This window comes from Papaver somniferum, unplaced genomic scaffold, assembly GCF_003573695.1.
Source record: "Papaver somniferum cultivar HN1 unplaced genomic scaffold, ASM357369v1 unplaced-scaffold_19, whole genome shotgun sequence".
Lineage (NCBI taxonomy): Eukaryota > Viridiplantae > Streptophyta > Magnoliopsida > Ranunculales > Papaveraceae > Papaver > Papaver somniferum.
Genome location: NW_020628818.1, coordinates 9,339,532 through 9,411,620, shown reverse-complemented (window position 1 = coordinate 9,411,620; position 72,089 = coordinate 9,339,532). Strand labels below are relative to the sequence as shown.

General features: G+C 36.7%; 2 protein-coding genes and 1 pseudogene across 2 annotated transcripts; 2 read left to right on the top strand and 1 right to left on the bottom strand.

Moving 5' to 3' along the window:
• The first annotated feature begins 17,868 nt into the window (after positions 1 to 17,868).
• Positions 17,869 to 22,061, top strand: LOC113338489. The gene is made up of 8 exons (XM_026583901.1): positions 17,869 to 18,205; positions 18,311 to 18,409; positions 18,731 to 19,242; positions 19,472 to 19,963; positions 20,243 to 20,458; positions 20,512 to 20,796; positions 20,941 to 21,657; positions 21,777 to 22,061. Exons 1-8 carry the CDS (start codon positions 17,869 to 17,871, stop codon positions 22,059 to 22,061), a joined length of 2,943 nt encoding a protein of 980 aa, XP_026439686.1.
• Positions 22,062 to 43,302: 21,241 nt separating this feature from the next.
• LOC113338488 lies at positions 43,303 to 43,917 on the bottom strand. The gene has a single exon (XM_026583900.1). It carries the CDS (start codon positions 43,915 to 43,917, stop codon positions 43,303 to 43,305), a length of 615 nt encoding a protein of 204 aa, XP_026439685.1.
• Positions 43,918 to 46,362: 2,445 nt separating this feature from the next.
• Positions 46,363 to 49,302, top strand: LOC113338847 (annotated as a pseudogene).
• Positions 49,303 to 72,089: the final 22,787 nt, after the last annotated feature.

Sequence of the window (72,089 nt, the reverse complement as noted above, 5' to 3'; positions counted from 1 at the left end):
CATGTGTTTAAACTTTGAAGCATGTAGCTGATTTGGTTTCAATGGGCCCAAGAGCAACTAGAATGGTGCGATCAAAACCATAAACCAAAGACCAAAAAAAAACGACCAAATTTAAGTTTAGTCCGTGGTGTTATATTAGGGTGGAAGAGTAAATTTGGTCGCTTGGGAAAAAGTATACACCAGGATCACATTATATGCCCGCCCATCACCAGGATCACATTATATGCCCGCCCCATCACAGGATCACATTATATGCACGCCCCATCAGCTATCAGGCGAACTTTATATGTACGCCTCACTGAGGATCACATTATATGCCCGTCCCATCACCAGGATCACATTATATGCCCGCCTCATCACCATGATCACATTATATACCCGCCCGTCGACAAACGAAAATTATACATTCGCTCGACTATATATAGTTTTGGTCTTGATCCCAAACCAAATATAGTCTGGAATTTGGTTTTGGTCCAGCTTTTAGTCTTTACTCCGTCCCGCTGTGTCTCGTCCCTGGACCATAATTATAGGTTTGATCGTCCACTGTGGTTGCTCTTAAGACTTGGAAGTTTCAAAGTTTAGACTTGTAACTGCGTGTACACCCAATGGCGGAGCCACATCAGGACGAGGGAAGACAGTTGTCCTCCCGAGATTCTCTAAAATGACAATTTTGTGTTTTGTCACAATTGTCCCCCCTCCACCCTTAGAATTTGGGTATGATCCATCCCTTTATCTGTTTTTTCTAGTTTTTTGTCCATTAAAGTCCAAGTTTTTCTATACTATGGCATTAACGATAATGGTTGAATACTAAGAATTTAGAAATTTCATCGGCTAAATATTTTTTCTCGGCCTTCGACTGTATTTTTTTTTCTCAATGGTATTAAGGTTGTTTTTGCACTTTCCATGTTTATCCTTCCGACCAAGGTATTTTGGCTCCGCCACATTGTACACCGAACATTTATACATATATAAAGTTTGTGTGCATATTATGGAACAACACTTGTAACTGCAAGAAGACTTGCAATCACTACCAAAATATTATAGATGAAAATTCCCGTTTAAGTACCATCAAAAAACACGATGTAAAAACAGAAATAAAGAAAAATTAACAGACACAAGACTGGTTCGGAGTTAAAACCTATATCTTTGAGATGATTTCATTATGTTTAAATGGAAATACAAGTTTAAGGACAAATCTTCTCAAAAACAAGAAGAATGTAATACATAATAGAAAATGTCTATTTCATTTTCTCTCACATATTTTCCAACTTTTTTTTTAGTATCTCAACTTCAATTTTATAGTGAGATTACAAGTAATGAATGCAGTTGTTCACATCTTTACAAGATTGATTTTCCTAGGAGATAGCTCGGCGAAGTGTTGAGTATTTCTCTTTGCGAGCTCATAACCCTTCACTCCATTAGTAGTTTGCTTTTACATAATTGGGAGGACTTCCTCCATATGTGATGGACTTCTGTTTTCAACATAGTCTTCTGCAGATCTGACCGTTCGAACTTAATTACATTATTAACTGCATATCTACCCTCTTTTAACTGTATCTTCTATCTTTCCTACTCTTTACACATGCCACCATCTTGAGCGAATTGTAGAGATCTCATTTATGGATTAAAGTGAAGCTGAGACATGATCTAATGTAGAACTATAGAAGAAACAATTCAGAGATTACAGAGACAAATAAAGAGAGTTTAAGATACGAAGAAGAAAGATAATACGTGAAAAGGTAGTTAAGGATAATAATTCAATATCTCTGATGTTGATAGCAACATGTCCAGTCTTACAGAAAATACCTATTTATATAGGCTCTAAGCAACTGTCTAAAAAACTAAATAAATAAGTTTAACCAAAATAGAATTCCTAAACATATGGTAAAACTATAAATAGAAGTACTAAAACTAGGAAACAGAGGAAAGACAAGTAGCTTTTATGCGACGTCTGTAATCAATAAGGGATGTCCTGTAGCAGCTCCCCCTTCTTGAAAATAACTCGACTTTGAGTTAGCAATGACATGCATGAATTCAGTATCACCATGAAAAGTGAAAATCTATTGGACATTAAACACATTGGAAATATTCCAATCATTAGGTAGATCAACCACATAAGCATTGTCACTAATCTTTTTTAAAACATTAAAAAAAGGTTTGTACTTCTTCATCTTAGTCTTGTTATAAGTGAAAAAGCGGGGGTCTAACAACACCACCCAATATTTCACTTAGCAATCTGTATGGACTAACTCCAATATAGTTTGCTAGAGAATCAACTAGACAGTCAGACTCAATCTAGATTAAAGTATATCGAGGAGTTAATATCTCTCTCTTGTTTTGATTTACTCGAGCTAACAGAAATCAACGAGTCCTTAATCAAACACAAGGAATAACTTGGATGGTACCAAAGACCAATATCCAAAGATCAATCAATGACAATCAACAACCAAAGGTTGGATTACTCTAATTGATGATCTGACGCACAACCTGTATTATTTCAATCATAAAGCAAAAACAATATAATGCGGAAATTGAAATAACACCGACACCAGAAATTTTGTTAACGAGGAAACTGCAAATGCAGAAAAACCCCGGGACCTAGTCCAGATTGAACACCCACTGTATTAAGCCGCTACAAACACTAGCCTACTCCAATCTAACTTCGTATTGGACTGTAGTTGAACCCCAATCAGTCTCCCACTGATCCAAGGTACAATTGTACTCCCTACGCCTCTGATCCCATCAGGATACTGCGCACTTGATTCCCTTAGCTGATCTTACCCACAACTAAGAGTTGCTACGACCCAAAGTCAAAGACTTGACAATAAACAAATCTGTCTCACACAGACAAGTCTATCAAAGGATCAATCTTTCTCCCACAGATAAACCCTAAAGTTTTTTTTTTCGTCTTTTGATAATAATCAAGGTGAACACGAACCAATTGATAATCCGGTCTTATATTCCCGAAGAACAGCCTAGAGTTATCAATCACCTCACAACAATCTTAATCGTATGGTAGCGAAACAAGATGTTGCGGAATCACAAACAATGAGACGAAGATGTTTGTAATTACTTTTTATATCTTTCTTATAGGAGATATCAATCTCAAGCCAATCAATCTGATTGTACTCGTACGATAGAAGATGAAAGATCATATTACACAACTACGATAAAAGTAGTATCGGTCTGGCTTCACAATCCTAATGAAGTCTTTAAGTCATTAACCTGGTTTTAGAAGAAGAAGACCAAAGGTTAAAGGAGAAACGACTCTATCACACAAACTAGTATCACACGTAAGGTGTGGGGATTAGTTTTGCACAATACTAGATGTCTCCTTTATATAGTCTTTCAAATCAGGGTTTACAATTAGGTTACCTTGGTAACAAAGCAATCAATATCCACCGTTAGATGAAAACCTGATTTAGATTCAAGCTAATATTTCTCAACCGTTAGATCGAAAACTTAACTTGTTATACACACTTGACAATGCACGTTTCTAGGTTTGTTAACCGTACCCAAACGTATGCACTTGTTGGTTCAACAATAGTTAACCAAAGGTTAGCCATATGAGCATTTCATATCAACCATGTTCTTCTTCACCATAATTAGTTCAAATGACTTGAAATGAACTAGTTAGAGAGTTGTTCAATTGCAAGGAAATCTCATGTGCTACACAAGACACAATTGAAGCAAAGATGATTTGATTCACTCGAATCGGTTCATGAAATTTTATAGCCCCGGTTTGCAAACTGCATTCCTTAGTCTTTTTAAGTTTAAATTCAGAAATCATCTTCAGATATATAACCTTCTCAAGTTCACAGACTAGGTTCGCGGACTTAGTTAGCGGGCAGAGTTTATAAATTCCAGCAAAAATTTTCGGGTTTGAGAACTTTGCCGGTTCGACGGACTGGGTTCGCGGACTTAGCTTCACGCAAGTAGTTTGTCAACTCCAGCAGAAATTCTCGGGTTTGAGAACTTCGGAAGTTCGCGTACTGAGTTCGCGGATTTGTCTCACGCTATTCTTCCGGTTCTCTTGATCAACAAAGTTCACAAACTTTGGTTCAAGGAATAGGACTTATATATAAATGTGTTTCCACAACAATGCTTATGTCCATCATTGGTTATGTAATCTAGACTCTCATTTCAATCATTGAAACATTCTTAGAGGACGTTATATAGTTGTTACACCATTTCTCGTCAAAGCAATTTTCAAGATGATTGAAACATATTATGACTTTCGTCACATGGTAAAGATAAAATTGATCGAATCCAAAAGCTTTCCAACACATATTCCGATATATAGATAGGAGAGGTATACTCGGCTCGAAATACCAAATGTGTATAATCCAAGTCTATATATATAGCATACGACTTCTTGTCTCAAAGAGTAGGAGATAGAGTAGATAGACTTTTGAGTGACAGATAAGTTCAAGTCTTCACATACCTTTTTGTCGATAAGTTCCACTGGTTCCTTGAGTAGTTCTTCTACTTGTATGATGAATCGCCATGAAGTCCTTGAGCTCAACTACACTTTCTATCCTAGTCCGAGACTTAGCTATAATAGACCAGAAATCAAGACTTATAGTTTTGATCACTAAAATTGACAAACATGCTTGAGATAGCAACGCATGCGAGTTCGATCGAGCAATGCTCTAATAGTCTCCCCCTTTGTCAATTTTAGTGACAAAACTATCAATACATATGGAATACAAAAAGATAAAGAAACTTTAGTAGCTCCTATTCCACATGTATAATCTTCAACATTCCTCGAAATCTTCGTCACTTCCAAGTACTCCAATGATCCCAAAGGTTGTAAGTTTAGCATCACAGCTGTTGAAGATCCATAGCTATAACAATGAGAAAGCATCGGTCTCGATCATTGTTATACAGTGTCATAGTATTATTACACAGTGTCAAAGTCCACTTGTATCACAACTTCAACAATAATACTATGGTGATATGTATCACTCCTCCTTAGTCAATACTCCATCTCACATGGAAACCACTCCCCCTTACACAATGATCCAAAAACCATATGTATTTGTAGTGTGAACTACATATTAATTCTCCCCCTTTTTGTCAAATAAAATTGGAAAAAGTAAAAGAACGTGATCATAATGAAATTTTCGAAAGAGACATTTCATGAAAAAAGGAAAAAAAATACATACCAACTAATTTAGATGCAATCATAAAGCCGAAGCTAAATTCATTCATCAAGGAGTTTAAAGATACAAGATAACCCCTCTAAAATTCCACAGCCGCACACCCCTTAAGATATGACCATTAAGCACAAGTTCAAAAGGACTCTCCCCCATTTGATGTCATTCCCGAAAGAACAACAAGAGCGACCTTAATTTCGAAAGAAAAGAAGGATTTTTATTTGACACAAAAAACCATAAGAATGATTTCCTTTATCCAAAAACTCAATTAAATTAATCACAAGTAAACCCATGACTAATTTAATCGGAATACGCAATCAAATTAAACACAAAAAGTGATCAATTCAATTTTTTGTGCTCAACATAAGAAAACTTATGGAGACACGAAAATACTCAACTAGATTAATTACAAGAGAACCCATAATTAATCTAATTGGAATACACAACCAAACTAATTACAAAAGTAATCAATTTAATTGTCATTTGTTTTGCTCGACATAAGAAAACTTACGGAGCAATAACTAAATAACCAAACAAGATGATTAATTTAGTTCAATATGCTCGACATAACATATCTCACGGAACACCAACTAAACTAATAGATCAACTTGGTTGTATAGTGCTCAACATAAGATACATTACAGAGCCTCACAGTAATATGGATCAGGGATGATCAATACTGCGGAATACACAAGGATTCATTCTATCTTCAATCACTATTTGCATAACAACAATTAATAGACATAATCCTTGAAAACAAAAGATTTTAACCTATCTTCCATCAAAATATTTGACAATATAGGCTTAATTTTTGTATTTGTCAAAAGTCCATTCATTATTTTACCAATACGTGAATACCGAACACGAACAACTTTATTTTTGACAAAGTATGGGACAAATATATTTCACGGACGTAAACACCAATCCCATAACAAATTACAATATAACAAATCATAAAGATTAATACTGCAAAAACATCATCCTCCAAATAGTTTTAGAATTTAAACCAATAAACCTAAAAAAGAACAAGAAGATGAAAAATAATAGCTATATGTAGTCACAATCATTGATATTCAAAGCACTAGTTATTCTTCTAACTAAACCAAAAAGAAGACATACTAGGCAACAATAGCTTTGAGAAATTCTTTATCATTCCCGAACTCCTTGTCGTCAACAGCCATTAGAACATAAGGTTCGTGGAGATAGGAGTTAATATCAACAAACCGTCTTGGCTGATGATGTCGAACCAGGGCTTTCTGAATTTCCAAAGATCTTAAAACGCAAGCCTTTATTTCACTAATCTCCTTTCTTACTTCCTTCAACTCATCAAGAACATCGGAAAACTTCTGAGAGTTAGAAGGGACAGCCCTTGGCTTTCTTGTATTCCTCCTCTTTCTTTTCAAGGAAGGAGTTACTGGAGATTTCTCTTTTTCCTTGATTGATGGCTTAACAATCATATTGACATCTTTTTCATCCAAAGACATGATGCTTAGAGAACAGTTATAAACAACTGGTTTTTGTGAGTGGAATTGACAATCTCATCAAGAAGTCTTAAGATATAAAGGATATCAGAGAGCAAAAAGGAATGTAGGGTTCGCAACCTTTAAACAGGTTCGTGGACGCCCTATTCTAAACCCTATAAAGAGTAGAATTATCGATAATAACCCTTTACTTTATTTGACAGACAGGAAAAAAAACCTAAGAAAAAAACTTTTCCTAAAGCCTGAGCGGTACACAATCTTATCTCTTTTTGATCAGGCACATGAGACAAGATTTACCAAACAACACAACTAATTTGTGCTGTGGTGAACAACGATTTGTCCACCATTTTCCTCTTGAGAGGAATCCTCAGACTTCTGTCTGTCAAAGCGATTTGACCATACCTTCTTCTCTAATGGTGTTATTTTGTATTTGGAAACCAACTTCTTAGACGAAGATAAAATCCTACATAGCTCAGCAGTCTTCTGAGCAAGTTTAAGCTTCCTTGCCAATCGATTTGATCTTCGTTGAAGTTTGTTGGCGTGCCTCACTTGATGTTTGTACTTGTAACATCTTGATAGTTCATGACCCTTATGAGAACAAAACGATCACGTCAAAATTGGATAGTATTCAGGCATCTGTGGTGTGAACGCATCTATACACATAGTAGATCCTGAAACATTACAACCAGAGTTTTCAAAGGATGGGTCAATTGATTCTTCCAGCTTGATTGGATTCTCCTCTTCACCGAAACCATCAAGGTTGATATATGTATTGCTACAATTATCAAAGTCAATGTTTTCACATAGAAGACTAACACTTGATTTCCTGTCTTCATCATAGATCTCAGACATTTCATCAAGTGTTACAGCAAGAACTTTGTTCCCTTTGTATTTTCTACTATTTGGGTACTCGTTTGCAAAATGACCAAAACCTTTACACTTAAAGAACTATGGCATATCCTCGTCATCAGCCTCGTCAACATCCCTATTTTTAGGAGGAACGCGATTGTGAGGTTTATCTCTTGAAAACCGTTTTCTTCTCTTCAGTAGAAGATCCCTAAATTGTCTTGTGATCAAGGAGACTGATTTGTCAAGATATTCATCCGAAAAATCACCCTCAGACTGATCATCCTCAGAGACATAAACACTTTTACTTTTATCAAGTAATTTAGTGTTCTTATGTGCTTTAAAGGAAACATCCTTTCTGATTTTGGATGTATGCTCATGATCAAAGATCTTTAGCTTTCCAACCAATGTATTTCTGGAAAGATTATCAAGGTTATTTCCCTCAACGATGGCATGCTTCTTAGACTCGTATCTAGATGGCAGTTATTTGAGAATTTTCATCACAATGTCCTTTTCAGGAATAGTCTTACCCAATGCAAAAGATGCATTAACAATTTCAGACACTTTGTGATTAAACTCATCAAATGTATCTTCATCTGCCATACGAAGGTTCTCCCAATCGGAATTAAGGTTTTGAAGCCTAGCTTCCTTTTCACTGGAGTTACCTTCAAAAAAGGTTTCTAAGATATCTCAAGCATCTTTAGACTTAGTGAAGTTTGACACATGGTGTTGAAGATTTGGGATAATGACATTCAAACCGTCGGAATTTTGCTTTGTAGCAAGTATCTCGGCAGGATTATATTCACCAATATTCTTGGGAACGTTTACATCTCCAACTGCCACAACGGGAGCATCATAGCCATTAACAACGTATACCCATGATTGAAAATCACGTGCTTGAAGAAAAGCTCGCATAGCAATTTTCCACCATAAGTAATTAGAGTCATCGAAGACTGGTGGTACGTTAATAGAGATAACACCTCTGTCCATAGAGTCAAATCGCTACAAACACAGACTTGTAAGGTCTTGAACGTGTTTTCCTGCTCTGATACCAATTGAAAAAATGGGGGTCTAACAACACCACCCAATATTTTGCTTAGCAATCTGTACGGACAAACTCGAATATATTTTTAAGAGAATCAACAAGACTCAATCAATTAAAAGTATATCAACGAGTTTATATCTCTCTTCTTGATTTGATTTACTCAAGCAGGAACTGCGAGTTCTAATCAAATACAAGGAATAACTTGGATGGTACCAAAGACCAATATCCAAGGATCAATCAATGACAATCAACAACCAAAGGTTGGATTACACTAATTGATGATCTAACGTACAACCTGTATTATTTCAATTATTAAGATAAAACAATATAATGCGGAAATTGAAATAACACAGACACCAGAAATTTTGTTAATGAGGAAACCGCAAATGCAGAAAAATCCCGGGACCTAGTCCAGATTGAACACACATTGTATTAAGCCGCTACAGACACTAGCCTACTCCAAGCTAACTTCGTACTGGACTGTAGTTGAACCCCAATCAGTCTCCCATTGATCCAAGGTACAGTTGTACTCCCTACGCCTCTGATCCTATCAGGATACTGCGCACTTGATTCCCTTAGCTGATCTCACCCACAACTAAGAGTTGCTACGACCCAAAATCGAAGGCTTTGACAATAAACAAATATGTCTCCCACAGACAAGTCTATCAAAGGATCAATCTGTCTCCCACAGATAAACCCTAAAGGTTTTGTTCCGTATTTTGATAATAATCAAGGTGAACAGGAACCAATTGATAATCCGGTCTTATATTCCCGAAGAACATCCTAGAGTTATCAATCACCTCACAACAATCTTAATCGTATGGTAGCGAAAAAAGATGTTGAGGAATCACACACAATGAGACGAAGATTTTTTTGATTACTTTTTATATCTTTCCTATCGGAGATATCAATCTCAAGACAATCAATCTGATTGTACTCGTACGATATAAGATGCAAGATCAGATCACACAACTACGATAAAAGTAGTATCGGTCTGGCTTCACAATCCCAATGAAGTCTTTAAGTCGTTAACCTGGTTTTAGAAGAAGAAAACCAAAGGTTAAAGGAGAAACGACTCTAGAACGCAAACTAGTATCACACGTAAGGTGTGGGGATTAGTTTTGCACAATACTAGATGTTTCCTTTATATAGTCTTTCAAATCAGGGTTTGCAATTAGATTACCTTGGTAACAAAGCAATCAATATCCACCGTTAGATGAAAACCTGATTTAGATTCAAGCTAATATTTCTCAACCGTTATATCGAAAACTTAGCTTGTTATACACACTTGACAATGCACGTTTCTAGGTTTGTTAACCGCACTCAAACGTATGCACTTGTTGGTTCAACAATAGTTAACCAAAGGTTAGCCATATGAGAATTTCATATCAACCATGTTCTTCTTCACCATAACTAGTTCAAATGACTTCAAATGAACTAGTTAGAGAGTTGTTCAATTGCAAGCAAATATCATGTAATACACAAGACACAATTGAAGCAAAGATGATTTTATTTACTCAAATCGGTTCATGAACTTTTATAGCCACGGTTTGCAAACTGCATTCCTTAGTATTGTTAAGTTTAAGTTTAGAAATCATCTTCAGATATATAACCTTCTCAAGTTCACAGCCTAGTTTCGCGGACTTAAGTTACCTGGCCGAGTTTACAAACTCCAGCAGAAATTCTCGGGTTTGAGAACTTCTCCGGTTCGCGGAATGAGTTTCATGCAAGTAGTTTGTCAAATCCAGCAGAAATTCTCGGGTTTGAGAACTTCGGCAGTTCGCGGACTTGGCTCACGCCATTATTCCGGTTCTCTTGATCAACAAAGTTCGCAAACTTTGGTTCAACGAATAGGAGTTATACATAAATGTGTTTCCACAACAATGCTTATGTCCATCATTGGTTATGTAATATAAACTCTCAGTTTAATCATTGAAAAATTCTTAGAGGACGTTATATAGTTGTTACACCATTTCTCATCAAAGCAATTTTCAAGATGATTGAAAAATATTATGATTAAAGATAAACTTGATCGAAGCGAAAAGCTTACGAACACATATTTCGAGATATAGATAGGGAAGGTATACTCGGCTCGAAATACCAAATGTGTATAATCAAGTCTATATATATAGCATACGACTTCTTGTCTGAAAGAGTAGGAGATAGAGTAGATAGACTTTTGAGTGACAGATAAGTTCAAGTCTTCACATACCTTTTTGTCGAGAAGTTCCACTGGTTCCTTGAGTAGTTCTTCTACTTGTATGATGAATCTCCATGAAGTCCTTGAGCTCAACTACACTTTTTATCCTAGTCCGAGACTTAGCTATAATAGACTAGAAATCAAGACGTATAGTTTTTATCACTAACACTGACAAACATGCTTGAGATAGAAAAGCATGCAATTTCGACCGAGCAATGCTCTAACACTAACTCCAATATACTTTGCTATAGGATCAACTAGACAGTCAGACTCAATCTAGATTAAAGTATATCGAGGAGTTAATATCTCTCTCTTGTTTTGATTTACTCGAGCTAACATAAATCAGCGAGTCTTTAATCAAACACAAGGAATAACTTGGATGATACCAAAGACCAATATCCAAGGATCAATCAATGACAATCAACAACCAAAGGTTGGATTACTCTAATTGATGATCTAACGCGCAACCGGTATTATTTCAATTATAAAGATAAAACAATATAATGTGGAAATTGAAATAACACAGACACCAGAAATTTTGTTAACGAGGAAACTGCAAAAGCAGAAAAACCCCGGGACCTAGTTCATATTAAACACCCACTGTATTAAGCCGCTACAGACACTAGCCTACTCCAAGTTAACTTCGGAGTGGACTGTAGTTGAACCCCAATCAGTCTCCCAATGATCCAAGGTATAGTTATACTCCCTACGCCTCTGATCCCAGTAGGATATTGCGCACTTGATTCTCTTAGCTGATATCACCCACAACTAAGAGTTGCTACGACCCAAAGTCGAAGACTTGACAATAAACAAATTTGTCTCACACAGACAAGTCTATCAAAGGATCAATTTGTCTCCCACAGATAAACCCCAAAAGGTTTTGTTTCGTGTTTTGATAATAATCAAGGTGAACAGGAACCAATTGATAATCCAGTCTTTTATTCCCGAAGAACAGCCTAGAGTTATCAATCACCTCACAACAATCTTAATCGTATGGTAGCGAAACAAGATGTTGAGGAATCACAAACAATGAGACGAAGATGTTTGTGATTACTTTTTATATCTTGTCTATCGGAGATATCAATCTCAAGCCAATCAATCTGATTGTATTCGTACGATAGAAGATGCAAGATCAGATCACACAACTACGATAAAAGTATTATTGGTCTGGCTTCACAACCCCAATGAAGTCTTTAAGTGGTTAACCTGGTTTTAGAAGAATAAAACCAAAGATTAAATGAGAACCGACTCTAGTATGCAAACTAGTATCATACGTGAGGTGTGGGGATTAGTTTTGCACAATGCTAGAGTTCCCCTTATATAGTCTTTCAAATCATGGTTTGCAATTAAGTTACCTTGGTAACAAAGCAATCAATATCCACCGTTAGATGAAAACCTAATTTAGATTCAAGCTAATATTTCTTAACCGTTAGATCGAAAACTTAGCTTTTTATACACACTTTACAATGCACGCTTCTAGGTTATTTAGCCGTACCTAAACGTATGCACTTGTTGGTTCAACAATAGTTAACCAAATGGTTAGCCATATGAGCATTCTATATCAACCATGTTCTTCTTCACCATAACTAGTTCAAATGATTTCAAATGAACTAGTTAGAGAGTTGTTCAATTGCAAGGAAATATCATGTACTATACAAGACACAATTGAAGCAAAGATTATTTGATTCACTTGAATCGGTTCATGAATTTTTATAGCCACGGTTTGCAAACTGCATTCCTTTATCTTTTTAAGTTTAAGTTCAGAAATCATCTTCAGATATATAACCTTCTCAAGTTCGCATACTAGGTTCGCGGACTTAAGTTACCAGGAAAAGTTTACAAACTCCAGCAGAAATTCATGGGTATGAGAACTTTTCCGGTTCGCGGACTTAGTTTCATGCAAGTAGTTTGTCAACTCCAGCAGAAATTCTCGGGTTTGAGAACTTCGGAAGTTCGTGGACTGAGTTCGCAGAATTGGCTCACGCCATTCTTCCGGTTCTCTTGATAAACAAAGTTCGCAACTTTGGTTCAAGGAATATGACTTATACATAAATGTGTTTCCACAACAATGCTTATGTCCACCATTGGTTATGTAATCTAAACTCTCATTTCAATCATTGAAAAATTCTTAGAGGACGTTATATAGTTGTTATACCATTTCTCGTCAAAGCACTTTTCAAGATGATTGAAACATATCATGACTTTCGTCACATGGTAAAGATATACTTGGTTAAAGTGAAAAGCTTACCAACTCATATTTCGAGATATAGATAAGCGAGGTATACTCGGCTCGAAATACCAAATGTGTATAATGAAAGTCTATATATATAGCATACGACTTCTTGTCTAAAGGAGTAGGAGATAGAGTAAATAGAATTTTGAGTGATATATAAGTTCAAGTCTTCACATACCTTTTTGGCGAGAAGTTATACCGGTTCCTTGAGTAGTTCTTCTACTTGTATGATGAATCTCCATGAAGTCTTTGAGCTCAACTAAACTTTCTATCCTAGTCCGAGACTTAGCTATAACAGACAAGAAATCAAGACTTATAGTATTGATCACTAACATTGACAAACATGCTTGAGATAGCAACGCATGCGAGTTCGACCGAGAAACTCTCTAACAATAAGTTCCCACTGGAAACTTTCTTTGCGAAGATGAATCATGACTAGATCTCCCTCCTGAAATGTCCTGGATCTTTTATGGTTATCTGCAGTATCCCTATACTTGGCATTAGATTCCTCAAGTTTTGATTTCAATTCATGATAAAGATGAGAAGTTTTTTCTAATTATCAGCCTTCGCGTTAGAATTATGTAACTTAGGAAGTACTACCAATGTTCGTACTTCAAGTTCTTCCAATGTTCTCCATGTGTTTATTCAGCACTTTGTTTTTGAAGATCCATACTGATAACAACTTATGAGAATACTCGTTAGAGAGTTTATAGAATGTGGTAAATATACTCTGCTCAATACATACTATTTTTTCAAAATAGGTAAAACCTATAGATAATTATTTCAGTCCCCCTTACATGATGCTTCGTAAAATCCATATGTATGTAGTAAGATCCTACTTAATAATTCTCCCCCTTTTTGTCAACAAAATTGATAAAGGTGAAAAATCGGGATAATCATGAATTAATCAAAAGAGTTTCAAGACTAGAGAACACATACCAACCTTTAGTTTAGACGATTTCAACCAATAAATCTTGGTTTGCGTCAAGGAGACATAAGTGAAAATGCGGGGGTACAACAACCACACCCAATATTTCTCTTAGCAATCTGTGTGGACTAACTCCAATATACTTTTAAGAGAATCAACTAGACAGTTAGACTCAATCTTAATATAAATTATATGAAAGTGTTATATCTTAATTTCTCGATTCAATCCTTACTCAAACAAATAGAAATCTGCGAGACTGATTGAATACAAAAGAAATCACTTGAACGGTACCAAAGACCAATGTTCAAGGTTCAATAAACAACCAAAGGTTGTATTTACCAATTGATCGATTCAATGCACAACATGTGATATTTTAATTATATAACAAAATATAATGCGGAAAAGAAATAACATATACACCGGAAGTTTTGTTAACGAGGAAATCGCTAATGCAGAAAACCCCCGGGATCTAGTCCTGATTGAACATACACTGTATTAAGCCGCTACAGACACTATCCCACTACAAATTAACTTCGGTCTGGACTGTAGTTGAACCCCAATCAATCTCATACTGATCCAAGATACAGTTGCACTCCTTACGTCTCTGATCCCAGTAGGATACTACGCACTTGATTCCTTTAGCTGATCTCACCCACAACTAAGAGTTGCTACGACCCAAAGTCGAAGACTTTAATAAACAAATCTGCATCACACAGAAAAGTCTATAGGAATATATAAATCTCTCCCACAGAAATACCTACGAGTTTTGTTCCGTCTTTTACTAAATCAGGGTGAACAGGAACCAATTGATATACCGTACTTATATTCCCGAAGAACAACCTATAAATATCAATCACCTCGCAATAATCTTAATCAACTAGCGAAACAAGATATTGTGGAATGAAAAACGATGAGACGAAGATGTTTGTGACTACTTTTATATCTTGCCTATCGGAGAAATTAATCTCAATCCAATCTTACGATTGCACTCATTCACGATGGAAACATCAAGATCAGATCACGCAACTACAGAGAAAATAGTTGGGTCTGGCTTCACAATCCCAATGAATTCTTCAAGTCGTTAACCTACATGGTCTCGGTAGAAACCTAAGGTTAAAGGAGAATCGACTCTAGCTTATACAACTAGTATCACATAGGAGGTGTGGGGATTAGGTTTTCCAGTTGCTAGAGTTGTCCTTTATATAGTCTCCAAATCATGGTTTGCAATCTAAGTTACCTTGACAAAGCATTCAATATTCACCGTTAGATGAAATCCTGATTAGATTCAAGCTAATATCTTTCAACCGTTAGATCGAACTTAGCTTGTTATACATAGATGAAATGCACGTTCATTTAGGATTGTGTAACCGTACCTAAACGTGTACACCTAGTTCGTTCATCAGTAGTTAACCAATGGTTAGCCATATGGGCACTTTCATATCAACCTTATTCATCTTCACCATAACTAGTTCAAATGACTCAAAAGAACTAGTTATAGAGTTATTCAATTGCTTAGATCTCATAGAAGTATATAAGACACAATCGAAGCAAAAACGATTTTGATTCACTCGAATCAATTCATGAATATTATAGCCACGGTTTGCAAAGATTGCATTCCTTAGTTTAATATGTCTTACTTCACGAATAAACCGTTTTAAGAAAATAACCCACTCAGGTATGCATACCGTTACACATACTTAAGTACCCGGATTGAGTCTGTTTTCAGTTCACAAACTCCAGCAGAAATTCACAAGATGTGAACTTCCGGCAGTACGCGGACTTAGCTTTCAGACATCCTGAACCAGTAAAGTACGCATACTTTATTTCAAGGATTTTGGAATTACACAAGCATGAGTTCACATATAATGTTTATATCCATTCAAGGTTATATATTCTAAACTCTCATTTCAATCATTTAAACATTCTTAGAGGATGTTAAAATAGAGGTTATTCACACACTATTTTTCTTCAAAGCGATTTTCAAGATATTGAAATAATCAACATGACTTTCGTCACTTGTAAATATGAACTTGGCCAAAGCAAAAGCTTACCAACACATATTTAGATAGATAAATAAGCGAGATAAACTCGGCCCGAAATAACATGGTGTATAATCAAAGTCTATATAGCAACACGACTTTTGTCTCAAGATATGAGATAGAGTAGATAGACTTTTTAGTGATAAGTTCAAGTCTCCACATACCTTTTTGTCGACGAAGATCCACCAATTTCTTGAGTAGTTCTTCGTCTTTGCATGATGAACGTCATGGAGTTTAGAGCTCAACTACACTTTCTATCCTAGTCCGAGACTTAGCTATAAGTAGACTAGAAATCAAGACTTATAGTTTTGGAAACTAAACTTTACAAACAAGCTTAAGATAGCAATGCTTGCGAGTTCGACCGAGCAGTGCTCTAACAATCTCCCCATTTGTCAATTTTAGTGACAAAATATCAATACATATGGAATACAAAATAAATAAACTTTGCAGCTTCTCATCCACATGCATGATCTCTTTGGTTCTTCAACTTTACTCGAAATCTTCGTCACTTCCAAGTACTCCAATGATTCCAAAGATATTCAAATCAGCATCATCGTTGTTGAAGATCCACAGCAATAACAATGAGAAAACAAAAGCTCTCAATCATTGTTACACAGTGTCATAGTATTATTACACAGCATCAAAGTTCAATTGTATCACAACTTCAATCATGGTAATATGTATCACTCCTCCTTAATCAATACTTCATCTCACATGAAAATCACTCCCCCTTACATAATGATCCTAAAACCATATGTATTTGTAGTGTGAACTACACATTAATTCTCCCCCTTTTGGTCAATAAAATTGGAAAAGGTACGAAAACTAGTGGGATCCTAATGAAATTTCCATAGAGGTACTTCATGATCAAAAGAGAATAACATACCAAATCATATAGATGCAATCATAAATCCGAAGCTAAATGTTTTCATCAAGGAGTTTATAAAGATACAAGTGTTTGTACCAATAAATATTTCCAGGCACTAAACACGATGATTTTGGTGATAATGATCAGAACTAGGATTATACACAAAACAATCTTAAGTATGATAGACAGGAATTTAATGTAGTTCAACATGGTTTTCCTACATCCACGAACGAATCCCCGTAGGGAGAAATATTTTATTGATGTATGGGTTACAATAATTTCTAATCCCTTTTAGGGTTTTCCTTCTATATTTTTCTCTATCCTCCTGTTGCTAGGGTTATAATTCCCCTTATTTATACAGTTGCCAATTAGCCTCTTCCCTAATTTCGAGGTAGGCATGAATCATCTTTACTTGCCCTGTATGCCTCTTGGCATTAATCTGCCCTGCATGCCTCCTGGCATTAATCTGCCCTGCATGGATCATACATGTGTCCTGGCATAAATCTGCCCTGCATGGCTCCTGACATTAATCTTCCCTGCAGGCCTCCTGGCATTAATCTTCCCTGCATGCCTCCTGGTCATAAACTATATTAAGTTTCCCTGCATGCCTCCTGGAATATTCCAGAATATTCCATATAGGAATTTGTCATCAAACCTTCCAGAATCTTCTTCCAGGGTTTTTGAACCGGATCGACGAAAACGAGCTTAATTGACATGGGCAGACTTCCTTGAATGGAGACTGGATGGAAGCTGGATGGCAGTACAACTGACAGTATGGATAGAGGTTGGCTGGCAGTGCGACAGAGTACTTAGCTGGAAATTGGTTGGCAGCACCGCTGGCAACATGACTGGAAATTGACTGGAGGCACGACTGGCAACTTGGCTTCGATAGTTGACCGACGGTTGACTTCGACCGCTGAACGAAGGTTAACTTTGACCATTGACCGGGCGTTGACTTCATGGATCACTGGATTATCTGGTAGCTATTTCAGTCGGTAGGATGGTGACAGGCTTGGAAAGTGAAATCTCTCTCTTGGTCCGAAAAAATCGCTCCATGAAAAAATCTCTCATGGCGATTCCCTCTTCTTCTCCATCACAATCTGTGAAATCAACACTAATATGTCCTTGGTCTTTTCTGGATCTTTCTTATGATACAAGTAATGTTGTCTCAACACAAGACAATATTATAAACCCTAATGACAATATTGTAAATCCTAATGTCAATGTTTCTGCTTCTGAGAATGTTAAGCGTAAATCTTATGCTATTATGGTTTCGTCTTTTAAATCGTTAGATTTTGATTCATCCAAGCTGGCCAAACCTTGCTTCAATGGATCTCATATTTCAATTCGTATATCTGAGGATGAATATCAACTGGGGGTGCAAGATTATAAAAACTGTTTAATTGGTAGGCTGGTTTTGCCTAAGGGTTCAGCTCCAATGAAGATCCCATAGATTCATGACAAGCTAAAACAATTGTGGAATATTAAACCTTGGTTTATTTCTCCATTAGGTAAAGGTTTCTTCTACTTCAAGTTTTCTTGTGAGGAAGATGTCACCTATGTTCGTTCTGCAGGACCATGTAATATCAAGCCTGGAATTTTTCATTTTCGTAAGTGGATCCCAGATTTTAATCCATATAAGCAACATCAAACCCTAACTCAGGTTTGGGTTTGTATTTATGATTTGAGTTATGAATAATGGAGATCTAAAACTTTGTTTGAGATCTCAAGTACTCTAGGTGATCCTTTATATATATTGATAAAGATACATTAACAAGAAGATTTGGTTTATATGCGAGATTTTTAGTAGAGATTGATCTAGCAAAGCCATTACTTTATGAAGTTCTTGTTGAGAGAAATGGTTATTCTTTTTTTTGTCTCAATTGACTATGGAAAAATCCCATCATATTGTTCCTTTTGTAAAACAATAGGTCATGAGGAAAGCTCCTGTAAGAAGAAGAAACAAAAAGAAACGAATGTTAATGAGCCGAGCAAGGATGCTGATAATTATAAGAAATCTCATTCAGCAACTACAGGTGATACTAATGGTGTCATTCCATCTAGTACTCCCTCGGTAGTACCGGAGATAACTGCTAGCATTGTTGAAGTTGCACAGTCTAATGGTAATGAGTATATCCCAGCCTCTTTTAATAATATTGATAAATTTGTTGCAAAGGTGGGTGTTATTAATGGAACAGTTGAAGTTACTATGCCATGTAATACTGAGACTCACTTAGGAATGAATGTGTTAAATGTATCTGGTGTTGATACTTCACCAAATAATGATGTTGAAAACTCTGAAATTCTCCTATCTCACCAACAAGAAGATAATGCAGATGATGCTATTAGCGCTGATACTCTTGAAGATGAGAATGCTTGCGCTTTTGAAGCAGTTCTTACGAAATCTCAGAAAAAACAGGCTAGTGAAAAAGCTAAGAAAGCTGTTATGGAAAAATCACAATCTAAACCTTGGAATATGCGTCCAAGGAGTGGTACAAATTCTTCTCAATGAGAACTCTCTATTGGAATTTGCGTGGCTTTGGAAACACTGATACACAACTAGTTTTTTTAATCATTGTCGTAAATTCTCTACGGATTTTGTATTTATTGCTGAACCTTGGGTTGATTTTGGTTCTATTCCTGATAGCTTTTGGTCTAACCTTGACTTGAAGTTAGAGACAGTTAATGATAGAGGGGCTCAACAGTCGAATTTACGGCGTCTATGTGCTAGTCATATTAATGTTTCGGTGGTGTCCAATTCCATGCAGATGATTTCTTGTGAAGCACGCTTGGGTGACATGAAATATTACATTGTTGGTGTTTATGCGTCCACTTCTTATCTCACTCGTAGAGATTTGTGGTTGAGCCTGACGGATATGATAGCTAACCTTCCTGGTCCTTGGTGCATCATTGGTGATTTTAATGCAGTTCTAAGTGCTCATGAAAAATGCAGTGGTCCTCCTCCTACTAAAGCCTCTTGTGATGATTTCTTGGCCTTTTCGGAGACGAATGATCTTCATCACCTAGATACTAGAGGTGCTTCCTACACCTGGACTAATAGTCGTAAAGGCAGACATCATACCGAGCTTCGACTAGATAAAGTTATTTGTAGTGAACAATGGCTTTTATCCTGGGATTCTTCGTTGTGCATTACTCTTGCTCGTGTAAAGTCTGATCATCATCCCTTATTGTTTGAGGCTTATAAGGGTGAAAAAACTTTTGCTTCCTCTTTCAAATTCTAGAGTGCTTGGTTGAATCACTCTGGCTTACGTGATATTGTACTAAAGGCGTGGCAGCAGTAGTTCTTTGGTTGTCCCATGTATGTACTTATTCAAAATCTGAAATTTCTGAAGTCAGTGTTAAAATTTTGGAACAAAGAAGTCTTTGGGGGTATTGAATTAAATGTTAATAATGCTAATCATGCTCTTGAAAGTATTCAATAGAAAATTGCTGATGAGGGTTACTCAGATGAGCTGCACTTTGTAGAAGTTGAAGCTTCAAATAAACTTGTTGATTCTCTTAAAACTCAGAAAGACTTTTGGAGAGATAAATCTAGGCTCAACTGGGTGAAGGACGGTGATGCTTGCACTAAAATTTTCAGCACTTATGCGAAAATTAGAGCTGCTACTAATAAACTTACTCATCTTAAGGATGATGGGGTTTATTAGTTTTTCATGGTGAAGTCTCTAATCATGTGGTTTCTTATTTCCAGGATATGTATGTTGGTAACACTGTGAGCCCCTCTACTGATTTTATTTCCATAAATATTCAAAGTACGCTGCCTCAAGCTGAGAATAATTTTCTCACTGCCATGCCTGATGTGGTTGAAATTAAAGATGTTGTGGATGACATGAATGCTAATGGAGCTCCTGGACCGGATTGTTTTAGTGGTATCTTTTTCACTTCTTTCTGGGATATAGTGGGTACTGATGTGATGAATTCAGTACAATTTTTATTTCAAAATGGTTGGCTCATTCCTAATGCGAACCCTAGTCATGTAATCATCATTCCCAAAGAGCCTAGGGCTGATATTATTGAAAAGTTTTGTCCAATTGCTCTTGGAAACTACCATTTAAAAATTATTGGTATGATTCTGGCTAATCGTTTAAGTATTATTGCTTATAAAATTATCTCTCCGTAGCAAAGAGCTTTTCTTAAGGACATAAGTATTTTCGACTGTATTGGCATTACTTCTGAGGCTATCAATATGCTTGACTACAAGACTTTTGGAGGAAACCTTGCTCTCAAATTTGATATTCGTAAAGCTTTTGATACTCTTAATTGGGAGTTTCTTCTTCAATCGCTGGTGGGATATGGATTCTGTGAGAAATTTGTAGGGTGGATTCATACTATCCTTCATTCAGCTAAGCTATCTATTGTGGTAAATGACAAGGCTATGGGTTACTTTGGGTGCACTAGAGGAGTCCGTCAGGGCGACCCTTTATCTCCTATTCTTTTTTGTTTGGCTGAAGATGTCTTAAGTTGTGCAATTGCTAATGCTTTTACGCAAGGTCTAGTACATCACATCTCCTCTCCAAGAGGTACGAATGCTCCTTCTCATGTTCTTTATGCAGATGACATCATGGTTTTTTGCAAAGGTACTAAGCGAGATGTGCAAGCTCTGATGAACATTTTTGAAGAATACGGTCAGAATTCTCGTCAGTTTATTAGTGCATCTAAATGCACGATCTATTCAAGTAAGCACATTTATAATAGATTCTCTAATATTGTTGCTTCTTATAATATCACGATGGGTACTCTCCCTTTTCGTTATCTTGGAGTTCCAATTTTTCAAGGTAGACTTATCATTTTAATGAGATTATGGACAAAATTAAGATCAAATTTGCGGCTTGGAAGGGTAAATCTTTATCTATGATGGGGAGTGTCGAGCTGGTTAAAACTGTGATAGCTAGATCTTCCCTGTACAGTTTTCATGTTTATAAATGGCTTATTTCTTGCATTAAAACTCTTGAGAAGTGGATTCGTAATTTTGTGTGGTCTGGTTATATTAACACGACTCATCACAATGTTGTGGCTTGGGACATAGTATGTCTACCTGAAGAGGAAGGTGGTATTGGCATTAAATCTATGAGACGTATGAATGACGATGCTATTATGAAAATGACATGGAAGTCGATGACTGAAAATTCAGATTTTGGTAGCTTTATCAAAGCTCGTTTTAGAGGCGTTGCTTATAAAAAATCTTCTGTCTGGCATGGGTTTAAAGAACAATGGAGTATCATTAAAGAGAATTTGATCTGATTAGTTGGTCATGGCAGCAATATTGATTTCTGGAATGATACTTGGTGCGTAAATATGGGTTCTTCCTTTGCAGATTACTTGGAGCTCGATAATTCAAATCTGCACAACTTTGTTGCGGATTTCATCATTGATGGAGAGCGTCAGATACCTTCGTACATGCCTGAATTGGAAGTCCATGTACAACAGTTTATAAGGGAGACACCTTTTGCTTCTCACAAATATGATAAACAAGTTTGGACTGTTAGTAAGTCGGGCTGCATCACTATGAAAGATGCCTATATCTATCATAGGCCTAGAGCTTCTGTAAATATGGATTTCAAGGATCTGTGGTCTGTAAAGGTCCCTCATAGACGTGCCTGCATCGCTTGGAAAATTATGCACAACAAAACCGCTACTGATGATACTGTGAAAACGCAAGGAGTTGAAGCAGCAAACTGTTATAACTTATGTCCCTCTCCTCGTTGTAGCGAAACTCAATCTCATCTTTTCTTTGACTGTGTTTTTCTAACTCTCTATGGAGTTGGATTATGCAGGTGTTCAGACATCAATTGGATTGTGCAAGTGTCAACTTGTTTTTTACATCCGTTAGAAGCTTCAGGGGATGCTCTCAAACAAAAAATCTCCTCTGGATAGCTGTGGTTAGCTGTTTATGTCTCATTTGGTATTTTCGTAATATACTAAGGTTTGAGCACTGCCTTACTTCCTCCAATCAAGCCATTACTTATCTGAAAAACTTAATTGTTGAATCGAGTAGACATAGTGGTGGCTTCTCCTTTTATACTTCAGCAAACAAGGTCATTCTTGATCTCCTGGGAATTAAAGCTTACCTTCTAAGATGCCAAAGGCCATCATGGTTAAATGGAAGTCTCCTCTTCCTGGTTGGATTAAAGCTAACATTGATGGATGTTCTATGGGCAACCCAGGCCCTTCTGGTTGTGGGGTGGTATTTCGAGACTCTAATGGCTTGGTAAAAGGCTGCTTAGCTCAGAACTTGGGATTTGATAACTCTTCTTGTGTCAAGCTCTGGGGAGCGATTCATGCTCTTCATATAGCATGTACAAAGAGAATACAACGACTCTGTCTTGAATGTGACTCTAATTTCGTCTTATAGTCTATCAATAATCCGGATTTGGTCCCTTGGACTCTATCTACTCACTGGAACAATTGCTTAAAATTTGCATCCTCTATTTTAGTTTGTGTGTACTCATATATACCGTGAAGGTAACTCGGTGGCAGACCTTTTAGCCAAGCATGGTGCTATGTTTGAATCTCGTTGGTGGATTGAGCCTCCAGATTTCACAAGGCGAAAACTCCTCATTGATAAATCTATCTTTCCGCTTTACCGTTTTCGCAATATGTAATTTGTTTTTCTTTGTTCTTTTTTCGTTTCTTGTTTTGCTTGTGAGAGGTTAGGCCTAGTCCCCCTCTCTTTTTTTCTTCTGATTATTAATAAAATTTGATACCCAATGTGCCTTTGCCATAGGTAGTTTCTTTAAAAAAAAGTAGCAATTTGGCCCATTATGTGGCATTTTTACCATGGTACAAACAACAAGATAACTCCGATAATATTCCATAGCCGCACTCCCCACAAAGATTTGGAAATAAAACACAAGTTCAAAAAGAACTCTCCCCTATAAAATTCCATTCCCAAAAGAACAACAAGAGCGACCTTACTTTTACGAGAAAAGAAGGATTTCTTTCGACATAATCAAATCACATGGGAACATGAATTTGTATCCAAAAATCTCAATTGAATTAGCCACAAAAATGATTAATTCAATTGGCCATGCTCGATATAAGAGAACTTACGGAGAAACACAATATATGCACAAAGATGTGGATCAGAGAAAGATCAACACGGTGGAATAAACAAAGATTCATTCTATTTTTCATCACTATTTGCACAATGACATATAATAGACTTAATCTTTGTAAACAAAAGTTCATCCTTTCTTGCATAATGATATAAAAGGCTTAACTTTTGTTGTCAAAAGTTCATTCTATCTTTTATCAATACTTTCATACTGACATATAATAGAGATAACTTTTGAACAAGTATGGGACAATCAAGGTTCACGGACGTAAACAACATATCCCATAACAATTTAAAATATATGAAACCATAAAGATGAATACTGAAAAAAATCATCTTCTAAAGTCTACAAATGATCTTAGAAGAGAAGTACTCCAAGGATCCAAGTCCAAGAGAAGTGGAACAAGTGCGACGAAACGGAGCAAAACACTCAAAAACAAGTGTCGGGACCAAGACCAACCTTAACTCATCCAAATCCAATAATTCTCACCACCATTTTCAAGAGAGTTCAAAGAGGAAGAGAATACAAAAAGAATGAGGTCATTCCGAGTTCGTACGAAGAAGTTGCGACCAAAACGAGTTTACCAAATATCGACATCTACAGGCCAGTATGCATACGGGTTTGCAAAACGAATTTTTGTGACCCGGAGTTGTATGAAAACGGGTATGCGTACTAAAATCCCTTGATTTTGATTTTAAATTATGGTATGCATACATGGTATGTGTACCATGAAGTCCAAACATCCCGAACTACTATTTTCATACCTAAACATATAATAACCTTAAACACGGATCAAGTTAGGTAGAAATGAACGATAAGTAAGGTACATGGATCATTATAAGTAATCTAAACAAATAAAAACACAAATATTGCTCAAGTTTATAGACAAACCTTTTTAGAATAATCCAATCGAATTCTACATCCTTACCGAACATAATTTGTGTGCCCCAATTCTCATGCTTCCCTCACCGTATACATAGCAGGGCATTCCTTGGTGAGGATGCACTTACAACACACTCAAGTTGTGTTTAGGTGAACAATGTCTTGCTCACCACAAGTGACTTTTAGATTATCATGAAAGGGATCGCTTTTAGAACCTTTTGCATCCAAATCCATCTTTCCAAAGAACATATTAAGTTCCAACATCATGGATACTGCTTTCTCCATAGTCATGGAATTTTCTGGGAGATTATTCATTTTCACACTCAAAACATCATTGACTTTCTTTGGTATCCACTTCTGAGTGCGTTTAGGAACAACTGGAACCTTCTTCCCATTACTCTCTTCTATAATTCTCGGAAGAGAATTCGATTGACTATTCTTTTGCAAGTTAGTATTTCTCCAATTGGGAGTATCGGATCCTGTCTTTGTCTTTACGAAGGTATCCTTTTGATAACCATTATGATTGTGAAAAGTATTCTTATAATGTTTATAGGAAAATCTAGGTTTATCACAATACTGATTCCTTTTCCTAAAGGTTGGACAGTTACAACCTGTAACGTTAAGGGGATTAGTCTTAACATATGATCTTGGTTTCATAGATTCTTGTGATTCCCTAAAGATAACATCATGAAGTTTCTCATTCCTTATAGGGAAACAACATCTCATTTCCATGTGACCTTTATTTACGCAATAATGGAAAACATAAGGAATGTTCTTACCTCGATCTGTATGTGCTGACTTTGGAGGTTCATGTACTTTGCTATTTTGAACCTTAACTGACGGTGAAGGTATTTCACTTTTGCTATCATTGGAAACCTTTGTTGAGAAGAATCATTAGCCTTGACAAATTTTACCTCTTTGCTAATACTTGGAGCATTTATTCCCTTATAGCCCAATCCTCGTGTATCACGATGATTTTTACTTGCTCCTAGTATAGTGGTTAACTTGCTTGAACTAGTATTGAACTTTTTCAAGTCATCTTCCAACATCTTGATTTTATCAGGAGCAGCAGCGAAATCAGCCTCAAGACGTTTTTCTCGAGCGAGAAAAGAGCTTTCTCTGTCATCAAAACTAACTTGTTGAGAGTTAATCCTTGCTTCAGATTCTGCAAGTTTCTATTCCAACGAAAGTACTTTTGATAAAGATTATCACATTCAAGTGACTTCATGCGTAGGTTTTCCTCAGAATCCTCGAGGATCGATTCGTTAGAACGATTCGAAACATAAACACATGCGTAACATCTTCTCAACTGCTTGTTTTTTCGACAGAGAGGATCCAGAAGAGGTGTGACATGAGAAGTTGTCATCTTCTTCTTTTCCAACGAATTCAAAACCTTAACATACTCTAAGACTTCCTCATAAACCTCTCTATCAATATCTGAATCACCTTCATCAGAAAGTTCATCAAACTGTTCTTCTAGGAGTGTTTCCCAGCTATCAACAGTTTTTACAATAATAGAATGTTTAGATATTCACATAGATGTGACAGTTCCCTCAGGTGAATCCAAGCTTTAAAAAACATAGATCTGGTAATTTCTGACCTGGTACGTTATTAGAGATAGACTCATCCATAATCAGATCGCTACAAACACAGACTTGTAAGGTCTTTAATTGTTTTCCTGCTCTGATACCAATTGAAAATGCGGGGGTACAACAACCACACCCAATATTTCGCTTAGTAACCTGTATGGACTAACTCCAATATACTTTTAAGAGAATAAACTAGACAGTTAGACTCAATCTTAATAAAAAGTATATGAAAGAGTTATATCTCAATTTCTCGATTCAATCCTTACTCAAACAAATAGAAATCTGCGAGCCTGATTGAATACAAGAGAAATCACTTGAACGGTACCAAAGACCAGTGTTCAAGGATCTATCAATTTCAATCAACAACCAAAGTTGGATTTACCAATTGATCGATTCAATGCAAAACCTGTGATATTTCAATTATATAACAAAATATAATGCAGAAAAGAAATAATACAGACACCATAAGTTTTGTTAACGAGGAAACCGCAAATGCAGAAAAAACCCGGGACCTAGTACAGATTGAACACACACTGTATTAAGCCGCTACAGACACTAGCCTACTACAAACTAACTTCAGTCTGGACTGTAGTTGAACCCCAATCAATCTCACACTGATCCAAGGTACATTTACGCTCCTTACGTCTCTGATCCCAATAGGATACTACGCACTTGATTCCCTTAGATGATCTCACCCACAACTAAGAGTTGCTACGACCCAAAGTCGAATACTTTAATAAACAAATCTGTATCACACAGAAAAGTCTATAGGAATAGGTAAATCTGTCTCCCAAGGAAATACCTACGAGTTTCGTTCCGTCTTTTGATAAATCAAGGTGAACAGGAACCAATCGATATATCAGACTTATATTACCGAATAACAACCTAGAAATATCAATCACCTCGCAATAATATTAATCAACTAACGAAACAAGATATTGTGGAATCACAAACGATGAGACGAAGATGTTTGTGACTACTTTTATATCTTGCCTATCGGAGAAATTAATCACAAAACAATCTTACGATTGCACTCAATCACGATAGAAGCAACAAGATCAGATCACGCAATTACAGAGAAAATAGTTGGGTCTGGCTTCTTAATCCCAATGAATTCTTCAAGTCGTTAACCTACAAGGTCTTGGTAGAAACCTAAGGTTAAAGGAGAATCGAGTCTAGCTTATACAACTAGTATCACACAGGAGGTGTGTGGATTAGGTTTCCCAGTTGCTAGAGTTCTCCTTTATATAGTCTTCAAATCAGGGTTTGCAATTTAAGTTACCTTGGTAATAAAGCATTCAATATTCACCGTTAGATGAAAACCTGATTAGATTCAAGTTAATATCTTTCAACCGTTAGATCGAACTTAGCTTGTTATACACAAATAATATGCACGTTCATTTAGGTTTGTGTAACCGTACCTAAACGTGTACACCTAGTTGGTTCAACAGTAGTTAAACAATGGTTAGCCATATGAGCACTTTCATATCAACCTTATTCATCTTCACGATAACTAGTTCAAATAACTCAAAAGAACTAGTTAGAGAGTGGTTCAATTGCTTAGAACTCATAGAAGTATATAAGACACAATCGAAGCAAAAACGATTTTGATTCACTCGAATCGATTCATGAACATTATAGCCACAGTTTGCAAAGATTGCATTCCTTAGCTTATATATGTCTTAGTTCACGAATAAACCGTTTTAAGAAAATAACCCATTCAAGTATGCATACCGGTACGCATACTTGAGTACCCGGATTGAGTTTGTTTTCAGTTCACAAACTCCACCAGAAATTCACGGGATGTGAACTTCCGGCAGTACGCGTACGGGTACGCGGACTTATCTTCCGGACATCCTGAACCAGTAAAGTACGCATACTTTAGTTCAAAGATTTTGGACTTACACAAGTATGAGTTCACATACAATGTTTATATCTATTCAAGGTTATATATTTTAAACTCTCATTTCAATCATTCAAAAATTCTTGGAGGATGTTAAATACAGATTACTCACACACTATTTTTCATCAAAGCGGTTTTCAAGATATTGAAATAATCAACATGAATTTCGTCAATTGTAAAGATGAACTTGGACAAAGCGAAAGCTTACCAACACATATTTCGAGAAATAGATAAGCGAGATAAACTCGGATCGAAATAGCAAATATGTATAATCGAAGTCTATATAGCAATACGACTTTTGTCTCAAGATAGGAGATAAAGTAGATAGACTTTAGAGTGATAGATAAGTTCAAGTCTCCATATACCTGTTTGTCGATGAAGATCCACCAGTTCCTTGAGTAGTTCTCCGCCTTTGCATGATGAACGTCGTGGAGTCTAGAGGTCAACTACACTTTCTATCCTAGTCCGAGACATAGCTATAAGTAGACCGAGCTTGACAAACAAGCTTATATTTTTGGCAACCTACACTTAAGTAGTTCTCCGTCTTTGCATGATGAACTTCGTGGAGTCTAGAGGTCAAGACTTATAGTTTTGTCAACTAAACTTGACAAACAAGCTTGAGATAACAACGCTTGCGAGTTCGACCGAGCAGTGCTCTAACAATAAGGCACAAGCATCTCCTACAATTACACATCCACACTACCCATAAATATATTACCATTAAGCACAAGTTCAAAAAGAACTCCCTCTTATTTATAACATTCCCGAAAGAACGACATGAGCGACTCTTCTCTAGTCACAAGAGAAGGATTTTCTTGGACTTTTAATGTAATAGGCCGGTTACGAACAAACTAAATTTGTATCCAATATTTTTCTTTCTTCTCGCCAATTATGAACAAAGAAGTTAAAAATTGTGATCTTAATGTTAGAGGCACTAAGATACAATATTTTTGTCATAAAAATCATCAACACAAACAATTCTCTATGCCAGTTACGAACAAGAGAACAACTAGTGCGATATGTCTCAACATAAAAATTATAACTTCTCTAGGCATGTACGAACGTAGAGATTAAAGTTCACCACTTATTCCCTGGTGGTGACACGATCAATGGGATAAGTCGATCCCTAAAGAATATCTTACGGAATCCTCTAGCAGTTTATTCAAAAAAATGTAACCATGAATATCAAAAATTGTCATTCTCAAAATAGTTCACTCCTATTTTGCAAGAGGGAAAGAGCTTAACCTATGAGAAAATATGAGATATTATGTTCTAATCACCAATAATGATAGCATAGAACAAATCTCACAAAATAAGCGATACATATATATAACCATGAAGATTAGGTATTGCAAGTCATCTTCCAAAATAAAATTTAATAAATAAACTTTAACTATGCAAGATGATTATTTTGGAATAGCTAATGTAACACATAAAAACTACTCCAAAAACTAGTGTTCCTCCTTAAACAATAAGAACAAAATTCCTACAAGGAGTTAACTAGTGAAAAGAAAATAAGAAGAGAAAAAAACATTAATTGAATAATGAAAGAAACATCATTAGTCTTGAGACCTTTGAAAACATCATCCACGAACTCTTCAGGAAAAATCTCTTCATTGAGAAGATCATTAACATGCGATTTCATGAGAACAAGGTCAGATGAAACCTTTTCTAACTCAGTCCTTAGCATGTCTTTATTTTTCAATGCTTCAACAAGCTTAATCTTTACTTTTTCAAATTGTTTAAGAAAATCAACATTAGTAGAAATTATCTCTTCTTGTTCTACATCCTGATGATCATATGCAAAATAGCAATTGACATGAGGATGATCTTCATAACCATCAATTTCATCATCAACGAGAGTTATTTTCTTCTTCTCTTTTACCCCAATACCACTGCAATTATTAAGAATCCATTTCATATTGTTGCTAGCCATGAGGGATAAACTTGAATGCAGAAAAGGCTTCGAATAAGATAACTCAAGTCAAGTCTAAGGTATTTATAGGTGAAAAACATGAAGTCTCCCAAAAATAAGGTCGGTTTGTGACTACTAAAATTTTGGAAGTTGAGCAAAACAAGGAAATAGTTCGCAGACGAATTTCCTTAAGAGTTTTAATTATACAAAACGTGAAACTGGAGACATATTGTTTTTTTATCTATATCCAAGAGTATTTCAAATGCATACGTAATTATGAAATATAACATACAAATTTAAAATTCTTGGAGGAAGCTCAACAATAATTTTGTAATGTCTTCAGGAAATCACAGTAATATGATATACTTTCTCTTAAAAAGGACAAAAGAAAACTATGTCAAAAACAGAACTATTTGAAACAAATAAAACACTTGTTTACTTTAAATCCTCACCTAACAGGATTTTTAATGATGATGGTTGCAGTCTCCTTTCCTAGAGAACATTAGGATGAGTATTTTCATACTCATTATTTGAGAGTTTTCCACGTTTTGATTTAAATATTCTTCTTTGTTTACCATTGGGTTTCGCGAAGTTATCATAAAAATCACTATCATCATGAAGAGCAAGATAGCTTGTCTATGAGATCATTGTAACCTACAATCATCAAGTCCATGTTTGCGAGTTGAGTCGTCACTTCGACTGGTAAATATTTAGATTTTCTAAGAAATTGAGTTCTAACTGGAACCCATGTATGTGAAGACTTTCTTAGGTTTTTCATAACAGTTGTACCAAAACCTGTGCTCTTTGTTTTATTCGATGAATAAGTTGTACTAGCATTCATAGAAGGTGCCTTGATTCGAAAACCAGTATCCTTCGTCTTAAAATCCGAAGATTTTGTCTTTTGAATGTCAGTAACTTCTTTTAAGATGATATTCAAAGTATCTTGAATAGACTCAATATGATTGCTTTTCAATCCAAGCTTACACTTTCTTTGTACATGTCCTACTGTCTTGTAGAAGTAGCAAAGGTTTCGAACTCTGACATAGTCAGTTTGCACATGATTAGAAACAAAAATTTTGTTTATGGGAGATACAGTTTTTTCTTGGTCAAAGAAACATAACTAATCATCCTTTTTCAAAGTGGTAAGACTTTGACCATGGACTTAAGAGATTTACTGATAGCTAAGGAATTAAACCTAAAACTATGGTTATATTTACACCTGCAAGTGCACAGGATCTAAAGTAGAAAGTGAATAAGCAGGGGTTTGTCCACAGGGACTTGGAGGGAGATGGTGTTGTTTTCTAAATCTTTCTAGTGACAGTGACTAAAAGCACTAGGGCATTTGAATCCACCCAATAATCCTAAGCTAAGGCAATACCTATTCAACTTATGTTCTTGTTCCTTTCCAGGGAAGGATAAAATGGATAATATGCCAACCATTCTCACTAACTCACCCTAGCATAAACTGTCTTCTTACAGTACAGCCTATCACAGGTTCATTTGATCAATTTAGTTAACTATCATCCCTAACAGGATAAAATGGATAATAATTCTAGCTATGTTATCTAATTCACTCCTAGCATGAACTGGCTTCTCACAGTACAACTCATCACAAGTGCATTTGAATGCTTTAGCTAGTAATCATCCTACAACAGTGAACATCATAAGAACATTAAATTGAACAGAAATTTTCTCAACATATGACTAAGGGTTTCATCTACACCCTAGCAAGAGTAATTAGAACACACTAGACATGGTGAACAAATACAATTGAAATTACTGAATTTGAAATTAAACAAGAAGTAACAGTAGAGAGCACTGGCTAGTCCAGGCCTCTAAGGTGGTGCTCTGGCTAATCCAGGCATAACCCAATTCGTCACCCAAGCATTCAATTTATACATGCAAGCTCAAAAAATCAAAAACCCCCAAATCAGTGAAACTAGGGTTTCACCAAATACGAAATTCACTCACCTAACTCTCTGATTTCTTCTTCTATTTCGTCGACCCATGCTTCCATATCTTCTTCTCTATCTTCCCATACCTTTGATTTCTTCTCTAACTAACCTATATCATCAACCCCTAAAACTAGGGTTTCAGAGAGAAAGAAAGATCGAGAGGTTGATGTAATAGGTAGGTAGAGTGATGGGTTTGGTTGTTATACGTGATGATGGCTCGAGTGGTGGTGGTTGTGGCAGTTGAGAAAGGTGGAGGTGATGATGGTGGTGCGGCAGGGTATGGTGGTGTTGCAGAGGGTGAGGGAGAAGATGGAGTCGATGGGGTTTGAGGAAGGGGCTGTTTGTTTTGCGGGAAATAGGTTTAGGTGCTATGGTGTTGGGCGGATCAGAAGGGTTTGATGAACAGCGAGGATGAGTGTTGGATTATCACATCTGGATTGAATCGAACGGCACGAGGGAAACATGCTTGGAGAGACCGTTGGATTTGTGATACATCAAAACTGACGGCTCAGATTAGAGTTAGGTGCTGTGATGTTTGACAGGAACTTCAGAGTTTGATGCACGATGATGAGGCGACCGTAGGATGATGTGATGGATCCTATCTGACGGTTCTCATGGAAATGGGTATGGATATTGGAAATGGATTTGGGTAAGGGTTTTGGGCCTTGGGTATGCCAAGCCCATATCTTCTTTAAGAACAATTCTTCCTCTTCAAGCCCACTTCTAGTTTATCCGGCTCTTGCAAACATCATTCTTTGCTGCCTTCCTGCGGGAGTCTTGACCGTTTCTTTGCTCTTTTCTGCTCCGTAATTCATCCAAACTTTATTTATTACCTAAAAATGCAAAATTAATTAATAAAAATATTTATTCTTGAAAACAATGAAAATACAGAATATGGGATAAAATGTAGAATTAATGCACAGAAGATGAGTTAAATGCCAAGAAAAATATATAAAAATTTGCACTTTTTATCACTCATCAAATACCCCCAAACCTGAATTTTACTTGTCCTCAAGTAAAACAAAACTAAGGAAATCCTACTTATACCACTGTCGCTGGTCTCTCGAATGCATTTAGCGCATGCACTAAGCCTTTTAAACCACTAAGTGTCCCTAGTGGACGAGTGAAGTCTCGTGAAGATTTGCTTAGAACGTACCTACAAAGTTCTAGGCCAAAATATAAGCTCAGATTCCATCAAATGTGACATGTGCAAGACAGTAGAATCTCACAACAAAATGGAGATGTCAATCTAACTATCAAAGGCACAATCCTAGCACTGATAACAACTAAAGACACGTGATAAGAGTGTAAAGTGTATCTACACATGTTTCTAGAATGACCTGAAGTTATGACTACTAATCACCAAGAGATAGTTTTTAGGCTAAGAACCGAATTCTAAGCCAAGCTAGCTGTCCGGCTTTACGAGAATTGTGAATGTTCACCCAATGAGTTGGTGATATTTCAGTTTACCCGCGTTATACATCGATGGCTGCACCCTCCTTGCTTATTACAAGACTATTTACAACAAAAAGATGACTCTTTACATGACTCTTATTTACATTGATTACTCTCTTTTATTTTTGGAACAAGAGAGAACTATTGTCTTTAACATGACAAAACATGGAATAAATAAATACTTGATTTTTTTTTTTTTTTTTTTTTTGAACAAATAACTTTGATCTTTACAACATAGTGACACTTTTGATACATGAACAAAAAAAGAAAATCATAATTACATGACTCTTAGCAAGAGGTGGCCCTTATCGAATGCATCCGGTCAAATTCTATGGTTGCTTTTCTTAACGTATCCTCCAACTTCTATCCCAGCCAACCAAAGAACAAGCTAGTCAAGTCTCATTCAGTATTCTAAAGTGATTGGCAATCTAACTTCCTATCAAACACCTTGAAGATCGAGGCTATACATGTATTGGTAGATCGTGCGCGTGCAAGTTTCTTATCACATGTGAATTGTGCTAGAATCAGGGTGCCTAAATATCTAGACTAAGAATCCTTATGTATTACATATTTGCACAAGAGTCAACATTTCAAGGTAAATGAGCTCCATTTTTATGATTTTTTTTTTCAATTTTGATTTTTCGTTTTTTTTTCATTTTTTTTCAAAAAGAAGGAGTTCTTGTTTTCAATTATGACATATTATCAAAGTATCTACTTTTCACCCCCAAACCTAAACTAAACATTGTCCTCAATGTTTCAAAATATGAACAAAATTATAATACAACATATGAAGAGGATCATGTTGAGTAGAGAAAAAGGAAAGAGAATACCCGATTTCGGCGAAAGCAATATTAGAACTCCGTTATTCAAGGCAAGAATCCAACATATGTCAGCCGAGATCATATTGGATTAGCAAAATATATACAAAAGGAGCAAAAAGGTTTTTATAAAATTTTTATCTACTAGATTATATACAAAAAATTCACCATACACTAACAATCTAAAGAGTTGAGGATCAACCCAAAAGACGAAGTGTAGACATTTCAACAGCTTCACGCAATAATAATATGATAGGCATGCAAGTGAAGCTGTGAAACAAAATGAGCTACCCCCAAACCTGGATTTTTCAACAGATAAAATTTTGGAAACAAAATCTCGCAGTTTTGGGAGTTCATCATGTACAAGGTCTAACTCAAAGTGAACTTTGCTAGGGACGGGAAAACATGCATATCCTAACTGTGGCTCCTCGAAAGTATTGTATTTGGATGCAAAATAGTCCAAGAGGACTTGAGAGGCACACATCTCCAGGCCTAGATTAGGTATTCTCATGAAAATTGGTTTGACAATATTGTGACAAACTAAATCTAGGTAGGATGCAAGGCTATCATATTGTGACTTAGGCAAGAAAGTGACATCTAAGCGTCTCACATGCATGAGATCAAGAGTATCAATATTATCAGTCACATCAGCATTATCTAAGTCACACTCAAGATGTGTAGCATGCTCATCATCACAAAAAATTTGCACAAGTCCTAATTCAGAATCATGGTTATCCGATATATTCAAATTATCATCAACAGAAGCAATATATTGTGGCTTAAGTATGGAATCAGACACATCAACTATGTTTTCATGCATAGGATCATTAGTGTCAACAGAAGATTTACCTAAGTCATGCTCTTCACAGGATAATTGCACAATATCTAAATCAGTATCAACATCACATGCATATGGAATATTAGAAGAAATATCATTCATGAAGGTCGGGGCAGAAAAGCCTATTGTATTTGAAACCAAAGGTTCCACAACATTTTCAGCATAGACATGTTCTTCTAACATAACATTATCATTATCATCATCATAGTAATATGCATACTTGTCCCTATTAGCAGTTGTGGTGTCATTAGTCAACTCATGTTCCTCTAGATTAGGTTCATATTCAATTTCATACACATGAGAAGGACTAGACATGCTATTTTCAAAGTTCAATTCATTACCACCTATATCATGTGATAGTGTCTCAGTTTCCCTAATGGATTCCCATTGACGGGTTTTCTCCGCAATCTCAGCTAAAAATTTACATGCATCATCCACAGTTTTATCAAGAAATTCACCATTACACATACACTCAACCATGGCTCGAGATTTAAAGTCTAGTCCCTCATAGAGGATAGCGACAAGTCTCCACTTCTCAAATCCATGGTGTGGACATTCGCTCAACAAATCATTAAAACGTTCAAAATAGTCAAAAACAGTTTCCTCATCCAATTGGAAAAAACAATTGATACTTTGACGAATATCGATGGTCCTATGATGTGGAAAGAATTTTTTAAAAAATAGATCTGTGAGTTGGTCCCAAGTGTTGATTGATTGTGGTCTCAAACCGTAAAACCATGTTTTGGCCTTTTTTAAATAAAAAGTAAACAAACGCAATTTCAGAGAGTCTTCGGACATATGTTCAGGTTGCATAATCCGGCAAATTTGTTCAAACTCTCTTACATGAGTGTAGGGGTTCTCAGAATCGATCCCTCGAAATTTTGGAAGTATTTGTATCATGCTTGCATTTATTTTAAAAAAGTTATCGGTTTGAGGTAAAACAATACATGATAATGGAGTTTTTATTGTGGGAAACATGTATTCATGGAGAGCATGAGGTTGGCCCATATTTTAAAAAAAGGAAACTAGTGTGACACAAAGCCCACTATTTGGTTGATGAAAATTTGGTTTTTAAAGGCAAGGGGCAAAGCCCATTTTGGTTTTTAAAGATGGGGAGCAAAAATTTGGTTTTTGAAATTAGGAGCAAATTTTTTTTATTTTTTTATTTTTTAGCCCAAAATTTAGTTAAGTTTGGTTCACAAAAGAGGCAAGCCCAAAATCCAAAAAGTTAAGTTTAGAGCAAGCCCACTATTAAAAAACTACAAGCCTAACAAACAACTAAATTACAGGCCCAAATAAAGAAAGAAATAAAAATAAAACTAATTATTACAAACCCACAAAAAAAAAGAAAATAAAAATAAAATTATTACAATCCCAAATAAAGAAAGAAATAAAATTAAAATTAAAATAATTATTACATGCCCAAAAAGATAATTAAAATTACAAGCCCAAAAGAGAATAACAATACAAACCAAAAAAATGACAAGCCCAAAAAATTTGGGTTTGAGTTTAGGCTTACCTTTTTGGAGGGAAGCCCAGTTGGGCTTTTATCCCTTTTCTTAAGTTGCACAAGCCCAGTTGGGCTTTGGATCTTCCTAAACTTTTGTTGGAGAGGCCCAGTTGGGCTTTGGCTTTCCTTTGGCTTTACAACAGAAGCCCAGTTGGGTCAACCCAACAGCACCAGGAAGCTTGGAGAAGGCAACACCAGCAAGAATGGCTAGCTGCACCACGTTCACTCCAACTGCACCAGGGCAGCCTAGCAGGCAGCAGTACAACAGTTACAGCTCCAGCACCAACATCTCCAAAGTTCCAGCAGGTTGCACAGCTGCAAGTCCTCAGCACCAGCAGCTTCTCAGCACCACAGTAAAGTATCAACAGCAGCAGCAAAGCTGCAATGCAGGAAAATGCAAGATAATGTAATAAGCAAAGTGTGCAAGAAAATGCAAGAATTATGCAGTAATAACTTAAGGTGCACTAAAGATGCAGGTAACTTAACCTAAATAAGATGCAAATGTAAAATACTAGGATGCAGTGCAAGAATGCAAGAATGTAGTGACAGGAAAATGAAAGTAAACAAAAAGAACTGAAAGAATGTAGATGTGCAAGTGATATGCAAGATGATGTACCTAAAACAGAATGTAATGATAGAAAGATATGCTAAATGCAAAATATGCTACAGCTATGAAGTTATGAAATGAACTGCAATGCAAAATATGCTAAATGCACAATATGCTAAATGCAACAACTGAATGCACTTACAGCTAAAAATGAACTGCAATGATGAAACAGGCAGTAAATGAGGAAATAACTTGTAAGAGTGACAGCAGGAGTGACAGATGAAGATGCAAGAATGAGGTTATGTGCAAGATATGCAATGAAAGTGCAGATATGCAGTGACAATGAAAAGTATGCAGTAAAATGCAGAAAATAAGAGCAAAGATAAAGAGCAAACAGCAACAGCACCGCTACCGAGTCCCCGGCAGCGGCGCCGAAAACTTGATAGCTAAGGAATTAAACCTTAAAACTATGGTTATATTTACACTTGCAAGTGCACAGGATCTAAAGTAGAAAGTGAATAAGCAGGGGTTTGTCCACAGGGACTTGGAGGGAGATGGTGTTGTTTTCTAAATCTTTCTAGTGACAGTGACTAAAAGCACTAGGGCATTTGAATCCACCCAATAATCCTAAGCTAAGGCAATACCTATTCAACTTATGTTCTTGTTCCTTTCCAGGGAAGGATAAAATGGATAATATGCCAACCTTTCTCACTAACTCACCCCTAGCATAAACTGTCTTCTTACAGTACAGCCTATCACAGGTTCATTTGATCAATTTAGTTAACTATCATCCCTAACAGGATAAAATGGATAATAATTCTAGCTATGTTATCTAATTACTCCTAGCATGAACTGGCTTCTCACAGTACAACTCATCACAAGTACATTTGAATGCTTTAGCTAGTAATCATCCTACAACAGTGAACATCATAAGAACATTAAATTGAAAAGAAATTTTCTCAACATATGACTAAGGGTTTCATCTACACCCTAGCAAGAGTAATTAGAACACACTAGACATGGTGAACAAATACAATTGAAATTACTGAATTTGAAATTAAACAAGAAGTAACAGTAGAGAGCACTGGCTAGTCCAGGCCTCTAAGGTGGTGCTCTGGCTAATCCAGGCATAACCCAATTCGTCACCCAAGCATTCAATTTATACATGCAAGCTCAAAAAATCAAAAACCCCCAAATCAGTGAAACTAGGGTTTCACCAAATACGAAATTCACTCACCTAACTCTCTGATTTCTTCTTCTATTTCGTCGACCCATGCTTCCATATCTTCTTCTCTATCTTCCCATACCTTTGATTTCTTCTCTAACTAACCTATATCATCAACCCCTAAAACTAGGGTTTCAGAGAGAAAGAAAGATCGAGAGGTTGATGTAATAGGTAGGTAGAGTGATGGGTTTGGTTGTTATACGTGATGATGGCTCGAGTGGTGGTGGTTGTGGCATTTGAGAAAGGTGGAGGTGATGATGGTGGTGCGGCAGGGTATGGTGGTGTTGCAGAGGGTGAGGGAGAAGATGGAGTCGATGGGGTTTGAGGAAGGGGTTGTTTGTTTTGCGGGAAATAGGTTTAGGTGCTATGGTGTTGGGCGGATCAGAAGGGTTTGATGAACAGCGAGGATGAGTGTTGGATTATCACATCTGGATTGAATCGAACGGCACGAGGGAAACATGCTTGGAGCGACCGTTGGATTTGTGATACATCAAAACTGACGGCTCAGATTAGAGTTAGGTGCTGTGATGTTTGACAGGAACTTCATAGTTTGATGCACGATGATGAGGCGACCGTAGGATGATGTGATGGATCCTATCTGACGGTTCTCATGGAAATGGGTATGGATATTGGAAATGGATTTGGGTAAGGGTTTTGGGCCTTGGGTATGCCAAGCCCATATCTTCTTTAAGAACAATTCTTCCTCTTCAAGCCCACTTCTAGTTTATCCGGCTCTTGCAAACATCATTCTTTGCTGCCTTCCTGCGGGAGTCTTGACCGTTTCTTTGCTCTTTTCCGCTCCGTAATTCATCCAAACTTTATTTATTACCTAAAAATGCAAAATTAATTAATAAAAATATTTATTCTTGAAAACAATGAAAATACAGAATATGGGATAAAATGTAGAATTAATGCACAGAAGATGAGTTAAATGCCAAGAAAAATATATAGAAATATGCACTTTTTAGCACTCATCATTTACTTGAGTTATCTCGAGTGCCACAGGCAATAACTTCATCTAACTCTTTTATCTTTAAAATGGCCATAGATAAGGACATGTCTCAGTTTCACATAGATTACATGAAGTTGGAGGAGTCTTCAGTAAACGTGAAAGACCCAAGGAGGTTTTTCTCAAGTTGAGCCTCAAGTGAAATAATATGATTATTTACTTCAGCCTTTTCTTCAAGAATAATCCTGATCTGTGAATACTTTTCATTAACCTTACCGATAAGATTGTTGACTTTGTTTTATATTCTATTAACCTCAGAAGCCTGAGGTTAATGACGTCTAAGAATCCCAACACTTTCTTTGGTTGCTTCCCTTTCTACTTCTGAATCGGATTCATCAGAAAGATGATATGGATAACAATTGTCAGCAACTGTCTTTATGGGAACCAAAGGTTCATCTAATTTTGAAACAGATGGAGATCCAATTTCATTAATAGAGTCCATAAAAATAATTTTTTCAATAAATGGTGATACGTCAACAAAGATAGCACTCGTGTCCATAATACAGATCACTTCAAACCTACACTTATTAGGTCAACAGTGTTTGTCTGCTTTGATACCAATTCAAAACGCATGGGATACCAAATACACCCAACTTTTCCGTTTGACAACCTATATAGACAAAACTTAACACAATTGCAAGTAGACCAACTTAATGATCCTTGACAATATGTATAGAGTTAATATCTCAACCTCTACTCAATCAGTATATATATAAATACAAGGTCCGTGAACCTGATTGTTAAGCTGAATACTTGGATGATCTCAAAAATCAATATCCAAGATTATTCTAGTTGTATCCAAATAATTCAATCGGAATTCTGCCAAGTAATTAAACTTGTTATCTATCTTTCAAGATACTAATTTTATAAGAAACTAGTCTCGTAATTGATTACAATTAAGTGTATGTATCTACTTAGATTGAATACGTACAAACCTGTGTAAATCCAGTTATAAAGATAAACAACATAATGTGGAAAAGCAAAAACACAAGACATCAGAAATTTTGTTAATGAGGAAACAACAATAGCAGAAAAACCCCGGGACCTCGTTCAGATTTGAACACCACACTGTATTAAGCCGCTACAGTCACTAGCCTACTATCAGACTTCAGACTGGAATGTAGTTGAGACCAAATCCACCCTCCAAGCGATTCAGTTACAGTCGCGCTCCTTACATCTCTTGAACCCCGCCAAGGTTCTACGCGATTGACTCCTTTATCTGACGTCCTTTACAGCCTAAAAGTTGTTTCAGTCGAAGTGGATACTTTTGATACCAATCCGCCTCTAACATATAAGCCTATTTGATTTCCATTGAGATCAAAGATCAAGGTGTGGAAATTTGTTTGCAACACCAAGCTAGCAAACCTCACAAATCCAGAACTTATGACTCCCGAAGAGCAACCTATATTCTTAACCACCTCTCAAGAAAAATCGTCGAAATATCGACTAAGATCAATCTTTAGATATCTATCTTGGGGAATCACAAAGTTTGAGAGGAATAGAACTTTGTGATTACTATCTATCTTGCCTGAAAGAGATTACGAAAATCTCAATAATAGAAAAGCAAGATCAGGATTTACGAACTATCAAGGTAAAGATAGACGGACCTGGCTTCATGAATCCCCAAGCGAAGTCTTTTTAGTCGTAGACCTAAAAGTTCAATAGAGGCGACTCTAGAATCAACTAAGAAACAAAGTTTCAGGGATTGATTTTCCCAGTTGACATAGATGCTCTATTTATAGTTTTCAAAGACCATGTTTAACTTACAATTCAATCTAAGATAACTTGAGAATCAAGCAAACAAAACAGGTCTTCAAATTACAATAGAAGACTATGCACATAGGTTCGGTTATTGAACCATGTATAATGAATGTTTGGTTTGGCAAGTTAGCCAAAGAACTAAAAGCTACTTGATGTTCATTTAAATACCTAAGAAATTAATCATGATTCAAAAACATGAATGTTTTAATCAATGAAGTCTTAGAACTGTTTAAGAGAGTTCTAGCAATGCTAAACATATTATAATAATAAGTCTTTGAGCATCTGCTAAACTTTATCGGGACAGTTGGTACAACAGTTCGCCAACCGTAAGGCTTGTTCATGAGTCAGGATGCTACTATTCGTGAACTAGGTTCGCCAATCCTACTAGACTACCGTACTCAATTGACCTTGGTTCGTGAAGCGGATTCGCCAACTGCAAGTCAATTAATCCAACTTATAAAGTCCAGGGTACCACGGTCCGCCAACCGTGTTCGTAAACAGTTCCCACCTGAACTTGTGGTTTGCGAATTGGTTCACTAACCTTCCTATATTTCTGAATCTTATATATCTATGGTTTGCAAACTGAGTAGAAATTCAGTAAGTTCATATTTCTCTTTTATGATGTTTGAAACATTCCCAAGTGATATAATCATTTGCATGGGAAATTTTCAATTGATCCACAAATTTAATTCATAGAACTCATATTGTTAAGGACCTTTGAACATCCAATCGCTAAATCATATTTCAAGATTTTTCACAAGACAAACTTGACTTGAAACATCTTCTTGTTAATATTATAAGTCACATGACATAGTTCAATAGATAGAATGGTTGGAGAACAGTAGTTCTCAATATGTCTTCGTCGATCTTCAATCTTCAAGGGTGATCTCTGATACTCAACTACAATTCTAACCTATCTGAAACTTGACTTAGTAGACTAGAAATCAAGATATAGTTTTATCACCTAACATTGACAACAATTTTGAGATAGAAAAACTTATGGGTTCAACCGAGCAATGCTCTAACATATTTAAAGAAACTTCACTTGAAGAACCAATTCCAAATAAACGATAAAGATAATTATAGGCTGACAATGAATTTGGAATGAAAATTGGACCGGTTTGTAACCTCCTATATATTTGGTAAACCTGGATAAATCACTGGTTGAGCCATATGAACTTGATCCAGTCATTTTTCTGTATCGACGTCCAGACCAGTTCTAGATCATTGTTGGTAGCTGCTAGCGCACTAGCCGCCTATTTTTCGCCTTAGAAAACATATTGGGCCAGATCTTAACTGAAAGGTTCATGTACTTAGTTGGGCTACTCTGGACCAGTGAAGCACCGACACACCAGTATTGGAGTCGTGTCCGCGTCATATGCGTGACGGACACACGACGCACGTGGGACACCGACACGACGTACGTGTAGAAATCTATACTCCATTTTAGTAGTTTGGTAACCTAGTGTGTCAAAGAAATTAGTATAATAGTTAATTTTTCTACATTTGAGCTAACCTAACGGTATAAAATTGAGTTTTTTTCATGTATTTGCATGATTAATGTATTTGATATACTATAGCACTATAATTTTAGTATATAAAAACTATTTTATTGATATATATATATAGACATGTCCGTTTCTTGATGATTTTGGATTTTTGCCGGTCCTTGTGTCCGTGTCGTGTCGTGTCTTTGTCCCGTGACCGTGTCAGTGCTTCCCAGCTCTAGACTCAGATTTACTTAGCCGACCGCATCAAATATTTTGGCATGACACTTTTTTTTCCTTCTTTTTTTAATATTTTGAAGGAAATGATATGACTACTTTTTTTTGACAGGAAAGGATAAATTTAATCAAAAATAAGCTTCATCAAAGAGATGAAGTTTACGGTTACAAAGAGAAAGCAGAATTAGATATTTCCAACTACTGCTTCCCAGTTACAAATCAAAGTACTCAAAGAGTAACTTCAAAGAGTTTAGTGTGGAAAGACCAACTATAAAGAGTACATTTTATATAGATGATTAGCTGGTCAATATTCCTTCTTTGATTCCTATATAATCTGTTGTTGCGCTCATTCCAGACGGTCCACCATATAGCAAACGGAAGAATACTCCAAAGTTTTCTCTTGAAACTTCTACACTTAATATAAGACATTCCCGTACATTCCTCTTAACAGAATCAGAAAATACCCAAAGCAATTTGAAGCTGTCAAGAAAGTAGTGCCAAAGCTTTCTAGTTTCGTAACAGTGTAAAAACAAGTGACTTTGGGTTTCTTGCTCGGTATCACACAGTAAACAAATGTCATTTTGAACCAAACCAGCTCGTAATAGCATATCCAGAGTAGGCGCTCCGTCATGACATATTGACCAAATCAGAAAAGACACTTTTAAAGGAACTTTAGGATTCCATACCTGCTTATGAGGGAAAGCCAACAATCCTCCAATGTCTAAAGAAGCGTAGCAGTTTTCCACTGTAAAGTCATCGCCAAATCTCCAAAGTCTAGTGTCCTCCAAGGCACTGTCAAACAAATTTGAAACTTCACCCAAACCCTGAAGCATCTCAGTAATATCCCCTAATTCCATCTCATTAAGAGTTCTTGCAAAATTGAAGTTCCAAGCATTATCACTTGATACCATCTCACTTACAGATGCATGTTTAGTTCTTGAAATAGTATAGATCCTTGGAAATCTATATTTTAGACTAACAATTTCTAGCCAAATATCCCTCCAAAAATCAATACTCTTACCGTTCTCGAGAATCAGGTTAGAGTTTTCAATTACATATTGTCTAGCCTTTAAGATACCAGACCAAAGACTAGTACCAACAGATTTAGTAGTAGTCTTAGGAAAAAATTAATCTTGCTTACCTCCAAATTTTTCAAAAACAATTTGTCTCCACAGTGCTTTTTTTTCCTTGCCATACCGCCAAACCCATTTACAATGCAAAGCTTTATTGACTAATTTTAACTTTTTAATATCAATTCCACCTCTAGCTTTCGGTAGATTTGCCTTAGACCAAGCCACCCAACTTCTCTTCTTGACCGAGACCGAAGAACCCCATAAAAAATTACGAACGATTTTTCCTATCTCCTTGACCACAGAAGCAGGCATTTGAAACATAGAGAGATAATATATCGGGAAACCTGCAAGAACGCTATTTATCAAGATAAGTCTTTGACCTTTTGAGAGATATCTCCTCCTCCAAGTGCTCAATTTTTGCTAACATTTTTGAATTACTACGTCCCAAATCTTCTTGCTTTTAGACTTGTTCCCCGATGGGATGCCGAGATAATTAATGTGAAATGTAATTAGCTGGCAACCAAAAGCAGAAGCACAATTTGCACCATTGTGAGAATCTCCAATACCAACAATAGCATTTTTCAAAAAGTTAAGCTTTAAACCCGCCACAAATTCAAAGGCAAACAAAATATTCCTCAGGTTAAGACCTTGCTCTTCGCAATCATCCAAAAAAACCACTAAGTCGTCAGCAAACTGCAGATGACTACTTGATTGGAGTGAAAGGGGGAAAATGCTTTGGACCAGAACTCTTGTCAACTACTTTAAAAAAAAAAAGAACTCTTGTCAAGTTGTACTGAAAGTGAAGGGGAAGAATCAAGGAAATGATTTATGGCGTGGCTCAAACGGATGTGTTTGATGGAGATGTTAAACTGAACGTCCACTTCTCATATCATCACCCCGGATGATGATACGGTGATGCTTTAACAATCAACAAATTAGCAGTCAATTTAAGGAGATTGGTTGAAGATTAAGTGATCCAATAACACATATATAACCAGCGTTCAGTAATCTCACGCACAATACGTCCTCGAGCTGGGCAGGGATACGTTGCGTATCCAACCAAGCGTCCCTTTGAGCTTCAAAACCAAAAGAATTTACAGGTTGTTTGTTTCTTGTTGATTCAGTGTCTGAATCTGAGTGGTTCCTAACTCGGCACCAATCAGATATTCGATCGCTTGTTTTTTAGTTTGAGCTAGATGTGATTCGCGATTTGAATCAGATTTAACCCTGATTCAAACACATTTGAGTCACGGAACAAAATGTCCCTGGTTTATGAGATAAGTTCCTGGCTCATATTTTTGAGTCAGTTAAGTTAGATTTAATTCAAAAAAAACAAATATATTGAATTAGATCCAGATGAGCAGATGATATTAGTCAGATCCAAATGAATCGGATTAAAACGAGTCTGTTAAAAAAAAAAAGTTAGACAGGCTTGCTATACACCTTCTCGAAGGGTGCGGTTCTAGAAGGTGGACGCGGGATATTCATCGTTCATTCATTGTGTTCAGAGGATTAAATGTCTACATAGTTATGAGGTACTACTATCCGTCTACATCGGATGATCGATCGGAGGATTCAATGTATATCGAAATGCAAAGCAGTGAACACACAACATGTGCCGAATTCAGACCAATCTCTAGTCTAACTTGATGTGCGTGCCGTCCACTTGTTTTCTTCTTTGCTGAATGTTAGCATTTAGACAGTCCACCAAAACAAAATACAGTACTAAAAAAAGTCATCGATCGAAAATGACACTGATCCAGTAATTTCCTTGTTACTATTCGTTTTTCTTACTTCTGGCTTGTTTTATTGTCGTTCATTTGTTGGAGAGAGAGATCCTCTTGCGCCAAGCCGCAATAGTTTTCACCGTGCTGTTGTTCTCGGGCCGTAACACGTTGGGGTCGATCGAGATCAAAGTCAGTTTACGATCTTAAAAGTGATAACTCTCATCCCTGCAGTGTTCAGTAGCTAAGACATTAACTAGTTTAGGTAAATGTGCCATCAAATTTAGAATCGTGGGATGGAACTCATTTAAACTGTCAGCGGATTCTAACACTAGACCACTATCCTATCATTAAGATTGTTATTCCTAATCAATCAAATTTTGTTTCTCATTTAGTTGTTAAATTAATACTAAAACATGAATAATATTCAATAATTTGTTTCTGATAAGATAAGAAAGACTAAATTAACATAAAATTTGGGAATTAAAAATTAAAAATTAAAAATTAAAAAAAGAGTGTCTTTAATGTTCCGAAATTTTCTTGTTAGTCTTCTTAAATTAACCTCTTTCATTAACCTATCATATCAAGCATCCTTTTTTAATATACAGAAAAAAAAATCCAGTCCCTTTCTTTGAGAAAATTTTAGTGATAAAAGAGAGATGAATGCAAGAAGGATCCATTGATCATAACGCCTTCCCCTGTTTTTTTTCTCTCTCTCTTCTCAAGCATTACAGAGAGAAAAACAGTGAGGGAGGGAGAGTGAACCCTGTTCTTTAGAGAAGAAGAAGCAGAAGAGGGTGAGTGACAGGTATGTTTCTTTCTTCAACTCTGTTTTTATACCTAAAACAGAAAAGAAAAAATTTTATGGGAGAAATTTTTAAATTTGCCAGGGAGTGAAGAATTTTTTTTTTGTAGTTAGATTGAAGAATCTAATTTGGGCTGAATTTGGTGGGTTGTTTATGGGGCTTGAAATACCAAATTCAACACTTCCAACGACTAGAATCTCAGTCCAAAGTCTATCTTTGTCATCTGGTGTGTTGGCAGAAAGATTCTTTTTTTTTTCTTTTAGTTAAAACAGAAGTCATAATGTGCAGCAAGTGCCTTAATTGGTCCTAGATAAGGCTTACAAGCATGTATGTGGGGTGTATTTATAGTGTATGGTGGACCTAATAGAGCAAATGGTGATGAAATTGTAGGTGGAATCCAAGAACAAATAGAGCAACTGCAAAAACAAGTTGTAGTCATGGCAGAACAAAGGAAAGTAGAAGTAGTAATGGCAGAAGAAGATTTCTGTACTCAGGATGGCACAGTAGACTATCGTAATAACCCGGCTGACAAGACGAAAACAGGAACTTGGAAGGCTTGCCCGTTTATCTTAGGTAGTACCCGATTTAAGTTTGATTGTTGTTAAACAATGAGGTTTGCTGGTTTTCTAATTTTGAAATTTGAACAGGAAATGAATGCTGTGAGAGACTGGCATATTACGGAATGGGTACAAATCTAGTGACTTATCTGAAAGTGCAACTCAACCAACATAATGTTGTAGCCGTCAATAATGTCTCGAATTGGTCTGGAACTTGTTATGTTACGCCATTACTTGGAGCTTTTCTTGCTGATGCATACCTTGGAAGATATTGGACTATTGCAATTTTCTCTATCATCTATGTTTTTGTAAGAATTTCCTGCAACTAAAGCTCTTCTTTCTTAAATGTTTATATGTATGCATATGTTCATGGACTGACCAGACACGCTTCATTGGTGGCAGGGAATGGCATTGTTGACGCTGTCGGCATCTGTCCATGGACTAAAACCGCCTTGCGACAGCCAGGGAATAAATTGCCATCGGAACGGTCTTCAAACTAAAATATGTTTTGTGGCTCTTTACATGATAGCTCTTGGGACTGGAGGGATTAAACCTTGTGTTTCATCTTTTGGTGCCGATCAGTTTGATGACACGGACGAGATTGAAAAGAAGCGTAAAAGCTCTTTCTTCAATTGGTTTTATTTTACAATTAATATTGGTGCACTCCTAGCTGCATCAGTATTAGTTTACATACAGACCGATGTTGGTTGGAGCTGGGGTTTCGGTATTCCAGCCGTTGCCATGGCAATTGCAGTAGTGAGTTTTTTCTCTGGTACTCGTTTATATAGGAACCAGAAACCAGGAGGCAGTCCCCTAACCCGAATCTGTCAAGTAATAGTAGCAACTTTGAAGAAATTTCGGGTTGAAGTTCCAGCAGACAAGTCTCTTCTGTATGAGACCTCAGATGAAGAATCTGTTGTTAAAGGTAGCCGCAAGCTTGATCATACAAAGACATTAAAGTAATTCAGCTAATACGTATACTAAGCTCGAGAAATTAGATTTTTTATACTAGGAGATTTTAGCTAATTGTACTAACATTTTATACAATCAGTTTCCTGGATAAGGCAGCAGTTGAGGTACAAACGGATCACCTCAAGGGGACGGTGAATTCATGGAGTCTCTGTACAGTTACTCAAGTTGAAGAACTCAAAGCGTTAATCCGATTACTTCCTGTATGGGCCACTGGAATCATCTTTGCAACAGTATACGGTCAAATGGGAACATTGTTTGTTTTACAAGGAAGTAGCATGGACATCAGCATAGGTAGCTTTGAAATACCCTCTGCGTCTCTCTCCATATTCGATACTCTCAGCGTTATCTTTTGGGTCCCTGTTTATGACAGAGTAATCGTCCCATTTGCGAGAAAGATCACTGGCCATAAAAATGGTTTCACTCAACTGCAAAGAATGGGAATTGGCCTTTTCATTTCTATCTTCGCCATGGTGGCTGCTGCAATTTTGGAGCTCTACAGACTAAGATTAGTGAAGAAACATGACTATTACGACCTTGAGCACGTTCCCATGTCAATATTTTGGCAAATCCCACAATAATTCATCATTGGTTGCGCTGAAGTTTTCATGTTCATCGGACAGTTAGAATTCTTCTACGAGCAAGCACCAGATGCCATGAGAAGTTTGTGCTCTGCTCTATCGCTCACAACTGTTGCGCTAGGGAACTACTTGAGCACCTTCCTCGTCACAATTGTTACAGATATTAGCACAAAAAATGGGAAGCAAGGATGGATTCCAGATAACTTGAATAGGGGACACCTTCACTACTTTTATTTCCTCTTGGCAGTTCTGAGTGTTCTGAATCTTGGCGCTTATCTCCTTGTAGCGAAGTGGTATACATATAAGAAGGAAATCGGAACACTTCCGATAGATGCCGAATGTTCTTACACTACAAAAGCCAAAGACTAATGAATCAGTGTTGTTTTCCTATGGGTATGAAATGTTTTTAGTTTTCAGTTCTTTTCTGCACTTTTAGCAAGCTAATTTCTCACGCTGGTATTTAAATTTGCCAAAACAATGCTTAATATCTCTGAATATTAGTATTTGGGTTTACGACAAGAAACTTGTATTCTGTTGTATTTTAACTTCTCCACTGATGTGGCAATATCATTCAACTCTTCTGGTACTGGTAGTTGTCTCCAAGTAAATATGGTGATCCAACCTATACCTCCAGACTTAACAATTAAATTGGCAATGAAAACGCAGAAATAGAAAGCAAGTTTATTATTTTCGAGCAGGCATTCTGCTGTCATTTCCTGTTCATTGACATGATTTCTTTGTTCATTTTTTTTGATATTCGGAAGGAAATTAATGACATGATTACTTGATTAGAGTGAAAGGGGGAAAATGCTTTGGACCAGAACTCTTGTCAAGTTGTACTGAAAATGAGGGGGAAGAAAGAATCAAGGAAATGATTTATGGCGTGGCTCAAACGGATGTGTTTGATTGAGATGTTAAACTGAACGTCCACTTCTCATATCATCACCCCGGATGATGATATGGTGATGCTTTAATAAAATCAACAAATTAGCAGGAATTTAAAGAGGTTGGTTGAAGATTAAGTAATCCATTAACACGTATATGATGACCCAAAAGAATTTACTCCGTGTTCGTTTTTAGCTCGCCTGGCGCTCGAGTCTGATTCGTTTCTTGACACGGCACGAGTCAGGTGTCAGATCGTTTGTTTTTTAATTTAGTCATATCCGACTCTGACTCATATGAATTAGCGATTAAAATGTCCCTAACTCATGGGATCAAATCACTGACTCATATTTTTGAACCAGTTGTGTCAAATCTGATTCAAGAAACAAACATACCGAGACATGAAATTTCAGTCAGAACGAGATAACTCAGATTTCGACTAATCGGACTATAAGAAAATAAACACGATGTTAGACAAGCTTGCAATATTCTACGACGTTATACACCTTCTTGAAGGATGCGGTTCTATAAGGTAGACGCGGGATATTCATCGTTCATTCATTGTGTTAATAGGATTATAGCTGTGAGGTACTAGTACCACTATCCATCTACATCGGATGAATGGGAGGATTCAATGCATATCGAAGTTAAAGCAATGAACATAAAACATGTGCCGGATTCACAACAATGCCCGTCTAACTTGATGTGTGTGCCGTCCACTTGTTTTCTTCTTTGTTGAATGTTAGCATCTAGACACTCCACCAAAACAAAATACAGTACTAAAAATAAGTCTCTGAAAATGACACTAATCCAATAACTTCCCTAGTCGTGTAACTTGTTTTTCCAATGTTTGATCTTAGGTTCCACTTGCTTGCCCAGACACGTTTTTTTTTTCGACTTTGAAGGTTAAAATGTACTCCCTCCATTCTTAAATAATAGGTTGGTTTCTATAAATAAATATTTCAAAAAAATAGGCTGGTTTCTTAATTGGCTAAGTCAAATGTTACTTTGGTTTTTGGGACCACTTTTCTCTTAACTTCTTTTGATGACAAGTGTCATGTGGACCATTTCATTTTATTTATTTTCCTGACAAGTGTCACGGGGACCATTTCACTTCACTTCTTTTATTGATAAGTGTCATGAGGACCACTATCAATGATTAGTTCTCTTAATTTTTTTAATTTTATCTAAAAACAAAACCAGCTTATTAAAAAAGAACGGAGGAAATATAAAAGAAAAATGTAATAAGGCGCGAAGCCCCCATTTTGATATGTACAGGTTTTCAGTCCCAACCCATAGCCCATGAGACTGTTTCAGTTACAAAAATAAAATCATCTCATCCGGAATCAATTACATTTTTCCAGTGTGTGATGAGATCTCTAAAATGTTTCCCAGAAAACCATTTTTGATGTCCTCCCCATGTATAGATTAGCTACTTCACTTCCAGAATTGTTTCCTTTTCTTGCTTTGGTCTTTTTATGCGCCATAACTCTTCTATTTCTTTCATTCCAAAGTGACCAACATATTGCAAATATGAGTAATGGCCATATCTTTCTTCCCTTGTGTCTTCCTCTTATGAATTTTCAGGCTTGTAATTGCAGTTTCAGTGATCCACTTTGCACCCATTTGATGTTATATCCTCGCAAGAAGTAAGACCAAATATTGTGTGCATACTGGCAATGTAGAAAGAGATGATTTATTGATTCTTGTTTGTGTGCTGCACAGAGAGCAATTTGTGTATTGTATTTGACAACCTCTTCTTATAAAGTTGTCCAAAGTTGGAATAGCATTTTGAGATGCAGACCACAAGAAAAATTGAATCTTTTGAGGAACAAATTGAATCCAAATGCAGGAATGTGGTATCTCTTGAGATGTGTCAGGCATTTGCTCTATTATCCATTTGTAGCAAGTTTTGGATTGAAAACCTCCAGTGACATTGCATATTACTTCGTCTTCAGCATCATCACTCAGAGCAGGCGGAGATCCCAATATTGTGAATAGTTGTAGCATCTCAGTTATTTCTTGTTGAGATAGATTCCTTTTCAGTTCTATATTCCAAGCATCATTTGTAATCATCTCATATATTGAAGAATCTTTGAACTTGGCCAGTTTGAAAATATTTGGAAATCGGCATTTCAAAGACTGATTTCCAATCCATTTATCCCACCAGAAGCTGACTCCATTACCTTTGTTGATCTCCAGAGTAGTAATTTCCTCCACCACTGTTTTCTGATTTTGAATGTTTTTCCACATACATATGGCTTGTGGATGATTTGAATCTTTGACCCAGAGATCTTCTGTTGGTAGTTCGGTCAAGTTATACATTAGGAAATCTAGTTGGTTAAGGAAACCAAGTACTTGTGTCCTAAGTATAGCATTTTAAGAGGTTTGTCTCTTAGAACTAAGTTAGGAAACCCTATACTTGTTGGAAAGTAATCCTTGTTAAGGAATGTTTCCAGTTCTATTGACGTGTATAAATAACCAAAGAAAGAACTAGAGAAAATACACCAGATTTAAGTAAGAGTTCTCTTCTTCTCGTCTAAGGCTTTGTATATTCCAATTGAAAATGCGGGGGTCTAACAACCTCACCCAATATTTAGATTAGCAATCTGTATGGACTAACTCGAATACACTTTTAAGAGAATCAACTAGACAATAAGACTCAATCTTAATAAAAAGTATATGAAGAAGTTAATTGATAGAGATCTATACTCAAACAAAAAGATATATGTGAGTCTTTATCAAATACAAGAGATATAAACTTGGATGGTACCAAAGACCAATATTCAATGATCAATCAATTTCCAATCAACAACCAAAGGTTGGATTTCACAATTGACCGATACAACGCATAACATATGATATTTCAATCATATAACAAAATATAATGCGGAATAGAAATAACACAGACACCAGAAGTTTTGTTAACGAGGAACCCGAAAATGTAAAAAAATCTCGGGACCTAGTCCATATTGAACACCACACTGTATTAAGCTGCTAAAGACACTAGCCTACTACAAACTAACTTCAGTCTGGACTGTATTTGAACCCTAATCAATCTCACACTGATTCAAGGTGCAGTTGCGCTCCTTACGTCTCTGATCCCAGCAGGATACTACACACTTGATTCCCTTAGATGATCTCACCCACAACTAAGAGTTTCTACGACCCAAAGTCAAAGACTTTAATAAAAAAATCCATATCACACAGAAAAGTCTACGATAATAGATAAATCTGTCTCTGATGTGATTTCAAAGTTGTTGTAGTAAAAAGTTCGTTCAATACTTGTGAAAGCAATATATTTTAGACTTATAAAACTTAAAAACAAAGAAAACTTAATTCAAAATTGATTTCAAGATATTAAAAATAACCAAGACACTGATTCCACTATTACACATGAATGAATATGGTAAATAACCCAAAACTCTAATTATCTTTTAAGTCCCTTATTTCTTAACTCACAAATAATAAGGTATACTCTCAAATATCAATTGTATTCCCTAAGCATAGATTATCAATTGACTAAACAAAGTATAACCTATCAGATTAAATCACAACTAATTAAGAAAATTATGCAAACAATTTAAAACTCTGCAAAAGCAGTGATTGAGTGATTATAAATTATAAATTAGAGAAAATAGAATAGTTACCAATTATTCATGCGTAAATAGCTTCCTCATTGCCTTAGTTATGGGAGAATTAGCCTCTCATCATGTTGGAAACCCGCTCAAAAATCATTATTATTGGTCAAAGGGTGTTTACAAAGATGAAATGGAGAAAATAATGAAAATCGGGTGTTTGCAACATTTATAATTGTTGCAAAACACTGTTACAGAGTATGATAAAGAAGAACTATTGTTATTGTATCTCTACGACCCTCGTCTGTTATCGTTGTCACTGTAGCATATAAGACTGCTGGTGCGTCTTATGTTCTTCGTGTTCTTGGTGCAGCAGCAGCAGAAAGGTATTCTGTAACTTGATTTTTACACCTCTGTGATGCTCTAAACTCTCCCAAACTCTCCGTCGCTCTTCTATGAGTCCCCGACACCTTATATATACTCAGAGGATCAACACAACTCGAGTTTAATTCCCGTATCTTCTCCATTATTGTTTTTTTTCTCCAAGGGATAATTTCCTTCTCTGCAAAGATTTTATTCCTTCTTCAAGTGTCTGCTGATGTCGACACACACCCAACATGTTATGTTCACGATCAATTAAATAAATACTCAATCCATCCACTGTATATATCACAATGAACACGGGAAAATAGAATTGAAAACCCGATATTCTTGTGGAACATGTTTGTCGAGATAACGAAGGAAACTTCCTTTTTCTTCAATGCATTCTTCTTCTGGTGGTTTACTTAGGCTGAACATGTTGAATACGTAATCCAGAAGGATTTAAACTCTGCGCAAATATTTAAACAAGAATCTTGAGAATCACTCCAACACACGTTTGCCCTGTTTTACCTCAAGCCGATAATCTAGCCCTTTTTTGACAAAACAAAACACATTACCGTCCCTGTTTAATCGAAACAGGGTGATATCAATCAAATCCGGTCACTGAATCTCAATAACTCCCCTCCAAATTCTCTGCCAGAAGTTACGCCGCAATAGATATTTGAACGGATAAATTCCCGCGACTTTTCTGTTTCTCGTGAAGAAGAAGTGGCGTCTCCCTATCCAGGTGTGGGGTGCGAGTAGCACTGGGATGCCCCATAGCAATTGGGTTTCCCCTTATCCAAAGTGGGAGTCCGAATTGCAAGTGTCCTCCGGGTGCCAAAATCAACTTTTCGAGTCGAATTTTCCAAAAATGCCTACAAACACATAAAATACCAAAATTAGTACAAAATCGAGTGCCAACAATATATAGTATTGAGATCAAATTAGACACAAAAATGTGTCTATCAAATACCCCCAAACCTATTATTTGCTAGTCCTCGAGCAAATCTAATCTAGAAAATAAAATAACTACACTTGGCACGTGCAGCAAGCCGTTAAACCACTAGGTATCCCTAACGGAAGAGTGTTGTCTCCGGAGGGTTTACCAGAGGTGTACCCACAAAACCTTTACTCCAGACCCTAACTATCTACGCAGAACCTTGGAAGGCACTAAAGAATCTCCTTGGTTGGCATACTCTTATTAACTACAGGAGGAAGTACCCTGATGCGAAATTCCAATTGATGTACACGAGTTTGCACTCAGCATACTAAAATTCATATATAAGTGACAGAGCTCTACTCAGATAGTTTCTGTACATCATAACCGGAGTCAACCAATCACATGGAAAGATTAAGAAGATGGATAAAGATATGGTTTAAAGTGAACGGTGTTTCCCATATCTGTCTGAAGGCCTCTGCCAAGATGTACCTACCCTAATGGACTGGAATACCGGTATGACTAATATCAACACAGCTGGCATATACAAGGGGACCAGAGTTCGATAATCCTAACTCTAGGTCAACATAACTGGCATATACAAGGGCACCAATGGTCGACTTTATTGAATTTATTCTGGTTAGTCTGATGTCTGGTCTCTTTTTTTTTGTTGATATCCCAATCACTCTATTTCACCCTAGTAATGGTAACAACTTGAATCGTGTGCCCACCAAATCACTTTTAAAAAAAAACAGAAGGATTAAGATTCAACGAGATATGGCGAAACTACCATGTTTTTTTTAATTCTAACACCTGAGTTCTGTGCTTTTATGCATAGACTCTTTAGATGTTTCCATCTAATCAGATTGGTTCCTCAACTCCTACAACCAAGATGTTCCCATCCACTTAGATTGGTTAGTTCCAACCTTAATAAGCATAAATTTCTAGGCTCTGGAGTTTATTTATTGCAACTAAAAGCTGACAAAAAGTTTCTTCCCCACCCCCAAACTTAAATCTAACATTGACCCCAATGTTTCTAATGAAATAGCAATACCAAAAAGTTAAGTAACATGAGAAATTAGTAAAGAAAGAAGTCGGAAAGATAGTACCTGGGTGAAGAGAGAAATCAAAAACTAATATACAACATACAATTGCCTCGATGGTCAATCAAGGGTAAACAGGGTCCTCCAGAGGGACCTCCTAAATATCACATGTAAGAAATGGCTATAAAAAGGGTTTCAATCTCTGACCGTTAACCTTCAAAGAACTACTACCATCCAGTGTCTCGATCTCAACAGCTCCATGAGGAAAGACAGTGCGAACAATAAAAGGACCCGTCTACCGAGAACGTAACTTCCCAGGAAAAAGATGCAAGCGGGTATCATAGAGAAGAAATTTTTGACCTGGAGAAAATGACTTTCTTAAGATATTTCCATCATGCACAAGTTTCATTTTGTTATTATACTCCTTAGCACTATCGTAAGCATCTCTACGAATGTCTTCCAACTCATTGAGCTGGAGTTTCCTATGGGATCCTGCCTTGTCGAGTGAAAATTTTAGCTGCTTAACATCCCAATATGCTCTATGTTCTAACTTAACAGGTAAGTGACATGCCTTGCCATACACAAGTCGATAAGGTGACATTCCAATGGGGGTCTTAAACGCAGTACGGTAATCCCATAAGGCATCAGTAAGCCTAGACCACCAGTCTTTCCGATTAGGATTAACTGTTTTCTATAATATACGTTTTATATCCCTATTGGAAACCTCAACCTGACTACTAGTCTGTGGACGATACAGGGTAGCTACCTTATGTGTAATACCATATTTCTTCATTAGAAGCCTAAAAGGTCCATTACAAAAGTGCGATCTTCCATCACTAATTATAGCCCGCGCTGTACCAAAACGTGTAAGTATATTATCTTTCAAGAACTCAATCACAACCCTATGGTCATTGGTTTTACACGCAACCGCCTCAATCCACTTAGAGACATAGTCTACAGCGACAAGGATATATAAGTTACCAAAAGAATTAGGAAACAGACCCATAAATTCAATACCCCACACATCAAAGACCTCAACAACTAAAATATGGTTCAAGGGCATCATGTTCCTACGGGAAATGGTTCCTAATTTATGGAAACGTTCACAAGTAACGCAGTAACTGTGGGAGTCTTTAAACAACGAAGGCCAATAGAATCCACACTGCAAAATCTTAGAAGCAGTTTTCTTAGAACTAAAGTGACCCCCACAAGCATGATCATGACAAAAGGAAATAATACTGGACTGGTCACTCTCAGGTATACATCTCCTAATAATCTAGTCTGGACAATACTTAAATAAATAAGGATCATCCCAAAAGAAGTGCTTAACCTCAGCTAAAAACCTAGAAGGATCTTGTTTACCCCAATGCTGGGGCATTCTACCAGTAACAAGATAGTTCACTATATTCGCATACCAAGGTAATTGGGTAACAAAGAACATTTGTTCATCAGGAAAGCTATCCCTTATAGGAAGGGAATCATCAGGAGAATCAACAACGAGCCTAGACAAGTGGTATGTTACTACATTTTCGGCACCCTTTTTGTCTCTAATGTCTGGAGAAAACTCTTGCAACAAAAGGATCCACCTAATAAATCTAGGTTTCGTATCCTTCTTAGAAAAAAGATATTTCAAAGCAGCATGATAAGTATATATGATGATCTTAGAACCTGAGAGATAGGGTCTAAACTTGTCTAAGGCAAACACAATGGCTAACAGTTCCTTCTCGGTAGTGGTATAGTTCAACTGGGCATCATTCAGAGTTTTGCTAGCATAGTAAATCACATGAAGTAATTTGTTTTCTCGCTGACCTAGCACAACACCAATAGCATAATCTGAAGCATCACACATGATCTCAAAGGGTAGGTTTCAGTTGGGTGCCTGGACTATGCGGGCGGTAGTGAGTAACGACTTAAGCTTCTCAAAAGCCTCTAAACAAGCATCGTCAAAGACAAACTTAACATCTTTTGCAAGAAAATTGCAAAGAGATCTAGAAATTATGCGAAAATCCTTAATGAATCGACGATAAAAACCTGCATCCCCTAAGAATGACCTAATATCTCTTACGGTTTTTGGGACCTGTAAAGTCTTAATAAGGTCAACTTTGGCTTTATCTACCTTTATACCCTTAGAAGATATGATATGCCCTAAAACAATTTCTGAACGGACCATGAAGTGACATTTCTCCCAATTAAGCACTAAATTCTTTTCCTCACACCTAGTAAACACTAGTGACAAATGATGCAAGCACTCATCGAAAGACGAACCAAACACTGAAAAATCATCCATAAAGATCTCTAAGAACCATTCTACCATGTCAGAAAATATGCTCATCATGCAACGCTGAAAAGTCGCAGGGGCATTACATAGCCCGAAAGGCATGCGTCTATACGCAAAGGTACCAAATGGACAGGTAAAAAGTGGTTTTCTCCGGGTCTTCTGGGGCAATAACGATCTGATTATATCTAGAGTAGCCATCTAAAAATCAGTAGTGACTATGTCCAGCTAATCTCTCTAGCATCTGGTCGATGAAGGGAAGGGGAAAGTGTTCCTTCCTAGTGACCTTGTTCAATTTTATATAGTCAATACAAACATGCCAACCCGTGGTCACTCGGGTCGAAATTAACTCATTGTTATCATTCTGGACTACAGTAATACCAGATTTATTGGGAACAACCTGAACGGGGTTGACCCACTTACTGTCTTAAATGGGGTAGATAATGCCTGCATCTAACAGCTTAAGAACCTCGGTTCGAACTACTTCTTTCATATTAGGGTTTAGTCGACATTGCATCTCCCTAGAAGGTTTGGTATCTTCCTCTAAGTAAATCTGATGCATACAAACATCGGGACTTATACCCTTAATGTCTTCTATGGTCCTTCCTAAAGCTTCCTTGTTGTTTTGAAGGACGGTTACTAGCCTACTTTCCTGATCTCTATCCAAGTCGGAAGAAACAATCACAGGTAAAGTCTCAGACGGGCCTCAAAACACATACTTCAGGGTATCTGTCAATGGTTTTAGGTCCAACTTAGGAGGCTCTTCTAAAGAAGGAACTAGGGTAGACTTAGAAACTGGTAGTGGTTCGAACTTAGGTTTCCATCCATTACTAGTATCTAACAAAGGGGTTGAATCTGACAAAGCATTCACCTCATTAATCACATTATCATCATCAAAATCAATCCCAAAGTGAGCTACACATTTCTCTAATGGATTTTCTAACAAAGTGTTTGATAATGACTCCTCGACTAATGTTCCTATCATGTTCACCTCTTCTATGCTCGAGTCATCTAGTTCAGAGGGTAGCTTACTAATATTAAAAATGTTCAACTCAATAGTCATATTAACAAAAGACAAATTCATAATACCATTTCGACAGTTAATGATCGCATTGGATGTAGCTAAAAACGGGAGACCTAAAATCACTGGTAATTGGTTCTCTGGGTCAGGGACATGTTGGGTATCTAGGATAACAAAATCCACTGGATATATAAACTTGTCGACCTCTATAAGAACATCCTCGATAACACCACGCGGAATTTTAACAGACCTATTAGCTAACTGGAGTGTTATCTAGGTAGGTTTCATCTCACCAAGTCCTAGCTTAAGGTACACATGGTATGGGAGTAGGTTCACACTGGCTCCTAAGTCAAGAAACGCTCTCTTAACACGGTATTTACCTATTGTGCAAGAAATGGTAGGGGACCCTGGGTCTTTATACTTAGGAGTAGTGGTAATCTTCTGGACATTAAGATTTCGCTTTCGTGTATACATATCCTTGAGAAACTTGGCATAAGAGTGAATCTTCTTAATTGCATCTAGTAGTGTAAGGTTGATAGTTACCTGCTTAAAAACCTCCAATATATCATTAAAATTTGACTCCCTCTTAGTTGGAACTAGCAGTTGTAGGAATGGGGCTCTAGGGACAAAGCCGGGCGCAATATGACCCTCATTGGTCTCTTTAGAGACTCTATCAGTCTCCTCGGTTTCTGGTTCAGAAGGGTGAACTACAACATGTTCACTATCAGGCATGGAAACCTTGTTGTCTATTACTCTACCGCTCCTAAGGGTTTTAATAGCATTTATATGATCGGATGGTCTTTCACCTATTTCATTAATCTCTCTAGGGTTGGGTTGAGTTTGACTAGGAAAATTACATCTTTCTCTAAAAGACTCATTTATCTGACTAACTTGGGTTTTCAACTCGGAAATAGCCTGAGAGTTAGCCTGACCTATTCTCTTATTCTCTTCTAAACCTTGAGCAACAGATTGCTGAAACTGCACAGTGTTACGAGTTAACAAACCCAGAGACTCTTCTAAACTCATAATCTTCTTATCTGAATGGTTTTGAAACTGTGCCGAAGCTGAAGGATTCTTAGTATAGCCAAAACCTGGGGGAACCTGAGAGTTACCAAACTGACCTTGATTCTGGCCCTTAGACCAAGAAAGGTTGGGATGGTTTCTCCGTCCAGGGTTATAGGTTTCTGAATATGGGTCAAACTTCTGTCGATTATCAAACCTAGTGTTGTTATAAAGAGTATTGGCTTGCTCTTCAACCGTATGGCCTTCCCAAAAAGGCTCTATTCTTCCACTACTACCACTAGAATGACCTAATTCTAAGGCTTCTAACCTTTTGGATATGGCAGCTGTTTTAGCATCTGACTCATAAGATCCTTATACCCTATTGACATTTCCTCTACTTAGAAGAATTATTTTCTGGGGTTCCCTACTATGTTCCCATTGTTGGGTCTTATCGGCGATTTCATTCAAAAATGTCATCGCTTCATCAACAGTTTTATTCTCAAACCCACCTGTGCATAAGGACTCAACCATGGTTGTTGTTGAATAATCTAAACCCTCGTAAAGGATCTGAACTAACCTAACTTTCTCTAAACCATGATGAGGACATTGAGATATTAAGTCATTGAACTTTTCTAAATACCTATATAAAAATTCTCCCTCTTGTTGAGTGGTAGGCTTTTAAGAGTGACAGAAAATAAGAGCAAAGAGGAGCCTACTTGTTAACCGCAAGTGCACGGTGTCGATTTTAGTGCGTGCAAATACGGGTCAAATCCACAGGGACTAGGGTGTGTAAAGTTGAAGGTTCCTAAGATAAGATTATGCTAGACAGTAACTAAGGCAGTGAACTAAACTAATGAAGCACGTGACAGTTAACAATGAACAGTGATAGTAGCGGTGGGAGTGAGCCAAAGAAGCAAAGGTAGTGAGCAACAGTGACAGAAAAGGAGGATACTAAGGCATTTGAATCCACCATTAACTCCCAGCTAAGGCACAATTGTTTCTATTGTTCTTTCCCCCTTGGTATCAGACAGGGATGACAAGTTCTAGCTTGCATTTGTTCCAGGGTTCATATTGATAGACTAAGAGAATAACATCTAGAGTTCTCTATTCCTAGTATTAGTTGGCTAATTAAAGATCAACTCAATACATTCCTAAAGCCTAGATGCTTCAAATTATCTTAGGCATTATACCACATAAGATACAATTATAACCAAGTGCAGTTGCATAAGATGTTTATGGCTTCATCAACACCTTAGTATTGATGTTTAGAACATGATGAAGTTAAATTCTAAAATGAACTGAAATTTACAAAACAATTTAAACTAAGAACTAACCCTTGATCTTGGCTAACCCAAGTCTCAATTGATGCTCTGGCTAGCCCAGGCATATCCCTTACAACACACAACACATTCCCTTTTATACCCAAAAATTAGGGTTTATGTTTTCCCCCAAATTCACTGTAAAATTAGGGTTTCCCAAATTAAATAATTTGATGGGACAATTCTTACCGCTTCTACCAGTTCTGCTCCTCTTCCTTCTCTCCATGCCTTTCATGCTGCTATGCTATGTCTTCCTCTGCAACTTTAATGAACCCTAGCTTCTCACTGTCTTATTTGTAGCACCTAGGGCTTTGTCGATACTAAGAACGAGAAAAGAAGAAACTAGGGGAGGGGGATGATGGGTTTCTGTGATCGTCGGGGAAGAAGGTGTTGGTGTTGGTTCAGGAGCTCGAGATGGAGAAATTGCAGAGCTCTGCAACGGTCGGGGAAGAAGGATTTTTGGGTGAAATGGAGTGTTTGGCTCGACTGGTGTAGGTGATGGGATATATGATGATATGGTGTTGGGCGAAACATCAAAAATCTGATGCGCAGCGACTGAACGACGTTGGATGATCACATCTGGATTGAATCGAACGGCACAAGGGAAATAAACATGGAGCGACCGTTGGATGTGTGATACATCAAAATGACGGATTTAGGTACTATGATGTTTGACAGGAACTTCAGAGTTTGATGCACGATGATGAGGCGACCGTGGGATGTGTGATGGATCCAATCTGACGGCTCTCATGGAAATGGGTATGGATATTGGAAATGGATTTGGGTAAGGGATTTGGGCCTTGGGTATGCCAAGCCCATATCTTCTTTAAGAACAATTCTTCCTCTTCAAGCCCACTTCTAGTTGATCCGGCTCTTGCAAACATCATTCTTCGCTTCCTTTCTGCGGGAGTCTTTGCCGTTCCTTTACTCTTTTTGCTCAACAATTCATCCAAGGTTTATTTAGGACCTAAAAATGAAAAATTAATTAAGAAAAGTATTTATTCTTGAAAACAACGAAAACACAGAATATGGGATAAAATGGAGCGTTGGCGCACAAAAGATGAGTTAAATGCCAATAAAAAGGTGCAGATATATACAATATTTGGCACTCATCATTGAGCAAAAGTACAGATTTGTGTCCTAATAGACGATGTTTTGTGCCTTGGGAAAAACTTTTGTATAAAGGCAGAAGTAAGTTGGTCATAGGTTTCAATCGACTCAGAAGCCAAACTATACAGCCACAATTTGGCTTTACCTTTTAAGGAAAAAGGGAATAACCTAAGTTTCAACGCATCATCACTTAGGTTTTTTATTTTGAGAGTATTACAAACTTCCTCAAATTCCCTAACATGAAAATAAGGGTTCTCATTCTCTTTCCCTAAAACATTGGGAGCATCTGTAAAGTCCCAGGTTTCAGTTCATAATTTGCCTCAGTTTCAGCTAACTTGATACAAGACGGACGAGAGGTCCTAGTTGGGTTTAACAAAGCTTTCAAAGTTTCCATTTATGGCACTACCAAAGGACTAGGAGTACTATGGGTACTTTCCTCACGAAGAGACAGATTCTCAAAACTGAAGTTTCCAAAAATGGGGCTCTCAAAAGACGAGTCTTCGAGCTCCCCGCCTTCACAAAAAGAACTACTTGGTTTGTCACTAATCAAACGACCTATAGTGTTTCTTTTCCAAGCCCATTTTCTATGCAAACACAAAAAAGGATGACTCCACCACAAAAAACCTACTGATTTCTAGCAAACAAAAAGCATGATGTCTCCACTTAGATTGTTTCTAGACCAGCTTCTAATCCTTCGAAAGGGAATTCGTTACAATTTAAGAAAACCCCTCTGGAATCAATCCGATTTAAAGTAAGTTGAATAGAGGCGAGGGAAGATCAGTGGAGCTTTGATACCCAAGGCCTCACCGGTATTACAAGGCGGCACAGTCACGCATTCAACTTACGGAAACCATCAAGAATTTCAAAGTATGCTTAAAAGAGTAACCAATATTTTTTGAATGACTTTCATGTTAAGCTCGTTACCTTATCGGTCTCGTTCTAGTCAAAATTTTAGGCTTAGGTTCGCGTTTGGTGTCATTTTCCTAAGGCGGGAAAAAAGAGAACGGTGATGAAATCCGAACCCTTATCTTGTATGGCCAGGCCTTTCCCTTTACTAGGAAATTAAAGCAGCCGTATTCAGTTCCTCGACATATATGCAAACGAATGAATACAGTAACTCGCTGACAGGGGATTCGCGAGTGTTTCGACAAACTTACCTCCCGTACCAGAAGGGGGATGAACCTTTGTAGTCGACTCGGGACACGACTCCTATGTCATGTACGAACCCGAAGGGCCGAGTCGATATCGTAATCGCTGTCCTTCTCTGCAAACAGTTTAATATTTAATACTACCCTTCCGTAAGGTTTAAAAATAATGTCCCAAAGTTTAAAGTCCAAAGTCCAAATATAAAGTGCAAAAGAGAAAGAAAGTCTAAAAAAATAAAAATGTATCTCTTTTTTTTTCTCTCTTTTTTATAAAATATTAAAAAAAAAATCTTCTTCTTTCGCTCCTTTCGCTTTGCCTTTTACTCCAAGTCTTTAAGTATTCACCAAAAGCGTTGGCAAAATTTTCTTTCGCTCCAAATTCCAAAATCTGAAAGGAAAAGACAAAAACCCAAAAACGTAAAGAATAACAAAAAAAAAAACAAATACAACCTAAAAACTCTAGCCTAAAGACAATTCCGCGTCGGCGGCGCCAAAAATTAATGTGATTTCAAAGTTGTTGTAGTAAAAAGTTCGTTCAAGACTTGTGAAAGCAATAGATTTTAGACTTATAAAACTTAAATACAAAGAAAAATTAATTCAAAATTGATTTCAAGATATTAAAAATAACCAAGACACTGATTCCACTATTACACATGAATGAATATGGTAAATAACTCAAAACTCTAATTATCTTTTAAGTCCCTTATTTCTTAACTCACAAATAATCAAGCATATTCTCAAATATCAATTGTATTCCCTAAGAATAGACTATCAATTGACTAAACAAAGTATAACCTATCAGATTGAATCACAACTAATTAAGAAAATTATGCAAAAAATTTAAAACTCTGCAAAAGCAGTGATTGAGTGAATTATAATTTATAAATTAGAGAAAATAGAATAGCTTCCTCATGTTGGAAATAGCTTCCTCATTGCCTTGGTTATGGGAGAATTAGCCTCTCATCATGTTGGAAACACGCTCAAAAATCATTATTATTGCTCAAAGGGTGTTTACAAAGATGAAATGGAGAAAATGATGAAAATCGGGTGTTTGCAACGTTTATAATTGTTGCAAAACACTCTTACATAGTACGATAAAGAAGAACTGTTGTTGATGTATCTCTGCAACCCTCGTCTGATATCGTTGTCACTGTATCATATAAGACTGCTCTTGTGCGTCTTATCTTCTTCGTGTTCTTGGTGCAGAAGCAACAAAAAGGTATTTTGTAACTAGTTTTTACACCTCTGTGATGCTCTAAACTCTCCCAAACTCTCCGTAGATCTTCTCTGAGTCCCCAGCACCTTATATATACTCAGAGGATCAACATAACTCGAGTTTAATTCTCTTATCTTCCCCATTATTTTTTTTATTCTCCGCGGGATAATTTCCTTCTCTGCAAAGATTTTATTCCTTCTTCAAGTGTCTGTTGATGTCAACACACACCCAACATGCTATGTTCACGTTCAGTTAGAGAAATACTCAATCCATCCACTGTATATATCACAATGAACACGGGAAAATATAATTGAAAACCTGATATTCTTGTGGACCATGTTTGTCGAGATAACGAAGGAAACTTCCTTTTACTTCAATGCATGCTTCTTCTGGTGGTTTACTTAGGTTGAACATGTTAAATACGTAATCCAGAAGGATTTAAACTCTGCGCAAATATCTAAACAAGAATCTTGAGAATCACTCCAACACATGTTTGCCCTGTTTTACCTCAAGCCGATAATCTAGCCCTTTTTTGACAAAACAAAACATATTACCGTCCATGTTTAATCGAAACAGGGTGATATCAATCAAATCCGGTAACTGAATCTCAATAAATCCCCTCCAAATTCTCTGCCAGAAGTTACGCCGCAATAGATATTTGAACGGATAAATTCCCGCGACGTTTCTGTTTCTCGTGAAGAAGAAGTGGCGTCTCCTTATCCAGGTGTGGGGTGCGAGTAGCACGGGGATGCCCCATAACAATTGGGTTGCCCCTTATCCAAAGTGGGAGTCCGTATTGCAAGTGTCCTCCGGGTGCCAAAATCAACTTTTCGAGCCGAATTTTCCAAAAATGTTTATTTCTCCAAAATGCCTATAAACACATATAATACCAAAATTTGTACAAAATCGAGTGCCAACAATATATAGTATTGAGATCAAATTAGACACAAAAATGTGTTTATCAGTCTCCCACAGATAAACCTAAGAGTTTGTTTCGTCTTTTGATAGAAATCAAGGTGAAGATGAATTAATTGATAACCCGGACTTATATTCCCGAAGAACATCCTAGAATTATCAATCACCTCACAATAATATTAATCGTATGGTAGCGAAACAAGATATTGTGGAATCACAAACGATGATACGAAGATGTTTGTGATTTCTTTTTATCTTGCCCTATCGGAGATTTAATCTCAAGTAAATTATTCATTGAACTCGTACGCTAGAAAATGGAAAGATCAGATCGCTCAACTACAATAGAAGTAGTTTCGTCTGGCTTCACAATCCCAATGAAGTCTTTTAGTCGTTAACCTACAGGGTCTCGAGAAGAAACCTAAGATTAAAGGGGAATCGACTCTAGCAAAACCAACTAGTATCACGCAGAAGGTGTGGGGATTAGTTTTTCCAGTTGCTAGAGTTCTCCTTATATAGTTTTCAAATCAGGGTTTGCGACCTAAGTTACCTTGGTAACAAAGCATTCTATATTCACCGTTAGATGAAAAACCTGATTCAACCAAGCTAATATCTTTCAACCATTAGATCGAAACTTAGATTGCCGCACACAAATAAAATGTATTCATTTAGGTTTGAGTAACCGTACCTAAACGTGTACACTTAGTTGGTTCTCAAATAGTTAACCAATGGTTAGCCATATGACCACTTTCGTATTAACTGTATTCATCTTTCTCATAACTAGTTCAAATGACTCATAAGAACTAGTTGAAGAGTTGTTCAATTGCTTAGGTCTTTATTCATAGACATAATTGAAGCAAAATCGGTTTGATCCACTTGAATCAATTCATGAATAATATAGCCACGATTTTCTAAGATTGCATTCCTTATAATTTATTGTTTTAAGCTCATGAACTACCGATTTGTGAAATAACCAGCTTGGATACGCGTACCTTAGCTACCGGATTTGAGTTTACAAACTCAGGTAAAATTTTCTGCTCGAAAACTTCCGTGGGTACGCGTACGGGTATGCGTACCTATGGTGACTGGTTTACTAGTTTGCAAACTTACAAATTCAACAGAAATTTTTGGTATGAAAACTTCCGCAGGTACGCGTACGGGTACACGTAATCAACCTGTCTCCTTCAACAATACCGCATGCACACATATGCAAGCATGATAAGTGAATAATTCATACGATTTTAGTGCCCATTCCATACTTGTTTTAGCTATTATTCTTGCATATTTTCGTATTATTACTCTTGTTTTCTCTTATAATAGGTGAATCATACAAAAATGAGCTACAAAGTTCTGAAAATAGCTAGGAATAGAAGTATTCCAAGTATCCAAGCGCCCAAGTCCAAGAGAAGTGGAAGAAAAGCGACGAAAATGAGCAAAACGCTCAAAATCAAGAGAAGGGCCAAATAACGATATTAACTCATTAAAATTAAGTATTTATCATTACCCTCTTTAAGAGAATTAAAAGATAAAAATAATGCAAAAAGAATGAGGTCATTCCGAGTTCGGATAAAGAAGTTGTTGCCAAATAAAGTTTTTATTGAATACTGAAGACAGTAAGGTACGTATACGGGTACGCATACCTAAGTTCCGAAAATATCTGCTGGAATTTGAGGTACGTATACTTAACAAGTTCGAAAACGTGTATGCACACCTTGGAAGGCATAAGGGCACGTTTTAGGTCGTTATTTCGGGTCGGGTTCTTGAACCGAACTGAATACGTGAAGATCAAGTAATGTAAACCTATAAAAATGTATTAGGTTATGTAAAATGATATCATATCATTAGGTCACGAAATTGTAAGTCTTGGAGAGAAGAAACATCAAAACCTAGATGGGTAAACCACCATTATTCATCTTCTTTGTAATACGAGTAGCTAAATCCTTTGTTGGTTAAGGATGAATTCAATGTTCTAAGTGTGAAGCTTTATTATTAATACAAACCTATTGAGAGTTTTTATCATCATCGTTTTTAAGGTTTATGATTGATTTATTAGATTGTTTGGAGTGCACACTAGATTAATCTATTGATCATTCTATTGCTAGTAAAAGGTTGTGATATCCGTGTAATTGTTGAATAACCCTTACACAAGTAGATAACGTGAGACCTCCCAGAGGAATTCTATGGAGCAATCATGTGTGAAGATAACACTAGCAAGTGGACCTTGCGCTAAGAATCTAACTGCTAGGATTTCACATAACTTAAAGCTTCCGCTGAATTACACCTTGAGTGCCCTACTACTTGGTGGTTCAGTTGGATAGAACTTGATATGCGAGCACTTCAGTATCCGGTTACACAAGGATATTTGGGGATAACACTTCTCTAGATGTTATTCTACGGTTGGTGATGAATGGTTCTTACGAACGATAGATAAGTATTCTAATCCTTCTAACGCTTGGTAATGACGAAGGATTCCTTGATCATCACTTTCTTATTATTGTCTTTATATTCATCTTACAACCAAAAACCCCCTTGTCTTTTACTTTATCTTGCTGATCAAATAATCTTTCAATTACACAGTTCTCTGTGGTAACGATCTCTTACTACTTCTATATTACCAGTTAATTAATGGGAAATATATTTATTAATTTTGTTTGCCTACGACAGCTCATACAAATTTTGGTGCCGCTGCCGGGGAGCAGTTGCTAACTGATTTTTTATTTGTTTAGCTTGTTTTGTTTTTAGGTTTTTGCTTTTATTTTATCTTTTTTTCTTGTGAATCGTCATGTTTCCTTACGGAAATAACATGTACGGAGCATAAAATCAAACATATAATAGTGGTAATCAATATGATTTTCAATCTCATTCATATGACAACTACCAACCATTTTATGGGTATAATCAAAACCAATCTTTTGGCTATGATCATTATCCCACGGAACCTTAAGGATATTCACATACATATCAACAACCTTGTGACGGGTATGTAAGTGGAAAATGACAAGGATGGGAGGATAGTTTTTCTTCTAATCGTTTACCATCTAATGATGAGCAGAAGCTTGATTGGTTGATTTTTTTAGTTAAAAGCCAGTTTGTCCACACCGGAACCCTTTAATGAACAACCAAGCACGGAGAACAATTTGCTACCTGAATCTTACTTCAATATATCTAACCAAACTCCTGATCCTTTTTATTATCATTCACCTATTAAAAAGGAGGAGAATGGGACTAGAAATATTGTGGTGAGTGAAAGTGTAGGTTTTGAAGAATGTCTTAACGAACTAATCCAAGTGATGACGCAACATCAACAAGAGTTGAACCAAAACGTTCAAAAGATGGAAGAATTTCAACAACAAAGGGAAGAGTCATATCGAGAAATTCAAAGGAATTTGGAGAAATTATACGAATTAATTGCTCAACTCGGTAAAAATAGGAATGAAGAAAAAGTTTGGTCTCAAAGCCAAACTGATTCTGGAACTTCTAATGACGATACTGTTTGAGCACTGCTCGGTCAACTCGCATGCGTTGCTATCTCAAGCATGTTTGTCAATGTTAGTGATCAAAACTATAAGTCTTGAGACAAAAGTCGTATGCTATATATATAGACTTAGACTATACACATTTGGTATTTCTAGGCGAGTATACCTCGCCTATCTATATCTCGAAATATGTGTTGGTAAGCGTTTCGCTTCGATCGTGTTTATCTTTACCTAGTGAAGAAATTCATGATATGTTTCAATCACTTTGAAAATTGCTTTGACGAGAAATGGTGTAACAACTATATAACGTCCTCTATAAATGTTTCAATGATTGAAATGAGAGTTTGTATTACATAACCAATATGGACATAAGTATTGTTGTGGAAACACATATGTGCATAAGTCCTATACTGGAATGGCTTGTATCCAAGTCCGCGAACTCAGTCCGTGAAATGCCAAAGTTCTCAAACCTGAGAATTTCTGCTAGAGTTGACAAACTACTTGCATGATCCAAGTCCGCGAACCAAGTCCGCGAACCGACGAAGTTCTCATCCAGAGAATTTCTGCTTGAGTTTGTAAACTCTGTCCAGTAGCTAAAGTTCGCGAACCTAGTCTGCAAACTTATGAATGTTATATATCTAAAGTTTATTTCTAAACTTAAACTTATAAAGATTAAGGAATGCAATTTCAAACCGTGGCTATAAAGTTCATGAACCGATTCATGTGAATCAAATCATCTTTGCTTCAATTGTGTCTTGTGTAGTACATAAGATTTCCTTGCAATTGAACAACTCTGTAACTTGTTCATTTGAGTCAATTTAACTAGTTATGGTGAATAAGAATATGGTTGGTATGAAATGTTCATATGGCTAACCTTTTGGTTAACTATTGTTAAACCAAAAATGTACACGTTTGGGTACAGTTAACAAACCTAGAAGCGTGCATATTCATTCGTGTATAACAAGCTAAGATTTTCGATCTAACGGTTGAGAAATATTATCTTGAATCTAAATCCGGTTTTCATCTAACGGTGGATAGTGTTTGCTTTGTGACCAAGGCGAAACCCTGATTTGAAAGATTATATAAGGGGACATCTAGAAACTCTGCAAAACTAATCCCCACACCTTACGTCTGATACTAGTTTGCGTGCTAGATTCGGTTCTCCTTTAACCTTTGGTTTTCTTCTTCTAAAACCAGGTTAACGACTTAAAGCCACGATAAGTGAAAGAAAAGGGACGAAAAGGAGCAAAACGTTCAAAATCAAGAGAAGGGACAAATACCGATCTTAAATCATTCAAATTAAGTATTTATCATTACCATCTTTAAGAGAATTAAAAGATAAAAATAATTCAAAAAGAATGAAGTCATTCCGAGTTCGGATGAAGAAGTTGTGGCCAAAACAAGTTTTTATTGAATACCGAAGACAGTAAGGTACGCATACGGGTACGCATACCTAAGTTCCGAAAATATCCGCTGGAATTTGAGGTACGCATACTAGTATGCGTACTTAACAAGTATGAAAACTTGTATGCACACCTTAGAAGGCCTAAGGGAACGTTTTGAGTCGTTATTTCGGGTCGGGTTCTTGAACCGAACTGAATACGTGAAGACCAAGCCATGTAAACCTATAAAAAGGTATTAGGTTATGTAAAATGATATCCTATCATTAGGTCACGAAATTGTAAGTCTTGGATAGAAGAAACATCAAAACCTAGGGTTTACCCCTTTAGGAGGAAACCACCATTATTCATCCTCTTTGTAAATATAAGTAGATAAATCCTTTGTTGGTTAAGGATGAATTCAATGTTCTAAGTGTGAAGCTTTATTATTAATACAAACTTATTGAGAGTTTTTCTCTTCATCGTTTGTTTTCACTATATCTAGGGTTTATGATTGATTTATTAGATTTTTTTGTGTGCACGCTAGATTAATCTATTGATCATTCTATTGCTAGTAAAGGGTTAGGATATCCGTGTAATTGTTGAATAACCCTTACACTAGTAGAGAACGTGAGACCTCCTAGAGGGATTCTGTGGAGCAATCATGTGTGAAGATAACACTAGTAAGTGGACATTGTGATAAGAGTCTAACTGCTAGGATCAACCTAAGTTCACATAACTTAAAGCTTCTGTTGAATTACACCTTGAGTGCGATACTACTTGGTGGTTCGGTTGGATAGAACTTGATATGCGAGCGCTTCGGTATCTGGTTACACAAGGAGATTTGGGGATAACACTGCTCTAGATGTTATTCTACGGTTGATGATTAATGGTTCTTACAAACAATAGATAAGTATTCTAGTCCTTCTAATGCTTGGTAACAGTGAAGGATTCCTTGATCATCCCATTCTTCTTATTGCCTTTATATTTATCTTACAACCAAAAACCGCCTTTGTCTTTTACTTTATCTTGTTGATAAAATAACCTATCTGTTGATGGTGGTTTTTAGCTTAGGGTTAAAATTGTAAAACCTTGCATTAGATGTGACGTCACTCTGCATTGAACCGCTCAATATACTTTAAATTCTGGCGCCTTGCCAATATTAGACTCGATGAGTACTTTCATGTGCTATGTTCCTCAGCGGAACGCTTAAATCGATGTGGCATGACGGATTTATGTTCACTCGCAGCTGAGTAGCATGAAACCTCCAAGTACCAAAATTAAGGCCATTGCACGAAAGGCTCAGACAGAAATCATACCGCATTCTGTAGGTAAAGATTTTTGTTGCAATATACGAAAATCCATCTAATCATTGTGATAACTTGCAAAGAACTCATAAACCCAACTAAACTGCAAATTAGGGTTTTGTTCCTCGCTCCATATACTAAGACCCCGTTGTTCGAAACCATGCCTAGCCAACCTAGGCGACCAAATTCGTCGTAGCGCGCTAAAACTGCGGCCGGGCCCAAACATGACCGGCCTTCTTCCCATTGACCAATCAGATCACTTCAAATCCGCCACCACGCGTTAGAAGCATAGCCACGCCTCTAGCATGCTGGACCCACTTTCCGACGACCAATCAGGTTGCTCCAAACCTGCCACGGCCTCAAAAGAAGTCGTTATATTAAGCTAGTTTCTCAAACGTGATAGCTTCC

Excerpts from the sequence above, each read along its gene's own strand:
- LOC113338489 (XM_026583901.1), top strand. The coding sequence starts at position 17,869 with ATGGCGATTCCCTCTTCTTCTCCATCACAATCTGTGAAATCAACACTA. Across the intron at positions 18,410-18,730 it reads GCCTGGAATTTTTCATTTTC|GTCATGAGGAAAGCTCCTGT; the intron begins GTAAGTGGATCC and ends GTAAAACAATAG. Across the intron at positions 20,459-20,511 it reads CTCATCTTAAGGATGATGGG|GATATGTATGTTGGTAACAC; the intron begins GTTTATTAGTTT and ends TCTTATTTCCAG.
- LOC113338488 (XM_026583900.1), bottom strand. The coding sequence starts at position 43,917 with ATGGTATCAAGTGATAATGCTTGGAACTTCAATTTTGCAAGAACTCTT.